This window comes from Adiantum capillus-veneris, chromosome 1, assembly GCF_014529385.1.
Source record: "Adiantum capillus-veneris isolate H3 chromosome 1, ASM1452938v2, whole genome shotgun sequence".
In the NCBI taxonomy this organism is placed as follows: domain Eukaryota; kingdom Viridiplantae; phylum Streptophyta; class Polypodiopsida; order Polypodiales; family Pteridaceae; genus Adiantum; species Adiantum capillus-veneris.
In genome coordinates, this window is record NC_140931.1 from 129,218,044 (window position 1) to 129,290,132 (window position 72,089).

General features: G+C 43.8%; 1 protein-coding gene across 3 annotated transcripts; it reads right to left on the reverse strand.

Moving 5' to 3' along the window:
* Positions 1-22,104: 22,104 nt before the first annotated feature.
* Positions 22,105-55,287, reverse strand: LOC147465548 (PX domain-containing protein EREL1-like). Of its 3 annotated transcripts, none has more exons than XM_086520551.1 (10): positions 55,057-55,286; positions 54,709-54,834; positions 53,732-53,836; positions 53,528-53,620; positions 53,327-53,435; positions 51,061-51,761; positions 50,802-50,966; positions 50,473-50,715; positions 23,429-23,647; positions 22,105-23,028 (listed from the first exon to the last, which is right to left on the reverse strand). In XM_086520551.1, exons 1-10 carry the CDS (start codon positions 55,144-55,146, stop codon positions 22,726-22,728), a joined length of 2,154 nt encoding a protein of 717 aa, XP_086376677.1. In that variant the 5' UTR covers positions 55,147-55,286; the 3' UTR covers positions 22,105-22,725. The 3 variants fall into 3 exon arrangements, with proteins under 3 accessions (XP_086376677.1, XP_086376680.1, XP_086376681.1); XM_086520554.1 differs by having other exon boundaries at positions 53,732-53,830; positions 55,057-55,285; XM_086520555.1 differs by lacking the exon at positions 23,429-23,647 and having other exon boundaries at positions 55,057-55,287.
* Positions 55,288-72,089: the final 16,802 nt, after the last annotated feature.

Below are 72,089 nucleotides of genomic sequence, written 5' to 3' on the forward strand. Positions count from 1 at the left end.
TGATACCAACCAACCTTCTGCCATGCTACCCTCCGGACGTGCCTTTTGACGCACATATCCCTTAAGCGTTTTCATGAAACGCTCTAAGAAGAACATCCATCTGGAATGAACTGTGCCAGCTATTTCCACCTCATCAACTATGTGAACAAGAAGATGCACCTGAATGGTTAGCATTGTAGTAGGAAAATGTTTCTCAAACATGCACACAAGCTCCGCAGCATTTAGTTTGGCGAATGGTATGGAGTCTACGTTGATCTCCTTTTGTGAGATCCATTGCACCAGCTTTGCAAGTTTGTAGATTGTGTTACGGATGTCGAGAGACAAACATCCCTCAATGGCAACCGGTAAAATAAACTGTAAAGTATGTGCAGCAATGATATTAAAGTCCACATTTTATGCAATGATATTAAAGTCCACTATGAACGTACCTGACACATTTTATGCCAATCGTGTGACTTCAAACCGGTAAGCTTTCCTTCTTTAGTAAAACACATTCGGACCGAGTGCATTACGCCAGTGGGGATCCGCAAAGATCGAATGGTCTCTTTTACTTTGCGTTCTTGGGCTCCTGTGAAAATCCATGGTGCTTTAGGGAGTTTTATCGATCCATCAGACGCTGTTTGCGGCCAATATTGCTCCATACGATCCACATTTCTAAGGTCAACTCTGGCTCCCAAAGTATCTTTCTTGCCGGTCAAATGGTCCCATAGTAGATTACCCACATTCTTGAATATGTGCATTGGATCGAGCAAGTGATTGATCATGAGTCGGGGCCAGTATGGTAACTCGTACCATAGAGATAGTCTCTTCATCCCTGGAGGCAATCCGTCATCGCACATCTCCTTCTGCTCTAACCATGCTTGTGCAGACATCCTTGGTGGCTCTCTTCCCAAAAAGCCGTCACGTAACACATGATTCTCTGGAAGATACGCTTGATGACCTTCGTAGATTTGCTTCTTCAGTGAGGGTGCCCTACGTGCATTCAGTCTAGGTCCACATGTGACACATGCTCTGTATCCGCTTGTTTGAAGCCCTGCATGTATACACATGATAATAGATCAACTATGGGAAAAAACAAGATTTACAGTGTCTGAGTGAGGAGTGTCAATAGATCACCTGAGCATTCTGTTAGCCCGGGATAGTCATGCATGGTCCACATTAGAATGCCTCTGATCAAAGCATTCCGTCGTTCTGTGTGTCGGCTCATATCCACCACCTCTATGCCAATCCACAATTTTTGTAGCTCTTCCAATAGTGGACGAAGATACACATCCATATTCCCCACTTTATATCGCCCTGGCACAATCAAGCTTAGCCATAGGTGCCCCTTCTTCGTAGTCAACCACGGAGGAATGTTGTAGTTGACGATGACAACGGGCCATACACTGTAAGATGTTGATCTTTGACCAAATGGATTTACGCCATCCATAGCCAGGCCTAAGCGCAAATTTCGAGCTTCCCTGGCAAAATCCGACCATGTTCCATCTATATGTTTCCACGCTACGCAATCTGCAGGAATTCGTAGCACACCATCCGAAGATTTATTCTCCTCATGCCATGATGCTAGGGCGGCCATGGACTTACATTCGAAGAAATGCTTGATGCGAGGAAGCAGAGGGAAATGTCGCAAAACCTTTTGTGGAATTTTTGTCCCGTGGAGATCTACTCGATATCTTTCGGAATCACATTTCGGACACTTCTCCATGTCTATGTATTCCCCTCTGAAAAGAATGCAGTCATTAGGACAAGCGTGGATAGAATTGTAATCCATCCCCAAGTTTCGCAAAATCTTTCTTGCTTCATCTCGGGAATCTGGCATCACATTGTCAGCTGGTAGTATGTGCTCTTTCAGCAATCTACACAACATAAAAATATGATACAGTCGTGTAAAAATCTATCAGATCATTATACATTTAGAGTTCTATTAAAGTAAACTAATTGTAATAGATCACCTGAAAAGCGTTGTGACGCTAGTGTCACTCCATCCAAACTTTTCCTGCATGTTGAGAAGAACCAGGAGTGCTTTCAATCTAAACATACGTGCTCCATTATACAATGGCGTATCGGCTTCACTTTTCATATCATCATAGATAAGCCTTTCTGAATCCATGATCGTCTCGATCATTTCATCAATCTCGGGCTCAAACATTGCCTCGTTGGGAATGTGCTCTGCATGATCATCCCCCGAGATGTCAGAGGCTACATCTTGTGGCCTCACATATGCTGCTTGACCAAAGCGCCTGCGAACACGTCTATTGGGTTGCAAGATTGCTGCTTGTTGGCCAGCGTCAGAGTCCGACGAGTTATAATTGGCAACAACTCGATCTATAATAGATGGATCGAACTCGCCAAATTCGCGAACGTGCTGCAAAGAAACACGTCTTGTCCATCGCACAGCATGCTTGCATTGATTACAAGGACATAAGACCCTCGTTGAGAGATAGGTGTTTCGGTTGGACGGTCCCACATCCTCGTCGCTACTCATAATGAGGATAAAAAACTTATAACCTGGACAACAAATTTAATATTCTATTGGCATTCTTCGTCTTATCTCTCTCTCTCTCTCTCTCTCTCTCTCTCTCTCTCTCTCTTTACCTCACATTCTCTAGTCATGTCCAATCCCCGCACACCTCGGTCTAGAGGTGCACGGAGATCAGAACCACCGGGTTATAATCTCGTCTTTATTGGTCAATACCTATATTTGTGGGTACAAGAAATCTACACACCCACGTCTACATGATACTGCATGTAGTGGACAAAACCCCTTTGCCTCTTCTCTAGCTGTAGCACTTCACTTCATCTTAACATCTTTTCACAGTAGATCTTTTCATTGTTCGTCTAACTCTAAACCCTAAACCGTAAGTAATTCTTGCGTGGACTCGATCTAACGTAAATAAGCGTAAATCTAAATAAACGTAAATCTAACTAAAAATAAAGCTAAATCTAATTTAACGTAAGTCTAATGACTAGAGGTTGTCTAGATGGTCATTGTGTCGGGGATGTAGTGACTCTTGCCGCCCTGAAGATCCACCTTCTTCCCTATCTTCTGAAGACATTTCACCAGTACTTTTGGATCGACGGAGCCCACCATGAGTGAAGGCAGCAATACCCTATATTCCATTGAGGGCTTTCTTCACCCGCTTCATGCAGGCATCGCAGTCTATGGAGACCTAAATCTAATCTAATATAACGTAAATCTAAATCTAGCTTAAATAAACGTAAATCTAGTTAAAAATAAACCTAAATCTAATTTAATGTAAGTCTACATATAACCTAATCTTTAACGTCTTTTAAGATAGTTTCCTACGACGTTATAACTCTCTTCTTCTTGTGTGTGTGCGCATGTGTGGATGTGTGTGCCAATAAAAAGAGATAAATGGTATAACCTTTCTATCACCCATGCCAAGTATGATAGATTGATTATGCCATTTCCCTCTTGAATAATAGGTCTTGAGTTCAACTCCTCGTCGGCTAGATCTTTAGGTCTTTTAATTTTAATTAGTTTCCTACGACGTTAAATTAGTTTCTCTCTCTTTCTCTCTCAATGTGTGTGCGTTTTTTTGGATCGTATGCATGTTTTCTCTCTCTTTTCCTCTCTCAATGTGTGCGTTTTTTGTTTATGCATGTTCTCTCTCTCTTTTCCTCTCTCAATGCGTGCGTTTTTTGTTTATGCATGCTCTCTCTCTCTTTTTCTCTCTCAATGTGTGTGTGTATTCTTTGTTTATGTATGTGTGTGTGCGTTTTTGTTTTTGTTTGTACTCTCTCTCTCTCTCTCTCTCTCTCTCTCTCTCTCTCAAAAACACTATGTGTGTGTGTGTATGTGTGTGTGTGAGAGAGAGAGAGAGGGAGAGAGAAAGAGGGGAAGGGAACATGAGAATGAGGAGAGGGAAGGAGCATACCTGGCTCTCCTTCCTCTCCTCGTGTGTGTGTGTGTGTGTGTGTGGAGAAGAAAAAGAGAGAGAGAGAGAGAGAGAGAGAGAGTGAGGGAGAGTGTTACCTGCTCCTTGCTTGAGGGCGCCGAAAACCTCAGATCTGAGATCTGAGTTTTTGGGCGCGCTCGGTTATTTTTTTACCCTAGCCGGCGTCGCTATGAGCGTCGCTATAAGCGTCGCTATGAGCGTCGCAAATTTACAAATAAATTTGCGACGCTCATAGCGACGCTTATAGCGACGCTCATAGCGACGTCGGGAATTTTTTTTTGGAGCGTCGCTGTGTGAGCGTTGCTAATATGAAGAGCCTCTTGTAGTGCCTGAGACCGTCGTTTTTATCCTCTTCGATGCACCTCCTTCCTCCTCACTTTGTACCTCTTGGATGTGCAAGCTCTGTAGACGAGCTCTTTCCTTTGTTGATGGCAGCATCCCTATGGGCATCATGCGTCTTCTTTCCCTCAGAAACAGCCGCTTATTGTATGGATCTAATCCTTTCGGGTCTTCAACCCCTGCAGCCAAAGCCTGAGCTATGTAGGACATGAAATATGCGGCTCTGAGTGCCTGGCACCCATACCCAATGCCAAATACACGTAGAGCAAACTGTTTTTCAATCAGAATTACTCTTTCTGCGTTTAGTGGGAGGGGGTGCCCACCACACAATCTTGTAATAGCTTTCATTGCAAACAGAGGGAACTTTGCATTGTCATCGGAATATTCCTTGTGGTATATTATGATCTACATAATAATTGCATACTATATGAATGCTCGACAAAAGTTACCATATTATGGCATACTATATTATGGCCATCTCTAATACTATATTCCTTGTGGTATATTATGATCTACATAATAATTGCATACTATATTATGGCCATCTCTAATACTATATGAATGCTCGACAAAAGTTACCATCTGATTCTCGTCCATTTCCAGCATCGACCTCCCCCATAAGTGAATAGACTGACTATTCATTACATGATCTTCTGGTGCCACGTGTCTACCCATGTTTTCCAAGCCGAGGTGTTTTGTTGTCAATTCAAACTGCTCATCTGTTGGCAAATCGGCCTCTCCGGACTTCGCCTCATTGAACGTATCTTTAATCAGTTGCGACCCTGAAGTGAACTGTGAGTCACTCACAGCTGTGTCAGTAATAAGATATTGGTCCACTGCATCATCGTCCACAAACCCCATGTCTGCCTCACAAAAATTTGCAATTGCCGCTAGGCAGTAGTCCTCCCGTATATTGAGCTCATGCATGATATCTGTGAGTAGAATATAGTGGGTGTCGCCCGCCATAGCAAAGTTGGGAGCACAATTGAGAGGCAAAGTCGCTTCCATACTTGGGCTTTCTTGCCTGCACCCTATTGCTGCATCCGCAAGAGAAACAAGAGTTAAGCCCGCATCAAAGGTTTCCTTTAGTATCGCTTCCCGCTCTTCTTCTAGATTGAATTGCACCTCCACATCCTCTACCTCTTCCTCCGGCGCCAATGGACAACTACTGAAATTTGTTGACTGTGAAGTCTCTGACTCGCCATCCGTCTGCAAGTATAAGTAACAGACAAACCCATGGTAGAATTCCAATAAGCGAAATTTTTTTAAGTGCTTCATACACCTGTCTTGTACAAGCAGTGCATTGGAGGGACACTTTTCAAGACAGCGATTCAGTCTCCTTGAAGCACTCTTGTCAGGGTCAAGGTCGACAGGGTGCACATATCTCATGCCATCAGCTGTCATGGAATTGTTACAAGTGACTGCCTCATACTGTTGCAAATGGTTTTGTAGGTACTCAAAGGAGCAATCTATAATTCTCTGTATAGAAAACTCTGCATTGAACATTCCTGATAGTTCTGGTGCACGGTGATGAGCTCGGGCGTTATATAAGAATGTGAATAGTTTTTCTTCACATGTATCCTTGCTCACGTCTGTCTCGAGGACTATGATCCCCATGACTGAAAGAAAAAGCAAGCCAAAACTATTTGGTGTCATAACAAAGCGAATTTTGGGCCTCGAGTACCCCTCAATGTCCTATTTTTCCTGGTTCGAACCCGTGCGCTCATGTCATAAGAGGTGACATTAGTTGAGTCAGAACCAAACGAGTAGGGTACCCAAGAATTTCTGAAGGACCCTCTTCGCTTGGTTCTATCCCGTGTGCTAAAGTCATAAGAGTTGACGTTAGTTGAGTCAGAACCAAGCGAGTAGGGCTCCCAAGAATTTCCGATAAACTCTATTCGCTTGGTTATGTCCCGTGCGCTAATGTCATATCGATGGGTTATGTCCCGTGCGTTAATGTCATAAGTGGTGATGTTAGTTGAGTCAGTACCAAGAGAGTAGGGCCCCCAAGAATCTCCAAAGGGTTCTATTCGCTTGGTTCTGTCTTGTGGCATTCGGAACAGGTGGATAAGAACAGAGCATATTATGTTCTTTTTTACCATAAGCGCGAGCTAATAAATTACAAGAGCAAAAAATAATTTACAAGAGGGGTAGCTACACACAACTGCTGCATGACAGCACTTCATCCTTCATTTCCTGAAGCCAATTAATGATTGCCTCCATAGAGCCATTCTTGGCGAGCAATCGCTGCATGTCTTCATGCCTTCTTGCTTCTAGAGAGTTTTTAAGGATTGAGACCCTCTGCCTGACGATCAGCATTTGCTACAGCTTCAGGCTAGCACCCTGCATAGAGCATTTAGCAAGTAAGCTCTTCACACTACGAGCTTGGAAATTGGGAGCGAAAAGCAAAGAATTACCAGCAACTTACCTCGAGAATAGACTCCCGTGTTGACAGCAGCCACTCTCGAGCTGTGTCGGACGAGAACACTAAAGGTAACATCGGGGGAGGGCCTAGGGGGGACCTCATGAGGAGGGCCCGAATGCGGTGTTGCTGGCGCTGCGGGAGTATACCTTGGAAAGGCATCGCCACTATCCTAAGCTTCTTTTAGTTGTTCTGCAAAACCCTGAGGGAGGTTCTGAAACAACTGCTTCTTAAATAGACTTTCAAACAAGCCTAAAAAGCAGAGCCTGGGCAGGAGGTTTTATGAGAGGGTGGTACTGCCATGAGGTTTCATGAGAGGTGGACGTGGGAGAGAGAATCAATGTTATCACCCCCCCGATATTAGGAGAGGTGATCGGAGGGAACGACATGACAGTTAGAACCGCATCGATTTAAGATATCCTTCACATTGCTTGTTAAACCTGTTCGCTTGCCTGTACACTTTTTGAGGTCACCACTCAACGAATAAGGTATTTTTTTGCAGGGGCTGCCAACCTGTTCGCCTGGTAGTGATCCCAAAAAATGTAAGTGATATCTGCTATTACTATTTCTGAAGTCACTACCGAGCGAATAAGGCAAGGCAAATTGTTTCCTATGCACCTATTTGCTCGGTAGTGACCTCAGAACATATAAGTCATGTCTAACATTACTATTTTCTGAGGTCACTACCGAGCGAATAAGGCAAGGCAATTCTTTCCTATCCATCTTTTCGCTTGGTACTGACCTTTCCTTAAATTTGAAGTCCCTTGTGCTGACAAATGAATTGTCTTTTGGTGTTAATTTGTAGAGATGCCTCGTGTTAAGGCCTGCGCTAGGAGGGAAACAGGTGAATCTTTGAATGCTCAAGCAAGAAGACGCCGATATGAGGCGCACAGTGGTGTACTGCAAGAGCTGCGCAGGATAGAATGACATGTTCAACCTGCTATTCCACGTCTCCCTTTCCAGCGAGTAGTGCGAGAGATTTGCGAGCAGTGGAGAGTCGGCATGCGATGGGCCAGCAATGTACTCCTCTGCCTTCAAGAAATTGCTGAGGACTACCTCGTGGAATTCTTCAGCGATGGATATATCCTGGCTGTCCATGCACACCGGGTCACTATCATGCCGCGGGATTTTGATACTCTTCGTAGGCTTCGTTTCCGCTACGATGGGCTGCTTCAGCCAGTACCAATCCGGGATAGTAGAACCATGGATATTCTCAACATCCCCCCTCTCCATCCTCGTGCACAACAGACAAAGCCGTCTAGGGCTGAAACAAATAGCAGAAGGACCCGATCATGGGTCGAGAGAAACGACATAGATGGGCAGGCTGAGATAGCCGCAGAGGGCCAAGAGCAAGCCAGAGTGGACCCCGAGGCAGTCATGGAAGAAACAGAGACAGTTATCGAGGATCCAGCTAGACACCAAAATGAGCAAGTCATGGAGGATCCGCAGCCCACCGTGGATGATGAGGGACAAGAGCACGTCAGGGTGGAGCCTGAGGCATCCATGGAGCAACCAATATTGAAGGAAAATGATCCGGAGCCTGAGGCAGCCAGGGAGCCAGCTCAAGAAAGGGAAGCGCAAGGCTCTGCGTCAGAAGGGCCATCCAACGTATCGGATGAGTCAATTATTTAAGAGCAAATCAACGAGGAGAATGAAGAGGAGTTGAGAATTTTGTTGAGCTCCGCACCTCTGCATGCGCACATACAGCTACCTGCAAGGTCAGAGGAGGCCTGTATTACCAACCTCAATAGAGTAGACTTCATGTGCATGCGCAATTTCATCGACTCGCTCGCAACAAATGAAGTCGTCAATGTTGCTTTGTGGTAATTCTCATTCTCTTTAATTCTTATGCTCATTAAATGGGTCTCTACCGAGACATGGGTCAATACCAAGCGAGACAGCGGGTAATGAAGTTGAATTTTGGAACTACTCGCTCGGTATTGACCCATGTCTCTGTGGCCGGTGCCAAGTTTTTCTTTATAATGGTTCACTACCTTAAAGACATGGGTCAATACCAACCGAATCAATGGCGTATGGAATTTGATAGCTGCCCCCTTCGCTCGGTATTGACTCACTTGGTGTTCAAGTCTAATTTTTGCCTTTTTGTTCATGTTAGCCACGCTGTCTCGCTTCTGCCCCCTGAGGTTCAAGAGAAATTATACGTAAAAGATCCGCTGATATTGCCTTATCTACAGAACAACTCATATTCCTTTTTTCTGATGAACTGGTTTAGCAGAGTCAACTTTGATCTAGCGCGCTTTCTGGTCACTACGTACAATCAATCGTGAGTATTTTCTTGCCTTGTAAAAAACATCTTGCATTGCGAATCTCTCCTCATCTTTGATGGTGTCTTTGTAATGATCATTGGAGTCTGATGTTATTTGACATGGAAGCTAAGATTGTTTACTACGCAAACTCCAGGCAAAGCAGGGCGTTTCACGGTCGTGTAAAAATGTAAGGTCCATTTGGGTACATTTGGAAAGCAGTGTAGTGACTCTTTGGAATGTGTTGCTGACTCAAGTGGTTATGTATGTAGTGCCACGAAAAAACTTGTATGTTGTATAGAGCATCTTTTGTTAGAACATGATCTAGGAAATGTAGTCAAGTACGAACGGGTAACCGTGCCCATGCAGACTGATGACTATAGCTGTGGCTGCCAAACCTGTTTAAATGCCGTGTTGCTCATCAGTCAAATTATGGATATACCGAACGTAAGTAATCTGCTGTTTTATTGTTTGTTGCAACGTATGTATGAAGCAACAGATGTCTGTATCACGCTTCTACAAGAACTTCGATTACATAACTACACCAACAACGATGTGCGACTTTTTTCTGTAATGGCCATCCAGCATATTATAATCTCGGTAAACAGACGCACAAGAGAGGAAGCGGCGAGAGCTGACGAGTTTGAAGAGGCTCGCATTAACGAAATGACCCAACGCCACAATCAGACTCAAGAAGAAGTTTGAAATATGCAAAAAGCAATAAACGAATATTATGCAGACGCCGCAGAAGTAGAGGAATGGGCTGCACGTCGACGGCAAGAGCAAGAACAGCGGGAAGCTTCACAGGTGCAAGAAGCATGGGAAGCCATGGAAGAGGCCCATGATTTCGAGTGACGCGAAAGGATGCCCGAGACCAGCCTCCCCAGAGGCAGAGGTAGCAGCAACCGGAGTAGAGGGCAAGGGACGAGTGGCACAAACCGGGGGAGAGGACAGGGGACGAGTGGCACAAACCGGGGGAGAGGACAGTAGCTGGGAAAGGGAGCAAATTACTCTTGAAACCACAATATGTAAAGTTTTGAAACATTGAAAATGTACATTTTTGAAACATTGTTTGAGCGCCAAAAAATATATCTCCATTAGTCATTTTGAAGAGTACATCATGGTTTGCATGGCATCAAAGCTCTTTGCGTACACAAGGTATGTGACCTAGCTTCCGGTGGAAGCAATTAAGTGAAGTGTATTTGTTATGGACTCCTTGCATAATGTTGTTTTCTCCTTGCGCCTTGGAATCTGAAAAGAAGAAAAAGTTAGATTCAGTCATAGTGTATTAAAAACAATCAAAATTTTTCGATTTAGTAAGCACCTTTCTATTGTTGAGACTGAATGCATACAATTCCGGCAAAAGTGAAAGTTCTTCACATGTAAGATTTATCCTGAGCTGTGCCAGAGTTGTGCTTGACATTGTCTCCATCATAGTAAGTAGGCTGTCTCGAAAGTAGATCTCCATTGATAAAGGTTTGTTCTCGAGGCTGTTCTCTGTATCTTGGTCGAGTGGAATAAGCTCCCCACTAAGAAGATGATATCTAATATAGTAAAACGATACTAAGAAATTTTGAGAACTTATAATGAAATTGCAAATTATGGACTTCTTTTGTAAAATACAGATTTTGTTATGTGATTGTTTCCTATCCCAGTTATCATCTAAAAAGTCCAAACAGCTCTCAGACTTGCAAATGAACATTGTTGTGGTAGTTCTTATTTGCTCATGGAAGAAAAAATCTGCAAACACTTCAAGAGGCATAAATAGTGCGAGCCGAACTATTTTTGTGGCAATTGAATACTTGAGGGACTTTTGTATATCCTAAAACAACTTATTCATGAAGCTTTCACTAGTTTGCGAAGTAGGGAGGGACCTATCCTTGCTGTCAAAGGATGGAAGTCACAAAGGAGCTACACGACCCCAACCAATGGAAGTTCTCGGTTCCACATATGACATATCATAAAAGAAAATTTCATTATCTACAAGTTCCTTGTGTTGTCTTCCTCGGTACATTTGCTCACCAATAAATGCATGGAAAGCATCAAAAATCCCAACTATACTCTCAACTGGTTGCCAATCTGTCCTATTCGATGGATAAATATCTGAAACATACCAAAGATGATATCCACCACTTAATATTCGAATATAATCATGCACTAAGCGAGATGCTGAAATAACTTACAGTTGGGTCGATGCCTTGGAAAACTTGGAGGAGATGTTTGCAACCTTAAGTCTGCATGCTGGAAAGCATGTTGTATGAGGACCTCTTTCACCCGCTTGCTTTGTGCACACACTTTAAACTCTTTAACTTGACCCTTGAAAGCCTCCACAAAATCATTGCGTTGCCTCCTCTTCCTCCTCCTAGTTTGCAGTAGAACCCAACTTCCGATAGTTATACGAGATGGAATCCATGCTTGATCGTCTGTAGTATAACTGTTAAAAATGCTAACAGAGTCAATGGTAGTGCTAGGCCTTCGAGAAGTAGACATGGTTTTCAGTAGAATGAATACACAGAAAGGTTAGTGCAAATATAAAAAAGGGAAGAAGTTTTGAGAGGGAAGTAGAGCTACTCAAAGTCATATTTGGGTGGGAACAAAGTACTAGATAGAGTCTTCAATGAAAGTTCTAAAATTCCTCGGTACATAGTTAGTACGACTTACGGCATTTATGCCTTGAAAGCGTGAAATTGTGCAATTTGATGAACCAAAATAAAATTTCCTCCCTTTTTTTAAAAAGAGCTTGACTCCAAAATGTCGATTTTCAACGTAACGTTAGCCTCTTCCTCATTGGTCGAGCGCCACTCTCTCTCTAGAACTGAAAGGCCCAAAAGTGAGTCCAACTTTCTCCTAATGAAAAGGTGATCTTCCAAGTCCTTCTTACCCATTTTCACACTCTGGCGGCTAGACCCCGCGAAGTAGGGCACTTGAAAAACAGATGGAGGGGGTCTTCCAAGGCTGACCTGCAGTCTGAGCAAGTGCTTGAGCCATGACCTCTAGCTTGCACCTTAACCCAAGTGGTCAAAGCTCCCCATAGTACCTTCCAAATGAATACCTTTATGTAGTCCGGCCCTTTAGTCTCCCAAATGGTAGAAAACCTCTTTTGCCAACGTTCTTCTGTCCATTTTTCTTTCAGATTCTATTGAGTGGGGCAAACCAATCAGCTTGGTACACTAGCACATTATAAGTACTCCGGGTCTTGGGAAGCGAGAACACTTTGTCTTTCAGTCAATACGTGGCTCTCCAATCTATTTTTGATCCGTATACAGCAAGACATGCGGATGTCAAGAGTCTACTAATGAGAAGCCTTTCGTAGATCACCAATTTATGTTCCATCACCATGTGCTCCCCATCCTTTTAGCAACAACTTTTGTCATCCCAGAGATGTGAAAGCTTATAAATTCCTTTATTTCTCACTTGTCGTGCAACTCCCCTCTAAAAAGGGTCCAAGCTTCCAAGTTTAGAGAGCCATGGGGACCAATTGCGGGAGGAATCCTTGAAGTAATTGAAATTCTCTCCCCATTCTAAATTCAAGGCTACTTTGTTACACTTTCGTGCTAGTTCCCCTGTGTAGCCACCAATCTTGAGGGAAGTCCAACAAGGTGCAAGAATCTTGTACGGAACCATGGTCATCTTCCATATGTCCCCTCTTGAGGAAAGCTTTGCGTTGTCCATCATATCGCAGGCCATGATAGCCCAGTCTTGTTTCGGTTTGTCAAAGAAACCACGAGTTTGGCACACAAAGCTTTTGCATGAATCATAGGGTCAGTAATCTCGATACCGCCCTGCTTCTTAGGTCTTGCTACCCATTCCCATCTCCCCCACTGGTAAGGGGTTTTGGCCTTCACGTTACTTTTCCATAAAAAAACGCTTGATAGGGTTCAAGAGTTCTTTCCAATTGGATTTGCTCATTTTAAGCAACGATGGTACAAATGAAATGTACAGCATTATGAAAGCATTGATCACCGTGAATCTACTATGGAAGGGGAGGAGCACAAACTTCCATCTTCTCATTTTTTCGATGACTTTAGTCAAGATCCAGTCAACTCTCTGCTTATCTATAATGCCCACTCCAAGTGGAGCACCGAGGTGCTAGCGGCGTCGAAGGTGTTTCTTTATGAGAGAGATATCAGTCTAGATTTCTAAATACTACACATAGATCCAAAAGTAGTGGCAAAAAGTTGGACAATTTGAAGGGCTCTTCGTAGCATCTCTAAATTAGCTTTGAGAAAAATCAAAGAGTCATCTGCAAATGACTTTTCCAATAGTTTCTTTCCTCTCGGCAGTGAAAGATCTTGAATTTCCCCTTTCACCGCATTGTCCTCAAGCGCAGTCATCAGTGGCCGTGAGAGCCAATAGCAAAAAGTAGCGGGGCAAGGGGGTAGCCTTGCTTGATTGAGTGCTTGACCTCAAAACCTCCCATTATCATGTTGTTGAAGAGGAGCTCCGAGTAACTTCCTTCCCCCAACGTTTGGACAATCGCACACATTTTAGGTCAAAAGCCCAGAGCCTTCGTGACTACCTCAATGTAAGTCCATGAGATTCTATCATAAGCCTTATGAGATCAAGTTAGAGGAGGATACATTCTTGCTTGGTGAAAGAAGCGTATTCAATACCAACCATGGCAGTCAAGATGTTGTCACACATTGAACTACCTTTTATAAATCCATGTTGGTGGGGTGTAATGATTCTATTCAAGGTTGGAGCCAGTCTTAGAGCAATCACTTTAGCAATGATCTTGTACCCAACTGTCATCATAGAGATAGGCCACCAGTGATTCAGCAAAAAGCAGCAAGCCAGCTTGGGGATAGGTTTGATCAACCCTCTTTACAGGTTGGAATCCAAATGTCCCTCAAGCATAGCCATGTTGACTAGTCGCGCTATCAGAATTTTGATATCCTCCCAGAATTCTAAGATAAAGTCGATAGTTAGCCCATCCCACCGAGGGGATTTTTCTTTTCCCATAGCCTGAAAGGCATTCCAGCATTCGTCGACATCGATAGACCTCTACAATGCTTTTGCTTCATTAGGTAGTAGGTCAAACTTGAACATACCAAGTAGCAAAGCTCTAGCCTCCACAGTCACTTGAGCGCAGTCTTCTGGTTGGCCAATAATTTGACCGAGATGGTCGAGCATGAGCTTGGCCATAGCATTCTGGTCTCTAAAAACATTCCCTCTCTCGCTAGTAATTTTAGTGATAGTGTCCCTTGACTTTGAGAGCTCTGAAGAAATGTGTCTAATTAGCGGGCTCGGGTTTGAGGGCAAGCTCTCTGGCTAGTAGTCGGGTCTTGTTAATCTCCTCAGCTTCTTGCAAATTAGCCAAACTTGCTTTGGCCTCCAGCCATCTTTTGTGCTCTTCTTGAAGAATTCTTCCTTCTTTCTTTCTTTTGGCTAGTTCTTCCACCTCTTCATTCAGCTCCCTGCTTGCATCCTCTCGAGCCTTTTTCACTTTGGGCCCTGCTCGTTTTATTGCAGATTGAATTCTACGCACCAGGGAGGACCAGTCTCTAGGGTCAGCGGCCCCCACATCTTGCCTTAATTTGTAGAGGGCCATCTTTGCTAATGACCTGAATAGGGGGTCCTTAAAGAGATGATTTCCTGATACTAAATTTTTCTTCCTCCCCTCCGGGGAACATGCGTCTTTACTCGCCCTGGCTATGTGTAGCTTAAGAGGAAAGTGATCCGACATGCATTGGAGGTATCAACACTTAGTATCGCAGATGAGGGAAGTCAATCAACCTGATGGGAGACGTAACATATGTCCAACCAGGATGCTATGTTGGCATATTGAAGGCTCGTGTATGTCATGCGAGGAGAGCTACTCCACGGACTTGCTTTCCACAAATCGAGCAGCGCCCATTTCTTGCATCGTGCCTGCCATTTGGATTTTTCAAAGCCAGCCAAGATATTAGCCAATCCCATCTTGTCCTTGTGAGCTTCAACCATGTTGAAGTCTCCCATGATGCATCCTTCACCTTCGATAGGTTGTTCCCTGAGGTCCACCCAAATCTTGGCTCTCCCCTTAGCATCACAAGGAGCATACACATTGATGATGGTGAGGGACTGGCCTGCCCACTTGATCCTTACCCCAAGGACTCTCCTGACGCATGATTGAGCACAACTTGCGGCTCCAACTCTCTGTCAAGAATGGAGAGCACCCCACTAAACCCAGAAGCGCCATCTCCATAGAACACCAACTTCTACCTACAGCCTGCTTCCTAGAGCAAGAAGCGTCAAGGTGGTGTTCCTCTATAAGCCAACAATTCGTGGCTTCTTTTCTGACTTCCTCCCATAAGAGACTTCTTTTCTTCACAGAATTTATGCCTTTCACATTCCAGGACTGAATATGTAAGTCTTCCATCAGGGGATAGTGGGACAAACTCCTCCATGTCTGAAGAACCATGCATTGTCGCCTCCCCTATGTTGTCTTTTTCTGCCCCGTTTAAGTGAGAGGCGGACATCTCCGAGGTAAGAAAACCCTTCAGGTTCCCATCTTGAAGCACCTCAAAACCATTGACTAGATTGATGTGGGCTTCTTGATGATCCGGGGGGTTCTCCTTGCAGTGGAAGTTGCTCCGCGCCAATGTTTTCACTCGCTTGCACTTGATGGCTGATACTTGCTGCCAGCCTTCGTCCATCGATTGGGGGGCCGTGGGCAAGTATTACATTGAAGTTTTAATAGGCTTAATAACTTTGAAAAAGCTTTGAAAGTTGTGGTGTAGTTGTAGTCACAGGCTATCTTAATTGCAAAAGCTTGGCATGCCTTAAAGTAAATTTCTCAACTTTGTTGCCTACATTGCATTTATTTTCTCACATAATGAATTTTATGAATTATATCATATTATATTGAGGTACGCACAGACGATAGGACCAAATTGAGTCCGCCTTCCTCTTGTCGGGCACCTCTTTATATAATGAATCCAACCATAATGTGTCCTCCCACACTAGGTGGTTGGACGCCTAAGGACACACACCACACCACACCACAATTATTTATTTATTTATTTATTTATTTATATTTATATTTATTCAAATAAAATAAAGTTTTATCGATTGCTAAGATATCGATATAAGGATTCCCTTGGGTTTGAAATTTTTAAAATCCAAAAAACTAGAAAATTTCTTCATTTCATTTTAACTTTGAATCAATCCTAATCGGGACAACAAAAACCCATAAAAATGAAAATCCAAAAAAATTAGAAGATTCTTTCAACTCACTTTATATAGCTAGTCTTCCTTCCTACTGCTCCACTTTAAAGAAATTCATTTCACAAGAATATTCCCTCCCCACTGCACCCCATGGGGACGTTCTTCCCCTCTTGCGCACTACCTCCCATCTCTGCACAACCGCCCTCCTCTCAAGCTTGTCCTAGTACGCTTTGACACCCTGCTCTGCACCCTCCCCACTATAGCCATGCCTCATGCTACCCATCTCATGTTGGAACACACAACAAGGCAACCCCTGCAGAGGTCGCGTGTGCAAGAGATTCAAACAAGCTTTGCGATAGCAAGCCGAGAGGGAGGGAGAGGGGCGAACAACATCTCTGGTAGCAAGCTGAAAGACAGAGACCGAGAGAGATCCCAGGCAGACAACCAATTGCGAGAGAGAGAGAGAGAGAGAGAGAGAGAGAGAGAGATTTCATGTAGACTGGCACTATAAACTAAAATCTTCGACGTTGTTCAAGAAGATCTCCCAAGATTCTCCTTCTCATTTCCTTTCCAACATGTGTATCACCTACCTACTACCTACCTACTGGCACAGCTCTTATTTTATTTGTTTCTTTATCAGATTCCTCTGAATCCCACCCTTTCCTCCTCAGAACAAGCTTACCATTTCTCTTCGCTTACCATTTAAAAATGTTGGGGACAGATTCGAGCTAGACCTCTTGGGGTACGCCGGCAGTAAGCCGTAACCACTTGAGCTCACACACAAGCTCCTACTCGCGCAGCTCCATGATAGGTAGTAAGCCTTTCCAGTCTGCACACCCCTTGCTTGTCTTTACCCCGCTTTAGGTGACACCTGTAGACTATCCTTACTCCTTGCATCTCGCAATAACATTTAGCTGGTACCCCCTTGTTATCCACAAAGTGTTCGCCTCTTTCATGCCCTCATGCCCTTGTCCTGCTATTGGTCCAAATTGGCACCCTTTGCCTTGTCTGCACCCCTGCGTGCACCCTTGCTACACTTAATGTGATTCAAAGAGGTTACTCTTTGCCAAGATTATTAATGTCAAAGGATAAGAAGTATATCCTTGTAAGAGGAAATACTATGCTCTACAAATTTCATAAGACATTTCAGATTTCTCCTCTCTTTTTTTAAGTGCTCAGTTGAGCTTGAATTGCATTAATCAGAGAAGGTGAGATATCGCCCACGCATATCCTTTGCACAAGGACCTCCATAAAAAAAATACATCAAAGGGAATACACCTCCATTACTACTCTTTCTTCTGAAGCTTGCTATTCTTATTCCTTCCACAGAGGACTTTCCATCAACATGTTTCCGAAACAACATTTGTGTCCAGAGGCTCACACTTCTTTTGAAAGAGTAACACATTTGAACTACCAAACAGCTCTCAAAACTATAGCTCTTCCTATGCATAGAAGATCTTCATTGTCAATGCGTCTAGAGCCCATAGCAAGGTCGCGTCTAAAGAAGGGAGTTTCCAGATGTTTGTACACTGTCTTGCAGACTGTGCTTGTAAGGATTGTGATTTGAGGACATCCCCAAAATAGGTGCATGAGGGTTTCATTCGGGTGTTTGCATCTGACATAGTTACCTTCGGCTAGACCTCTTGCTTTTGCCTTATCTCCGATTGGCACGAATCCAAAAGGAATTTCCAAAGAAAAAGCTTTGTCTCTCTCTCTCTTCACATTTGGCCTTCCAGATGTTTCCAACTACTTGACTCCATTTGCTTGCACCCCACAATCTGGACCAGATCATGCTGATGTGTTCAATCCAAACCTTTGTAGAGCACAGCTTTTCATAAATTGTTTTAGTCTTGGGCGAGAAAAATAGTCTATCTCCAGGCCACTTCCAAGCTTTCTAATCAAGCGGTGTGGAGCAAGGATAAGGCATCCCTCATTTTAAAAAAAGAGCACAAATATTCTCTTACTAACCTCAATTATCTCTTGCTAACCTTGATTTAGGTAAATTCAAAGCTAAACACCTTAGCCCTTTTCATACACCATAGCTATGTTAATTCTAAAACATTGAGAGTCCTCCTCTCTATATGTTTGAATTACACCCTAATTGGGATATACCAAATATAACAAATTCCATTTTTGCCTTGTTCCGATGGACTAGCAAATAAGTCCAAGATCATGTATTTTGCCCCATAGCACCAAAACCAACTTATTCTATAGTGATATGATATGTCATAACACATAGTTACTACAATTGTGTGCCCATAAGTGCACATACGGTTGAAAGTGGTGAAAGCTTAGCCAAGCATAACAAAAGGAGATAAGGATGATCAAAGTAAAGTACCAAGGCCCAATATAGCTATGTGGCGTCTAAAAGCATCACTTGGAGACCGATGGTACCTATTCTTAAATTGTTCTAAAATTTCTATGACGGGGTTAATAAAAGGCGTAATCATAGTGGTGAGTTTGCAAGAGTCAATTGTGAAGATGCCAAAGAGATTTTTGGATCAAGGACAAAGAGGTCAATCTTATCTAAGTGTGTGCCCTCATTGGAGCTATCAATTGTAGATACAGAGATAAAAGGTGTTACAGCAATTGACAAGTGTCAAGGCATTGCACACATTTATTGTAATATTCCCTTGGAGTTCAAACAGAAATTATGAATATAATGTGATGATAGCCAAGGCTCATATTAGTTCCAGTTAGTCACTCCTAAACTTTTATTTCTTGTCTAGACTAGCACTACAATAGTTACATTTACATAATTTCATGCTTTCTTACCTTCCTTTTCAAGTTTCTCACCATTTGATGCATCTGCATGTTTAGGCTGTTTGCAATCATTAGGAAACCTTAGCTTTGCTTGTATGATTTGTACCAAACTCGGGACCTGCTATACATATTAGACCTGTATATTAGTCCTCCCTAATAATCTCATAAAAAACAATCAGTTGGATAACATTGATCTTGGTCAAATGATCATCGATGAAATTGCACAAATTCACACACATATGTTAGTTTTCAAGATGTTTCACACAGATAGGTAGTGAAAAATTCATTATGACTTTTGTACAAATCATCTAGTATCCCAGGCTTCCTTTGAAGTCTTACATGAAGGGGGACTTTGAACCATAGTATGTTTAGCAAACAATACAAGACTTGGAACCATAGTATTTTTAGCAAACAATGCAAGTAGGATCATCAAGGCATGAGCATGCTCCCTTGATGAGGCTAATGTGTCACTAAACTAGGAATTACAATCAACCACACGAAAGAACAAAAATGTATGCACATATGTTTGAAAGAAACAACAAAGCCCAAACATCCTGAGATTAAGATTTTGAGTGCTCCATAGTCTTCGAGCTATTCCCAAGGATATGGCAACATGTGCGCACCTACGAAACCGCATCCTAAGTGAAGGTTGTTCACGAAGCTACTCTTTATGTCTTACTTTCATACCATTGTTAGATGTAAAGCTATAAGGGACACACACACAGCAAGAAGAGGATGCTCAAGAGTACACAAAAGTAATGTATTGTTTAGTGTGCAAGTAGACAAGTACGCTTGTCAAAAAGAATAGATTGTATATTCAATGCATGAGGGAAAAAACCTCCTAGTGAGAGAAAAAAGTGACTCAGGAGTCCTAAGTGTATCCACATACATCACTACCACAAAATGGTAAAAAATAGTAGTCATTACATAGAGGAAGGGTAGAAAATTATAGAAGCCGAAAGTGAATGTGGAGCAAAGCTTTGTGTCATTTCTTATCCATAAAGAAGTTACCGATCACAACCAAACTCATGGAAAACTTTGTATGTATCTTGCTACCTCCTCTTGGCTTTGAATGATGGGTATTAGTAGGTCCTTGTATGGGCTCTCTCAGTCTTTCCCAAGGTGCCATCCTTGTACCTTTTTCGTATTCTAATTCAACCTCTTATTGAAAAAAAGTAAAAGAAAATCTTGACATCAACCAACTTTTTTTATCATGAGAGCTCCTCACTTGAAAAGCCATGAAAGCAAGCGAGACAATAACCCTTCAACTTATCCATTTGCAAAATAAGAAGCATTACTCATTATGGTTTCTGCCTACAATTTTCTCACACAAGGGTAAACACCTGTGCTGTGTGGTAAAATTGTGACTCGTTTGTGCTATCTTTGGAGAAGCCCACTTAACTTTTTCACTTTCGGTTAGTGGCGTGTCTCTTTCTTTTGACAATGAATTTTACTTTTTAAGAGGGACAACAAACGATTATGTGAGGAGATATTCACACTTTTATGTGGAGCCTACCTAGATTGCCCATATTGATTTCTATTGTACACACAATGATTCCGTAGGTCCCTTCTTGGTGCTTAAACTAAAGAACATATACCTATTCAAGAAGCAAGTGGATCGGTCCCGTGGACATGTAGTCCCACAAGGTCTTTAAGACCTCAGGGAAGGATCGACAGCAAAGGCTTCAAAGTGGCAACCTCAAGGCTTCAAACCCACGACCTACCTAACTCAAGCTAACCATCACACCCATGCAAGCATCTTGAAATGCACAAGGGTTTTATACATTATAAATCGATTAAAACAAGTGGGCCTCCCTTGTCCAAGTTTACATTCTAGGGACCAAGTGTACTTATATCCTACGCCCATGATTACCTTGGCGCATGTGTCCTAGTTCTCCCTCCATCGATCTCGCCACCAGGTCTTCATTCAAGACACTGTAAGAGTCAATCATGAGGGATGGATCACTGCATCTAATTACTGACTTGAAATATGTGTGCCATTCGTAGTTTGTGCATGGCTATAGGACAAAAACCTTGATTGCTACCAAAAAAAGGCTCAAGGATGGGGATGTGCATGTTTATGTGCCTGTGTATGTATAAGTGTATGTGTATGTGTACATGTACGTGGAAGGGTACCTATGGTTGCATGGCCAATTATAAACTTGGACCATGATAGTGAACTCGGGCGTGGGTGCCATGCCCACGTTTACATTTATATATGGACGCTCCCATTCAATCTCTCCAATCTCAGAAAGAAAAATAGAAATTCTTTCAAAACATATCAAGTGAAAAATCGAAGGGTGAGTTTAGAAAATGAAAAGACACATGAACGTGGAAAGTCAAAAGACATATCAAGGTGGAAAGTCAAAAAACCTTTAGTGTCTATATAAAGGGGTGTTTCTCTTTTACTTTATTTTTTCTTTAGCGTTTTCTTCTCTTTAAAGTATCCTCCCTCTCAATATTGTAACTATCCTTTCCATCTAATATATACTATTGCAAATCTATGTGCTTCGTGATTGCCTGTTGCTACGTACTTCAAACTAACGTATCATTTTTGAATTAGGAATGTGTTTCATGCACATGCTCCCATAGCATGTGCATGAAACGCATGCTGGCATAGCGTCAAATGTGACGTGGCGAATAAGGAGTGGTCTCAATGCAACCATGGCCTCAAGAGGTCATATAGGCGAGTGCAATGATACTAAGATTCCAAATATTCACTTTCCCACTTCCCACATTTGAAAACAAAGCAGTGCATGACCCCTTCATTCATTAATTAATCAAGGAGTGGCAATTTTACTTTTCCGCGATTTACTCTACATGATGACCAAAAACATTTTGGATTTAGATTGGTTACTTGCTTTTCCATGATTAACTCCTTCATTTGAGGAGCATCAAGAATGGATTGAATTTAGATTCATTAACCTTCCAAGAGAAAGGCTAATACTCACAGAAAGGCGAATATCAAGAGCACTTCTTGGATTATAGGATCCTGTTCCCAAAACCTTGCAGCCTTGCTAAAATAAAACAGGCCAAGTGCGACCACAGCATAGCGATTTTTTCTTAATATCAATAATTTCACTAACACAATGTGGGACCCAGGTTCAGCAATTACAAATGAGTAATGTGCCTCAAAAGTAAATTTCAACTGGTACGATTCTAAATGTATACTCATCAACAGGAATGTCCACATTGAGTCACATATACCTCAAGATAGAATCCATAGATGCAATAATTGAAGACTCCAAGCCACTCATAAGGGTGCACCCTACCAACCAATTAGTTTAGCTTATAACTGAAATCCAGGCTTTACAAGGTCACAGTGTTTCACGCGTGTTTTTTTTACTAGGGGACAAGATACCTATGAGATACAAGTAACATGTCCAGAGCACCCTAGAACTGTGTGTATCCAAAAGGGGCGACTGGCACCATATATTTGTCTTGTACATGGGAATTAACAGGAGAGAAGTACAATAATGGCCTTTCTGGACTCCCAACCACCACCTTGATTATTATAGTGGGATTCCAACAGGCACGAGGGGGCTTTATAACAATGCCGCTTATATCACAATGGTAAAAGGAATTCTCTGTATATCACATTAAAGCCAAATGTTTATAGTCTCAATTACCTGCCGTAACTCCATTGCACGCTTTGCATGTCATAGATACAGCGGCAACATCAGCGATCATCCTCTAGACATTTGCGCGTGGATGCGTAGTGCCCTTGGCAATCTTTTGCTGACAAACACATCATTGGCAAGAAGCTTGACATGCTGCAATAATTGTATTTCCGCTTCTTCTTGCCTTTTACCACCAGGCTACTCAGACAAGCTATTTGAAGTCGCCATTATCCAGCATCCCACACAAATCTTCACAAGAATCTGGACAGCATGCTTATGTTCTTCTTGGTCGGCGTCACGTCTTGCCCACTGCTATCTGGCTTCGCATCCATCACCGCCGCATTTAATGTCATAGAATTAACAACTTTATATAGCTGCACATTGTCCATGAAGATCTCAGAAAGCAGCTTTCTGAAAGCTCGCTCACTCTGCAATTCATCATCCTGCACTTTTGAATTACTGTTGCTGGAGAGAACCCCATTCGGTAAGCCCTCTCTTCCAAATGATTGGTAGATTGCTTTGTCTTCATCTTTCTCCTCAGCTAGCAGCTGTACCTGCATTTTAATTCAGGGGATATTACTTTCACAAGGTGTGGGGGGGGCGAGAGAGGGAGAGAGAGTGAGAGAGAGAGAGAGAGAGAGAGAGAGTACATCGGTGGTGATGAGTATCTCTAAGGAAAATCCTTGGCAAAACGATTCGCGAGCTCAGAGGTAAATAGAAGCTACCAACATCCTTACATTCTTGCAGAGTCCATACTCTTCTTAAGGCACCTCAAATGGCACTAGGTCCTAAATTATGGGTCACTCTTATCATATTTCAGTTCTAAAGTGACTCTAAAGAAACTAGTGTGCATTAGCAATTGTGGATCCTCCATAGTACCCATGCTGACTGACAAGGGAACCTTTACTAATAAATCTCCATAATAGTTTGAAGAGTATTAGACAAGTTTTATACCTCTGCTGCCAAGAGTCCTATGCGATTGTCGGACGTCATTAGGAAATCCATCACATCTCTGACTACAGCATTCTTCACAGTAGTTTTATCATCCTGCTTTGCCAAAAATTCAATGCTGCACTCCTGCAGCCTTTTACGAAGGCTTGCTACCTCATGCAAAAACTTGGTTCGCTCTGCCCGCCGCTTCTCCTGCTTTTGAGTCTCATTCTGGATGAGAACCTAGAAAAAGGAGGAAAAAAAAAGGAATAGCACATAAATTCTCTTATACATTTGAGGCAAACCATGCCACAATATGCCCATTTACATGCCCCTACATCATAGTGACGAGGAAAAGGCCACCTCACGCTCAGAGAGAGAGAGAGAGAGAGAGAGAGAGAGAGAGAGAGAGAGAGAGAGAGATGAAATGAAATGAAATGAAATATTATATTAACGTCTTCTAGAGGCCAAAATGACCTATGAGACCAAAGAGTTACATCATGGTGAACAAAGTTTGGATAAAGGAAAGAAATTTAACTAAACAAGGACATCTAATAGAGCTGTAAAATGCGGGTAGCATGAGCCTGAGGTATACAAAAAGTGGGTAGGTATCTCAAAACACATATGGTGGATATGTATGTATAAATCCAGTGATAGCTCTCATCCGTCAGTGCATGATCGTGTCGATGTCCTCCATGGTGAGAGTCTGCCCAGGGCGTCTCTTATGTCTCGCCAATATGAATCTGATCCTATGTTTCAGCCTCCTCCGGCGCTGGGAGAATTCCCTGATCTTGGGCCTCCTAGATCTCCCCAGCTCGCATGCTCGATCACTTAGAATACCTCTAGTGATATGCCTTGTATCCCTCCTCTTTGATTGCTCTCATCTTTGCTCACTCTCTGGATGAAAAACACTGAGATCTGTCTCTGGGTGTGTCCCCTGATCTGTAGGCCTCTCTCTGTCAGTAACCTTACTCCATGCTGCTGAATCTCCAGTAGATAAGAGTCCCGGACATCTCTAATCCTGTTATCTCATAACTCCAGATAGAGGCCCAAAACCCTCTCTAAAGAAGCAGTGAAAGCGGTCACATATCTCATAGTATATTGCATAGTGGCATATATAATGGAGCTCTGTCTCTGGCTCTCTCTAATAAAGCTGTATAACTTGGCCTCGACTTAAATCTCTCGAAATCCGCCAGTCTCAGTCTCAATCTCCGACTGGTGTGAAGATGTGTGAATCTGTCCAATAGCACGTTGTAAGCCATGGGACAAGTGAGTGTCCTTGTAGGCAGGCCTAGATAAGAAACCATGCTCTATGAGCTAGAGAAAATGCTCTCTGTATGTAGTAGTATCCATGTCCTCTCGGTATCCAGCTAAAACAAGTCTCGTTGTAGAAAGAGGGTGCATCCATAGAATACTGAAAGGGGGGGAGCCTACCCATAGAAAAGCCATGAAGCTCAAACCATGTTGCCATCTGTGCATACCAATATGATGCATCTCCCTGTGTTGTCAAGTGACAAGAGGACTCCAGGGCCAACCGAGCATAACCATCTCATGGGAGCTCTCATAAGCTGTGTAGAAATGTCACTCATCTCATAAGGCCCTCCACCACCAGAGGGGTAGCCAACTCTGTTCTGATGATGGCATGAGGAACTGAGGCCTTAGCCTTGATCATCCTCGAGACATGGAGATAAGTGGCCTCTTCATGCCTCGCCACCCATCTGTACTTCCATGCTGACGACTATGATGGTCCCCATATCTTCACTCCATATAACATAGTTGAGGCAACTAGAGTATCTAAAAGGCATAACTTGGTGCGAGGCTCCTTGGTCTTCCCCCTTGGAAGCTGAACAGTTGTGACTATTGCCGGCGATTTCCCGATCACTTACCTGCTGATTTTCAGCCTGTTTTGGTGCATTTACAGCCCTCACCTACCAAACTCGGCATCCGGTGTTCATCACCTGGCGTTTTTGCTCAAACCCTGCGTTCTCGCGGTGTTTCGAGCTCCCTTTTGCTGCGATTTCAGGTTTGGACAGCACCTCGACTTTGCTTCATCGGCATCCCTTTGGGGTTCCCTTGCCTCTCCCATCACGTACCCCCTACTTCGCGGTCTTCTGGCGTTCTATCGGCGTGGTTTTCCGATCCTATTCTCACCTTCGCTTCTGATTTTACACACGAGACTTCTCTGCTGATTTTTTGTCTGTATCTATGGCAACACTCCCAGCCATGCCCATCTTTCCTCCAAGTGAAAAGCTTGATGGCTCCAACTTTGTCGTCTGGAAGATGAAGATCATGGTGCTGCTTATGCAGTTTGAACTTTGGGACTGTGTCACGTACACGTCTAACCCTATGTGCATGTGGACAAGCTACTTCAAGTCCAGGTTTCAGGTCATCTCAGGAAGTGTTTTGACACCGTTGTGAGCCTGTGCGCAGGCCGTGCATGTCTAGGCAGTTAGAGTAGTTGCATATCCTCTGGTTGCACACAGCATGATCATCAGCATGACAGTCAGAAGCCATCATGAGCATTTTACAATGCACAGAACCCATTTTCCCTATTGTAGCCATTTTTCACTTATTACTAATAAGTGACTTTGTTGGGAAACTAGGTAGGGCAAATTTGCTAAGTTAATATAAAAGAAACCTGGCAGTCACTCATTAGAGTAGAAGAAACCAAGAGAGTACAGGCAAAACCTGCAGCAGGCCCTCTATAGTTCCTCCTCGGCAAGACTTCAGTAAACCAGCGTTTTCGGATCAGTAAAGCCAGCGCTTCTGATCAACAAAACCAGCGTTTTACATCAGCATTCACAGCATTTCTCAGCCTGCTTCATCAGCGTTTTCAGACCTGCTTACCCAGCGTTTGCAGACCCACTGAACCAGCGTTTTTCAGCAGTTGTACCAGCGTTTTTCAGCAGTGATAGTCAGCCAGGACAGCAGAGCTTTTCAAGCCAGAATAGCAGCGCTTTCCAAGCCAAACATATCAGCGTTTTCAATCCCTGAAGTTAGCATTTTCAGCCATCGTCCTCGTCATCGCCGCCCTCGCCGTAGCCGTCATCTCCGACTTAGATCATCATTGCATCATAGCATCAAGAGCTTGCATCAGCACCTTTGTACCAGATTTGTGCAATCAATAGCATAGACTTCTCTAACCATCGAGAGAGGGGCCCTTGGAGGAGGATTTGACAACATTCTAATGTCGTATTCTCTTCTCTCTCTATCTCTCAGTCTCAGTACCTTCATTCACAGTGTCTTCCACTTTGTTTGTGATCATTTGCATTCTCTCAATAAAGGAACGGAAGGCTCTCCCTTCCGTAAGTAAAAGGAACCCTTCAGCACGGTTCGGAGCACTCATATTGAGCAAAGTTCAACATTCACTTCCGCTGCACCTTACGGACTGGCTTACCGATCCTGCCAATGCCGTGTGTCCCGGCCTTGCTCCTACATCTGGTGCTCCTACATCGACATCATCAGCTACCACTTCTTCTGTAGTTACACGTGCTGGCTCCTCATCTATTTCTTCTCATGGTACTGCTTCTGGCGGATAAGATATTGTGGTTACACAGGCTATGGTGGATCAGTGGAATCAGAACCATCGCCGAGTTTACTCTTTCTTACTCATCAACTGTGCAGACAACGTGTTGACATCTTTACGCTCTCACACCATTGCACATGAGGTATGGGGTTTCCTTTGCAACATGTATGAGACGAAGACATCCGGAAGGATCCTCGCTTTGGAAAAGACTTTGATGGACTTACAGGTCTCATCATTTTCGACTATCCAGGCTTCATATCCCGCATGCTTCTGCTCTGTGATAAGCTAGCAGCTTGTGGTCACCAAATTTCTTCCGAGGGCAACTCGGTTGTTGCTCAAGCTTCCAACCACTTATGATTCCTTCTTCCAATCACTTACTACCTCCACACGCCCTACTCCTATCACTTGGGAGGAGCTCTTGCCCGCTGTGCAACAGATAGCTTCGCACATTCAGGACAGAGCCACCTCAGACGCCTCTGCGGGTTCTACTGTATTGGTTTCTACATCCAGTAGGGGTGGTGTGTTCCTGGACAGTCTGGACATGGTTGTACACCTTCTCGCCCTAACATTACTTGTACTATTGTGGAAAGAAAGGTCATTTTGCAGCAAAATGTTCACGTACACATCTAACCCTATGTGTACGTGGACAAGCTACTTCATGACATGGGTTTAGTTCAGTTAGATTAGGAAGTGTTCTGGCACTTTTGTGAGTCTGTTCGCAGACCGTGCATGTCTAGACACTTAGATTAGATGCATATCCTCTGGTTGCACACAGCATGACCATCAGATTTCAATCAAAACCCATAAGTAGCATTTTTACAGTGCATAGACCTATTTTCTCTGTTTTTGACATTTTTCACTTATTATTTTTAAGTGACTTTTGTTGGGAAATGGATAGGGCAATTTGGCCAATGATATATATAAGGAAACCTAGCGCTAGCACTTATGGGCAGAAGAGGCAGCAGGAACATTGTGTTAAACAGGCACCTTCTCAGCAGAACCCCCACAGCAACCTAGCATCATCCACAACCTAGCGTTTTCTTCATTGCAGACAAGCCTAGCGTTTTTGCAATTGCAGCAACCTAGGAACAATAGATAGCAGATCAGCCCTAGTGTTAGTAGTTTGCATCAACAGATCCATAGCAGATTGCATCAGATAGCAAAATTCAGCCCTAGCGTTTTTGGTTGCAGATCAGCCCTTGGCGTTTTGCAGTTCCATCATGACAAGATCCACAGTAACACCAACGTTTTCAATTTTCCAAACCTCGCAGATCTCACCATCCCGCAGCAGATCCTCACAGCACGGTCAGATCCCGCATAGTTTGCAGATTCAGCCCGGAAAACGCAGATGCTGACGCAGATTTCAGGATCTGTATTTTCAGCGCGTCCTCATCGCATCGTCGCCATCGACATCGTCACGGACATAGAGTCAGAATTCAGCAGATAAAGATTTGCAAGATTTCAACCATTAGCGTTTTCAAATTTCTGTTCGTCTCGTCGTCGTCCTCATCGTCGTCGACATCATCGGCAAGTCCATTGCATTGTAGAGATTTGTGCAATCAATAGTAGACCGCTCTCACCATAGAGAGTGGGACCTTCGGAGGAGGATTTGACAACATTCTGATGTCGTATTCTTCTCTCTCTATCTCTCAGTCTCAGCACCTTCATTCACAATGTTTGCCACTTTGTTCGTGATCATTTGCACTCTCTCACTAAAGGACGGAAGGCTCTCCCTGCCGTAAGTAAAAGGAACCCTTGAGCACAGTTCGGAGCACTCATCTTGAGCAAAGTTCAACATTCACTTCCGCTCCACCTTACAAAATGTTATAAACGACGGCGATAGTGCACGAAGGATTCACATCCTGAGGATGGGACGGTTTCTTGACAGAAGTCTGCCACCGCCATCTCTAGCCCTTCACAGGCTATGGCTTCACCCTCTAGTTTCATCCACCTCCTTCCTCCCTCTTATGACCGAGATCACTTTTTGGCTTAGAGTGTGCCGGGTTTACCACCTTGGCCTTCTACCTTTTTTGTCAGAGTGCTCTGCTTCAGGGGGGGTTCTCTCTCTTCCGTCTCTCTCTTCTACTGACCTCCACCGATGAGCTCCCTGCTCGTCTTCCATCTTTCCCTCATATATATCCTCTTCAGCGACTTGTTTTGTTGTTAGCCTCTCCATCAGCTTCCTTGTGCGACTTGATCAGCCTGACCTAGCTTCGGTTATCATCACATTGGTGCTGGATGGTTCGTCATTTTTTGTTTGAATGGCGCTGCTTCTTTTCACACTCTAGATTTGCCAAGCGTGTTACATCTTCTTCCTCAACGACTCCGCATCTGTCGTTGAGGGGGGGTGTTAGATTCTTCATCTCCAGATGCTTTGCACCCTGCCTACAGGCTTCACACATCACGTGCACTTGCCCTTGGTTGTGGGTTGGCCACCCGTACACCTACTGGACAAGGATCTTCAGGCACATTTAGGGTTTTGCTTAGCACTTTGCCCGATCGCGGACCTATTCTGGTCCTTTTCCATTTTTTCCTCATTTATGGGTTTTTTGTGCATAGGTCGTTGGGGCTTCTAGTCTGCCCTACCTACTCCCTATTCTCCTATATATAGGAGGGGGGGTTTGCACTCTCCCACTCATCTTGCCATCTTGTCTTGTACATAGCAATTTTTGCCATCAGGAGTTTTTGGGGCTTGCCAGCCTTTTCCATCTCTTGTGTGTCGATCGCCACTCTCTCTCTCTCTCTCTCTCTCTCTCTCTCTCTCTCTCTCTCTCTCTCTCTCTCTCTCTCTCTCTCTCTCTCTCCACCTTCCGCTGCTCACTCTGACAGTGTCGTCTCTCTCAATTTTGTTCAATTTGTTATGTTGTTTTTAGTTTCTCACTTGTGATGCATCAGATTCTCGGCTTGGGGTGCCCAGGATTATTACAATGGTATCAAAGCTCAATAGATTTTTCCTTCTACGGAGAATCCGATCTCTTTTATCATGGCACACATGGATTCACTTGACGAATCCCAATAGGAGGAATCTATTGCACCTGACCACTCAGGTTCGGGGGAAAACACTGAAGATTCAAACGGAGGTCGAAATATCCTCAACATCCGAATTTTTTGATCAAGCATCCGATTGATGCATTCCCGATGGCGTACGACCATCCGTTCACCTCTGAAGTCAGCTTTGAAGAAAACACCTACATTGGCCACACCTACTCAAAGGGTGTATTTGGAGGATGAATTTGATGGAGCTGTAGAAAGGCGAGTCGGTCGACTCATGAAAACCAAGAAGCAGCCGAGGAGACAGAGTCGACCAGCAGACTATCCTGCCTACTTGGGTCAGAAATCTACTTTTGAGAATGCACGAAAGACAAAGAAGCCTGTGCGCTTTGAGGTGTTTCTACATAGTAACAGGGAATGGCCGTTTTCAGGTCTCCGTTCCCCGTTCCCATTCCAAGTTCCCGTTCCGAATCCCCGTTCCGTGTTTCAAACGTGAGTACCCGTAACAGGGAATGGCATTTTGTTCCGCGTTCCCGTTCCCCGTTCCCGTTCCGGTTTCCCGTTCCTGGTAACTACGGTTTCTAGTTCATCCTCGTCCTCTTCTGACAGCTCAGACAGTACTTCCTCCTCTCACTCTAGTAAAAAGGACAGAAAGAGTAGGAAGATCAGAAATACTCAAAGGCATAGCGAAAGCAAGAAGAAGGCAAAGAACAATAGATCCCACTAGAGATCTTGGAAGTACTTTGACAGATCGGAAGAGGACTCGTCTTCCTCTGAAAGTTTGGATTCTCATGAGCAAACAATTTCTACAAAGAAGAAGTATTTCTACAGAGCCAATCAATATGATTTTCTCGAGGATAAGGGCAAGAAGCCGAGCATTAAAATTTGATACTTTTTCGGGTTTTTAAGATACCCACAAGGCCCTCGCTTTCATTCAACAGTTCGACTAGCCTTCTCCGGAGGACGCTACTCAGAGCACTACAAGAGTTAGGAGGGCAACATCTTATCCCAAGGGAAATGCGCAAACATGGTGGTATAACCTACTGCTACGAAGGGAAGCACCAATGGAGTGGCTACGATTCCAGCAAATTTTTACCTCTTCCTGGCTCACTCAAGAGTACAAACTAGACGTAATCACCGCTTGGGATCATTTGCAGATGACCAAGGAAGATACTTTGGACATCTATTGCCAGAGATTTTGGGATACTTTTCTACAAGCCTCTTCTTTCGAAAGATCACTTTTAAATAGCAGATTGAGCGAATTTGTTGTGGTCTACCCAAAGAGATATGGGACTATTGTTTGCTGCAGAAGTCCAAGTCCATGCAACAACTAATGGGGCCTTCCAGAATGCGGGGAAAAGCGTCGTAGGCGTGTACCTACACGAATTTTGCGTCGTTATGCTGGCGAAATTAAGTCAAAAACCTGCGATTAGAGCCATGGACAGGTCCGAACAGCTTGGTGGGAGTTAGGTGAAAGTGATCAGATCGTTTCTTTGCATTAAGAATAAAGAAATACTGAAAGGGGCGTCAGTGTTTCGGGCCAACAGGTGTCGGTGTCTGCTTGGTAGCACTCTAGCTTCCAAGCCGTGTGTGTTTGAAGTGTCAATTCCCGTTACAGGTTTTTATTTGCAAAGTTTCTATGTGTCCTAAAGTCTAAAGTAAAGTTTTGAGTGAAAGCCAAAGTCTACCGCCCTACAGGCCCTTTCATGGTTCCGTTGCCGGGACAGAATCACTTTTTCCTCAAGAATTGAGCCTCGGTTGGTTTGAGGTGAAGATAGAGTACAGGAACGCGAGATTACACTATGGCCGACAAAGGGAAAGGCATCATGGAAGAGGGTTGCTCTCCTACAGTGTTTGAGGTTGGCAAGAGTTCACGGCCGCGCCTGTCTGTACCTCTTGTTGATGTGAATGCTCTACCAGTGCAAAGCTTTATGATTGGGCAACTTGAAGATGATGCGTTCACGACTCAGTTGGTTGCCGTTGTGAATGTGTTTTCTCAATTGATGCATAACCCAAGGTTTATGGAGTTTTTGCAAGCGTCACCACTGCCACAGCAGACAAGGCAACTCACACGGCCAATAGAGCCCGATGAGGCTCAAGCCCAGGTACTTCATGCGTCCTAGCACGATAGGGAGCACTCGCACATTGCGGAGTCAGGGGCTCCAAGGCAGGTTCCTTCCGTCCATGAACAAGTGGTTAGGACACCAATTCCACAGGTTTTGCCAGTTCAGCCCGTCACCTTTTAAAGTCTACATGTTGCATTAAATGGACAGGGAACCAGATTCCAGGCAATGCATCAAGTTTTTCCACCACCCACGGTACATCCTGGGTATTTCGGGGGTGGATCTGTGTTCCAAAGTATGGCTGGTTATGCACTTGGAAACCAACAATATATGCCAGGAACAATGTTTGGAGGTATGCAAGGCATGATGCCAAACCTCATGTACGGCATGCAACAAGGCTTTCAGAGCAATCAAGGAAGTTTGGGATGCCACAAGGCAATTTTGACATGGCTGGTTTTTTGGAGAGCAGCCAGATATGGCACTTAAGATGCAAAATGTCAATGGCCAAAGAATGCCGATGACCCCTACTACAATGCCCATGTTGCAGACAATTCCCTATGACATTTGGGGGCACTAGGAAAGCAAAAAGCTTACAAAGAAGGTGGTGAAGCAATAAAGTTTAGCACTTTCAGCGGCTTTGAGGATAAGGCGAAGGCTCTAACTTTCCTCCAACAGTTTGATACAGCTTATGCAAGAGGGAATTTTATAGAGGCCTCTAAGTTCAAGAAAGCTACCACTTTCTTGAAAGACAATACGCTTACATGGTGGACGACATCGTTGATGCAAGGACAGGCACCCGCCACGTGGGTATACTTCAAGCAAATGTTTGCATCTGCATGGCTGTCAAATGAATTTGAAGTCGATGTCATGATGGATTGGCACCAACTCACTGCGGCTACTTGCAAGAGCCTACAGGAGTACAATTGGAGATTTTGCAAAGCGTTGCTCTCAGTAACCTCCTACAGGTTTGTGCCACTGACAGAGCAGATTGAGAAGTATTGTTGTGGGTTGCCTAAAGGGCTTCGAGATTACTGTACAAAGAACAAAGTGGCTACCCTCACTTAGATTATGGAAGTTGCCAACACTGGTCTTGTCTTGTAGAGAACTTGAAGCCCTAAAACTACAACGCGCTCTTCAAGAGGAGAAAAGTATCTCTCTTCGCCAGGAGACATCCTCCACAGGACTGTCCCCTGAGAGCTTATTGCCACTTCTGCAAGAAGTCTGGGCATGAAGACAAGGATTGCTATTATATCAAGGGATTACGGTAGATACAACAAAGTCTAGGTCCTTCTCTCCAACAAGGGCTTACGCCTGCATCAAACCTGGTGTCACCATAGAGCCATCAGAACCCGATGCCACCTCTGTTGACAACACCTCCTATGCAGCAAGGTATGCACAATAACTTTGCATCTCCCAGCTTTTATCATGCTAGTACTCCTTCAATTCCCCGAAGCTTCTACACGTCAGCCTCCGGTCCCATGCAGCAAGGGCAGAGACCACCTCGCCCCTCAAATAGGCCAACTTTGTGCTACAGGTGCGGGGAGTATGGACACTATCAGAGCAAATGTTCCTTACCAAAAGGGTCCCCTCCTTGCCGACATTGCCCTGAAGCTAAGGATCACTATAGTAAGGATTGCCCAAAACAACGAGCGTCCACATCTGCAAGCACAAGCCAACAGGAGTTTACATTTCCAAAGCTTAACCTCATCACAATAAGCTCCATTCCACAGGCACCGCCTTCCACTCTTGTAGTTGCCTCTCAAGAAGGGTTGAAGCAAATGGAAGAGCCGGCTGGGGTGCTCACACGGGCACAGAGAGCTGCTCTTGGCCTCAGCTGTCACCAGGAGGTGTATTTTTCCTGTTGCCTTCCGTAAATAAGTATTAGATATATTTATTTTATTTTTACTTGTTTGTCCCAAAACCCTTGAAAAGGTGCAAGTGGACATTGCATGGCCAGTGTGAAACGACTGCAGCCAAATGGGTTTCTCACATCGGGGATTTAGGTCGGTCAGACAGGGACTGCCCGGGCCAGTTAGCCCTGAATTCTGATGAGTATGGAAGCTCGTGTGCGCCAAACTGGAATTTGGGCCACTCGTCAAGTCACAACAACTTTATAAGTTGAAAGGGGCCAGTAAATTAACCCACATTGTAGATGTTGGTCAAATGGTAGTCTTCAATGATGGTCAAGAGACCGATAGGTACGCCATGGAAGCATCTCCTAAAATTTAGGGAACTGCTATTTTTGACCGGAAAATGTGTTCGCGTCATTAGCTCTGGAATGACAAGGGGAACATTTTATTGCTCTGCTGCCAAGTCAACTGACGCACAAGTTGAGATATTTTTAGCAGGGAAAGCCCAAACTCGGAAACTGGGCGACGTGTCAGCCTGTGAGCGATTCTGCCACTCTAGGAGGCAAAAACGAGCTGCATATCAACAAGGGGGGCGCCATTTTCAGCCTCAGGTGGATTGTAGCAGGTACAGAAGCTATGGAATGCTTACCTTGCCCTCTATGCACAGTATGGTGACGGGAGTGATGCCCCGCACGCTACATACTGCTCTCTTTCTCCCCTACGTACAGTATGTTATGCCCCACTAGTGGGCTTCTCATTTGACCTATGTACAGTTCTGGGGGTTTATGCGCGTTTGCCAAGGCAAGAGCCTTTTGAACAGGAACCGGATTAGCTAATTGCTAATCCTCCACAGATACGCACAGTTCCATCACGAAAGATTGCGAGTTTGGAGAGTTTTCTCGCGTGAAAACTCGTCCAATTCACAGGGGAACTGTCCCATTGCGTGCGGGAGCCCTTGGGACACACGTAGGCGTGTTCGCTCCGCTAAAAACGATCCGAAACAGGGAATTACAGCCTGCTGTGTTTTTCTGCAGGTTTAGGGTTTCGCACCTAAACTGCAAGGGAACATCGGGGGAGCCTCGTGAGAGCCTTGGGATGTGTGTACAGGCTTTTGGGCTCCCGGCAGTGAAAAACAGAGAATTACAGCCCGCTGAATTTCTGTGACAGCTCACCAGAAAGCTTCCAGATATCGAGGGAATCCGTCCTAGACAGGTGTTTTTGACCCACAGGGGTTTTTGCGCCGTTATGCTGTCGAAATCCGATCGAAAACCTGCGTTTTCAGCCCTCGCCAGGTTTGGACAGCTTTGTGAAAGCTTGCGCTAAGTGGTCTGATCGTCTACCTTAATTTGAAAAAAGAAATACCGAAAGGGGCGCCAGTCTTTGGGGCCTACAGGGTGTCAGTCTCGTGTGCGCAGCGACATTCTAGTCGCTGGACGCAACTGTGTTCTCTTCCCTTCTCAGTGCTCTGTGTAAAGTTAACATGTAATTGAAATAGTACCGCCCTCTACGTTGTATAGGCCAGTTATATCAGCCTCCCTGGTAATCCAACCTTTCCATCTCCTGTCACACAAATGAGTCAAACTCCAGTAGTAGTTGACAAACCAGCAGGTAGTGTCAAGAGCCAACCTACCTCGCTTCTATCAGATATTGATGATGCTTTCATCGAAGCAGTAGAGGACTTGCAGAAGCTTAAGGTTCCAGAACAAGCTCTAATCAAAGGTAACAAGCCCACAGCAGAGTCTATCTTGAAAAACACTTTTCAACAAGTGTCCCTATACGACATGCTTCGACTTGATGCAAATTTTAGAAGTGACACCCTTTCCATCATCCAGTCTCTGTACCCTGGAGCAGGGCCTAGTGGCAGGCACCTACCTGTGCAGCCCTTGGAGTCCTACATGATTTCATATCCAGCTGCTCCCCTCACCGACTATAAAAGTCCTCGTCTCACTGTGTCTATTCTTGGGCATCAATTCTCAAGCGTCATAGTGGATGGTGGATCTGGGATCAATCTGATGCCAGAATTTACTATGTTGGCCTTAGGTCTGCAGCCTAACCGGCCTGCTCCCTTCACTGTTCCATTGGCAGACCAGAGGACAGTCTACCCTATGGGCATAGTAGAGAAGGTGCCTCTTATGATACAAGACTTCACATTTAGCTTGGATTTTGTGGTGGTCGGTCTTCCTCAAGTGGAGGGAGGATTTCCTTTGCTGATTGGTCGACCATGGTTGAGGCATACTAAGGCACTTCATGATTGGGGCAACGAAACCATGTGGATACATACTCCTAGCTCCTCCATGCAACCAATTCGGCTCGAAGGAGGTATCGATCCAGTGGTTCATCACAGCTCATTGTCAGTACAGTCCAACCCCGACCCTGAGCAGCCCATCCTTACTCACAGGTATGACGAAGACCTGCTGCTGCAATGGTTGGAAGCTACAGCCTCGATGCGATGTTATATGGTCTCTATTCAAAACTCACAAGTGCCGGTAACACTCTCTCTTCCAACTCCTCAGGCGGACACAGAGGTCACAAGTCCTACACTAGACAGTAGTCCTACAGCAGACAGTGGACCTGTCCAAGAAGTGAGTGGGTCAGCTCCAAATTCTCATGATTCTGATGATCCTCCTCTGGAAGCCCTCGGCCTCGGGAAACCTATCACACATCACCGAAGGGGGGAAAAATCTCCTCTGCATGAACTCGCCAATGATTCCCCCCTTCCTCTAACATCTCCCAGGTCGGATGCCCCGCCCACGCTAAAGCACCCGGTTATGTCTGTGTCTGAAGATTTACCCTACGAGGAGCTTCCGCTTGGATGGTTACAAGAAGAGTATGCAGAGTTTCCAATCCGTCAAACGCCAGCACATGATGTCTCGAAGCTCCAAGAGGCAGCTCATGTTTCAACTTCTGAAGTACCCTCCACAGTTACACCTCCTGACCCTGTCAAAAAAGTCAACCTGGGCGACCCTGACAACGCTCAGCAAGTCCTCTTAGCAGCATGGTTATGGGAGCATCCCGCATTACTTGACCAGGTAGTTTCTTTTATTCACTCTTTTAAGGATGTTTTTGCTTGGTCCTACAAGGATTTGGAAGGGATCCCACCAGAATTGGATCTCCACACAATCCCTCTAGTTGAAGGAGCTAAGCTTGTCAGAGGCCAAGCTTATAAGCTCAACCCAAAGTATGCAGAGGTTGTCAAGTCAGAGCTCGAAAAAATGCAAGAGTCAAGGATCATTGTACCTGTGGAGCACTCGGAGTGGTTATCACCCATGGTGATAGCGCCTAAGAAGCAGTCCAATAAAATTCGAGTGTGTGTAGACTACAGCACGCTGAATAAAGTAACTATTCCAGATGGTTTTCCCACACCTTTCACTCAGCGTGTGCTCGAAGATGTAGCAGGGCATGTTTTGTACACTTTCATGGATGGGTTTAGTGGATACAATCTGTTGCTAATTGGACTATTTCTTATTTTTAATGATTAATTTCTTTTTATGAAATTAGGATATTTTAATGTGTACACTAAGAACTGTTAAAAGATTGTAGCTACTGGAAATGCCATCAGGAACGGACAACTCTGATGTGTCATTTGATGGGTGACGATAAACATCGCGAAGGAGTTTCCGTAAGTTCGATGGAAAGGGCCGGGTTACGGGTGCCCCTGATGCGTCACATGATGGGTGACGGGTGCATCACAAAGGGGGCATTCCGTAGGCTAAGGAGGAAATCCGAACTGAATAAGAAAATACGCGTAAGAACGCAAGCACAAGAATAAAGATGGGTTCAATGAAGCTTTTTACGAAAAGCAGGAACAATCGCGGGAAGGCAGACGCTTTCCCGCGAGGAATCTATGTTTGCATTGCATTCGTGCATGTGGTTGCATCCAAGGACGCCTGGGAAGTATTGTGAAATGCATTGGTTTTAACTTATAAGGTTTTATTGAGTTTTTGGGCAGGTTCAGACCAATTTTAAAATATGCCGGCCGCCCACTTAGAAGATAAAGCAACAAAACCAGCCAGTGAATTCTCTCTCCCTATTTCGGGTAGAACAACGCAAAAAAAAAAAAAAAAACTGTCGCGATCTCTACGCGAGCAGCTATTCGTGCCGTGGCCAGGGAACTATAAAAGCACCACATGCCCTTACTCAAAGGAGGTACCAACATCAGCAAGAGAAGACTCTGCCGCAAAAGATCGCGAGACTACGAAGCACGGAAGTCGCTTTTCCCGCGCAAGAGCGACAGGTATCTATTGTGGATTCGCCATCTCATCTTTTGTCCTCTGCTTACGGATCATCTTCGCATCTTCATGGACGATTTTTCGACCTTCTCAGGTGCTCAATGTTCAACCCCAATGGAAAATTTAGAGAAACACCTCGCTCAGCTCTCTACTGTCTTCCTCAGGTGCAGTAAGGCACGGCTAAAACTCAATCCTAACAAATGTCACTTTTTGGTCACTGAAGGCACACTTCTAGGCCATGTGGTGTCTGCCAAAGGTTTAGCACCAGACCCAGAGAAGATCGTGGCAATCTTGAAGGTACCACCTCCTATCAATCCGAAAGGTGTTCAAAGCTTTGTAGGCCACACAGGATATCATCGTAGGTTCATACGAATGTATGCACAGGTGGCTCAACCATTGACCCGACTCACTAGTGCTACAGTACCCTTTACATGGTCAAAACCTGAGGCTGAAGCATTTGAATACCTCAAAAAGCGTCTCACTGAAGCACCTATTTTAGTGGCTCCAAATTGGTCTCTTCCTTTCCATGAGTATACGGATGCCAGTCAACTGGCTGTGGGAGCTGTGCTGACTCATCCTAGTAAAGAGTACAACCTGGATCGCCCTGTTCACTATGCAAGTCGCCTGCTCACCAAAGCAGAGCGCAACTACAGCACCACAGAAAGGGAAGGTTTGGCTATGGTGTATTCTTTACAAAAGTTTCGTCATTACTTGTTAGGGGTTCACTTCACTATCATCACAGATCATCATGCACTACGCTATCTTCTAAATAAACCCCAAGTTGCAGGAAGAGTGTGGAGATGGCTACTCATATTCCAGGAGTTCGACTTCGAAGTAGTTCTTAGTCCAGGCAAGCGGCACGTCATGGCCGACCATCTCTCTCGCATACACACAGGTGAGGAGCCCAATGCTGGGGTTGATGATGATTTTCCTGACAGTCATCTTTTTAAGGTGGACACAACCCCAGAATGGTATGGAGATGTGTTACATCTGCTCTCTATTGGCCTATATCCTGAGAATGCTCCTCCCTTGCAAAAAAGAAGACTCTTGCTGAAGTCTAGACCGTTGTCTTTGATTGGTGGACAGCTCTACAAATCTGGGCCAGATGGTGTGCTGTGCAGGTGTGTCTCCCCTCATGAAGTAGACCACATTCTGGAGGATGCACATAGTGGTCCTACAGGTGGACACTACCCTGGTCACATCACGGCACAAAAAATCTTACAGACGGGCTTGTGGTGGCCCTATATATTTCGAGATGCTATTACTCATGTCAAGATTTTTGATGTCTGCCAGCGATGTGCGCCTAAGCCTAGCAAGCAATCAAATCGCCCTCTCCAGGTATCTATGGCGTGGTTGCCCTTTGAGAGATGGGGTTTGGACTTTGTTGGTCCAGTTGCTCCATCTGCTCAACCACGCAATCGTAAGTATCTCTTGGTAGCAACAGATTATGCAACGAAATGGGCCGAAGTGGTGGCTACCATCGACTGCACAGCAACCACTGTCGCAAAATTTTTGTATGAAAATATTTTTTGCAGGTTTGGGTGTCCTCTGGAAGTCACCAGTGATCGAGGTAGTCATTTTGTCAACGACTTCATCTCCACTCACCTCACGAATTACAAGATTTTTCATCGCAAATCTTGCTCTTACTATCCTAGAGCAAATGGGCAGGCTGAAAGCACTAACAAAGTGCTAATCACGCTTCTTAAGAAAGCTTGTCATCTGCATCCAACCTCTTGGGCTCAGGCTATCCTCGGCACAGTTTGGGCTTATCGCACCTCCTTCAAGGCAACCACTAACTACACCCCATTCCAACTAGCTTTTGGCTTAGAGGCAATTGCACCATATGAGTTCAACTCACGTTCAGCAAGAGTGGGAAGCGTTCCTGTCACACCTGGGAGTGCTTCAGCAAACCTCTCTCGTCTCTCAATGTTAGAAGAAAGCCGGAGATTAGCTTCACATGCTCTCCAAGCCGAGCAGATTCGTCGCAAAGTGTGGCATGATCGCCATCTCCGAAGGCCGAGAATAATGCAAGGCTCGCTGGTGCTACTCTATCAGGCTAAGTATCTGAAGAAAGCTAAGAAGTTGATCCCAGCCTGGCAAGGGTCATTCAAGGTACAGGAGATTTTGCCACAGGGGGCTGTGCAGTTAGTCACTTTGGAAGGCGTTCCTTTGCCACTGGTAAATGGATCAAGAATAAAGTGCTATCACTCACTTGCCTGACTCTATAGAATCTGGTTGTGTTATAACTCCCACATACAACTGTATGACTGTCCCGTCTCAATTTTCGGCTCTCTCCATCGATCCATTTTCCCTCTTCTCAGATTTACCTTATCTCAAGTTCTCATCTCAGTTGTAATCTGTGTTATCGTAAAAATTCTCTTGTTTTATGCATGCATCAAACTCCTTCTCACCTCACATAGACATAATTCGAATTGGATTTCAGCTACTCTCGAATTTTTTCTTTTTAATTATTGGAATTCACAAATAGATTGGATAATCAGCTTCTTGTTTCTCTCTGTCTCCATGTCTATTTGTATCTTGGGTATCTCTATCTCTGGTCCTTACAGCTTACAGCTCTCTCTCTACTGACCCCTCTCCCTCTCCTTGTGGATTTCTTCAAAATGGCGACGTACAACTCTAATCAGATAGAATATGGATTTTCTCGATATTCTGGCGCATCTCTCTCACACTGCTCACACACACTAATGTCATTAGTAGCTTCTCCCACACTCTATTTCTATCAGGTGGAAGTCCTGATAGGCCATTGGCTATTAATTCTGCAGCATCTACACTCTCTCTCTCTCTCTCTCTCTCTCTCTCTCTCTCTCTCTCTCTCTCTCTCTCTCTCTCTCTCTCTACCTTGGACTCCAAGCCGCTGCTGCAACTAGTTACTCCTTACTATATTGCTTTGTGCTTTCGCTTACTGCTAGCTTTGCTTTTTCTCTCATCCCTACCCAATATTGCTTTTTGCCCTGCTTACTGAGTGGTGCGTTCCTTGTATGTGGTGCTTTCCTGACATAAAGACTTTAACTGACGCCCCTACCCTCCCCTTACTCGCCTCGCCCCTACCCACCCTCTCCCCTACACAATTTTCCCTCACCCCTACTTACCCTCCCACACCCCCTAGCACCTACCCTCACCTTACCCCTCGCCCCTACCCTACCCCAACCCCCTCGCCCCTACCTACCCTCCCCTTACTCCCTCGCCCCTACCTACCCTCTCCACACCCCCTCGCCCCTACCCATCCTCCCACACCCCTCGCCCCTACCCTACCCCAACCCCCTCGCCCCTACCCTCCCTTACTCCCTCGCCCCTACCTGCTCCTGTGGCCCTCGCCTCTACCCTACCCCAACCCCTCGCCCTACCCTCCTCTTACTCCCCTCACCCATACCCTACCCAAACCCCTCGTCCTCACAAATCCCCTCGCCCACCCTCCTCTTCCTGCATCCATCCGCCTGCTCATCGCTTTCATCGCTTTTTTTGAAAGTGCCGCCTACTCGCTTATTGCTTAATCCTCGCTTTTTTAAAGTGCAGCCTCCTGTGAAATCAAGTTATTCCAAGTACAGCGCTACATCTCTGAATCTGGGAGTTCCAAAGTTCACCCTGAACACTGCCAAGCCAGGTAGCTAGCTTTACAATGGCTGGTACAAGCAAACAAGTTAAGAAGAAGAAAGCTCTCTCCAGAGAGGCCAACTGAGACATCCAAAAGTTCTGCAGAGAAAGAGGATGTGGATACCTCCAGCCATGGCCTCACCCATGTGTCCTCCACTGATCACAGTGATTAAAATTACAAGGCGTCCGACTCGGGCTCTGCTTCCGACTCAGAGTCTTCTAGCAAAGAGGAAGAGGAAGAGGATGAAGAAGAAGAAGCTCTAAAAAATCAAAAGAAGAGGAAAGCCAACATGCAGGTACTGAGTCATCAAATTCCTCAGCCTCCTTCTTCCAAGACCCAAACCAAAGTTCACTTTGAACTTCCATCTGCAGCAACCTCATCCATCTCTTCGAGAAGTCTTATCAAAAGACCAGCTACATACGCTAGGTCTGTCAGCATTAGCAGACACCGATCTGCCTTCTGATATTCCCATGGATATGGTGCATGCAGTTCTCAAGTTTTTTCCCAAAGTCAGAGGACACCCATTGACTGCTACACGCATTGGTAACGCTTTGGGGATGACAACCTTTCCTGCAGTCAAACCGGCTACGAGAACCTATTCACAACTTTCAAAAGATGCGACAATCGAGGCATGCAAAGAGCTACTTAGCACGAGTCATGCTGACTATGCAAGGAGTAAAAAGCTCTGGGCCATTTTCAAGTATTACTTTTTGGTCAGAGATCCTAAAGTCAGTAAGGGCAAGGGCAAATGTGACGTGCCTACTATATTCTCGCACTGTGAAGGCCTATACTGCCTCATCGACACCATCCCGTGTGGCTTTCATCAAATTCTATTTACCTCTTTACAGTCGCGGGCATAAAGATTCAGAGCTCAGGTGCAATCTGTGCAATCTAGCTTTCAATGCTTTGCAGCTCCCATGTTGGCCTGGGTCATTAATATACCTATTAGTCCTATGGAGGTAGATGCGGAGATGCGGCGTAAAAGCTCTAAAGGAAAAGGGAAAGATATTGAACAGACAATGGATCTCCCTAAAAAGCCAAAGAAAAAGAGGGCAAAGGTAGTGAAGGACACAATAGAATCTTTAGTATCCCTGCCAGTTTCGGAAAGCCGACAGCTTCGAGTGAAGCAACCTGTTCGACGTTCCTCGCATACGGTCGCTACTGATTCAATGGTAAGTTCAGGTGGTGCAGATCACACTATGCATGTCACAATTGTGGCTTCTACAGTGTCTGTTCCTCTCTCTACTGCTGCTATTTTTACCCCTACCATAGTGACTAGCTCCCACGTCCCAGTGGGAGTTGCTTCTTCTCCTATGCCTAGTCCTGCTGCAACCACTCCCACCACCTCTACTCCGATAGAGAGGCATGCGCCCAGTCCACCACGAGCAGTCCCACCAGCTGTACCACTTGCCAGCTCTCTTCACCCTGACACTGTTACAGGACCTTCCACAGGGTCGGACTCTACATCATTTTTTCGGCTATCTGAGGATATATTACAGGAGTCTAGGCAAGCCATTGCCACCATTGAGCTTGGAGCAGAGTGTTTAGCAACCACACACCAGCGTCACGCAGCTATGGAGGGAGCTCTGAAGGTTGCTGAGAGCGCCATCGCCAATAGGGATGCCACTATTTTCGCACTCCAACAGGCCCTGAAGTTAAAGTCTCAAGTGATTAGTGACCTTCAAAATCAAGTACAAGGAATTAGAGAATTGCTCTTACATGAAAATAGGACGACACAACCTACGATGATGGGTATGGGATATGGGTGGAGTGGAGCAGGTACACCAGTGCAGCATCCAGCAACGGGTCCTTCTCAGCAGTTTATGGGACTTTACTCACAGACTCCAGTTCTCGTTCAGTACTACAATCAACAACAACAGTACCCTCCTCAGGGGTTTCAGTCGTCACCATTGCCTCAGATGCAAAATATGACTTGTTGTGACGGAGTTGCTGGAGCACATCGCCATGGCTGTGTTACTCGACGTCCTCAGTACACTACAGGACAGGTGCTACCATCTGCCCAGCAGCAGGTGGCTGGTCATTTCCCAAGAAGCACACTTACTGACAAGAGAGCTCACATACAGCAGGGCCCCACAATCGATTTGATGGCTCCACCTCCAAAGGCTGATACTTCGGATGCAACAGTGACCACCACTCTATCTCTTGGATGATAGATTGAAGAGCTCACCATTGTACATACTAGTAGTTTTCTTTCACAGTTTCAGTCTTCCTCTCACCGAGACGGTGAGTGGTCTTGTGGCGGGCAGCCTGTAGCAGGGGTACAGTGTCACTTCACAGGACAGACAGTCAGTTGGACAGTTAGTTACAGTTGGTATGGTTCACACTGGACGGACCCTTTGGGCTTGGGGTTGACACGTGGCAAGGTACCGACGGTGGTCTAGTGGACATCGTGGCCAGGTCACCACCACCACTCACTTTGGAGATAGACTTAGCTGACTGGACATTTATGAGCCATTGGTGGCTCTTTATGGTTGTACATATGAGTAGTCGTTTTGGGCCAGTGGCATGATCTTGTACGTAGTCGTCTAGAGTAAGTCTATGCACAGAGCACATCTTCACCATCCCTGCACATCTAAGCCTCGACACCCCATTGTACCTGTGAGTCCTAGGCTGGAGCTGAGTGTGCTACCACGCCAGAGTCTATATCAGTCTTTGAGATAGTCGAGTCATATGTTCTGGTCTGCTGTTGTGTCTTTGTGAGCTCTGTTGATGTCTATTGTTTCCATTCTGTTCAGTTTGTTTGAGTGAGATTGTCACGCACATTGCTCTGAGGACCACCCACTGTAGAGAGCACGACACATTATCCACGCTACACAAATCAGCCAGCGTTTTGCAATTGCAGATCTCCTGGCGACAACAGACCAAGCAGAAGCCATAGCATTTTTGTAGCAGATTTCCACAGCAACCACAGATCAGCCCTAGCGTTAGCAAATTTTCCACAACAAGATTGGTTTTCAGCCCTAGCGTTTTTGGTTTGCAGATCAGCCCGGGGCGTTTTGCAGATTCACCGCCACGGAACATCAAGGAACACCAGCGTTTTGATTTTCAGCAATCAGATTCCGCAGTAGAAGTCCCGAACCTCACAGATCTCACCTTCCCGCAACAGATCCTCGCCACACGGTCAGATCCAACGCAGTTTGCAGTTTTTCAGCCCGGAAAACGCAGATTTCAGCATCTGCATTTTCAGCGCGTCATCGTCGCCATCGACATCGTCACCGACATAGAATCAGAATTCAGCAGATAAAGATTTGCACATTTCAGCCATTAGTGTCTTCAGATTTTAGTTTGTCTCGTCGTCGTCAACATCGTCGGCAAGTCCAAAGCATTGTAGAGATTTGTGCAATCAACAGTAGACCGCTCTCGCCATAGAGAGTGGGGCCTTCGGAGGAGGGTTTGACAACATTCTGGTGTCGTATTCTTCTCTCTCTATCTCTCAGTCTCAACACCTTCATTCACACTGTTCACCACTTGTTTGTGTCCATTGCACTCTCTCACTAAGGAACAAAAGGCTCCCCCTTCTGTAAGTAAAAGGAACCTTGAGCACAGTTCGGAGCACTCATCTTGAGCCAAGTTCAACATTCACTTCCGCTGCACCTTACAGTCTATCTACACCGGTTCACTCCACTATTGGGGTGAAGCAGGGCTGCCCGCTCTCTCCTACTTTATTTGATATGTATGTGGATGAGGTTTCTGACTCCATTGAGAGAGACGGTGATAGAGGTGCACCGCTGGCAGGGACATGGATTCTGTTATTGTTATATGCTGATGATATTGTGTTGATCTCCGACTCTCCGGAGGGGATGCAACAACACTTGGATGCTTTGCATAGGTTTGCCCATGAAAGTAGTTTGTCTGTCAACCTTGGTAAAACCGTAGTTACCAGGAACGGGAACGGGGAACGGGAACGCGGAACAAAATGCCATTCCTTGTTACGGGTACTCACGTTTGAAACACGGAACGGGGATTCGGAACGGGAACTTGGAATGGGAACGGGGAACGGAGACCTGAAAACGGCCATTCCCTGTTACTATGGGTAAAACCAAGGTCATGGTATTTAATGCCACCCCACAGTGGATCAGGAGGTCAGCGCCCGCATTCACATACGGCCAGGAGACAGTGGAGTATATATACACATGCCTACACTTACCTTGGAGTGGTTTTTAGTGGACCAGCATTTTCATTGAGGAGAGCAGCAAAGACTAGATTGACCAGAGCCCATGCGGCATTGGGTAGATTGGAGAGAATGTGTTCACATGTTCAGTTTCAAGAGCCTCGGACGAAGGTCTGGCTCTTTGACACTCTGGTGGCTTCTGCATTGCTCTATGGAGCTGAGATATCGGGGGCCTTCATTGGATCATCACGGGAGGACAAGTTGCATTGATGGATAGGGGGACATGGAGAAGCCTATGGTCTCTAAGGTCTCGCGGCTCATTAGAGCCAAGGCTTCAGTACCACGTGCCATTATCCAAGCAGAGCTAGCTGCCCCCCCACTAGTGGTTGAGGCACTCACCAAATCTGTCTCCTTCATACACCGCATGTGGGAACTTTCTAGAGACAAATACGCCCGCCTTGCACTTGAGTCCTCTCGACAGTTAGCCACACAAGGAGATATAGTATGGGGAGATGACATCATGGTTTCAAGGGCATGGGTTCAACATAGACAGATTGCCCCCTTCTAGCACTCACTCGATGCCCTCTCTGACTCTTGCTCACCCGCCAAGACCCGACTCAACTAGACACCAAGAGGACATGGATACAGCCAGCACAGGAGTTGGACACGAAAATGGCTTTCTACAGAGAGCATCTTCTCCAACTTACGGAGGACAGTTTTGTGACGGGGCCCAAATACATGGACACCCACTTGTCTCATGGGATAAGATGTGCTATTGGCCAGATACGCACATCTTCACACCAGCTGCAGATCGAGACTGGGAGATAGAGCTGAGTACCAGTAGAGGCCAGGACATGTCCCCCTGTGTCACATGGAGCCTGAGATAGAGCTACATTACACATGCCACTACCCCGTCTACTACGAGATACGATGTAACAAACTGTTGACGTGTCAGCCTAAAGAATGAGGCCAACTTACAGATGTGGCCGAGGGGCCTAAACCCTAAGAAGAACAAGTAACAAAAGAAGTCCTACTAGCTTATGGGGACCCCGTTCGATAGGGCCCCAAGTGACATAAAGGAAGAAAATAAAGCAGGATCCGGACACACGCCAAAAATTGATGACGTGGCAGATTTCCAAAAATTGCGCTGGCTGATGACGTGCCAGGCTGTACGGATTTCCGTAAATTACGCTGGCAGCTTTTGGCATTGCTTTTTGGACCAAAAGCTTTTGAGTTTTAAAAGCTTTTTACTATAACTGCTTTTCACGCCAAGGGCCTTTAAATATGAGGCTAGGGCTCATTCTCTGACATGCTTCCTGACGAAGGTGCAGAGTCTGGAGTACCGGCTTGTACTGTGTTGATGCAATATAAAGAAATACCGAAAGGGGCGCCAAGGTTTGGGGCCAATACTCTCTGGGGTGAAATTCCGCCACTCCGTGTCGCGTGTCGTCTCTCTCTTTCAATTCAATTGTTATTGAAGTGCTAAAAGTCTGTTCAGTCTGCTCTTTTCTGTTGGCACGTGGTGCCTGTCTTGTGACATACGAGGCTGCTTCCACTACTTGTTCAGAGATGGCTTTGGACCACTCTCCAAAGTCATGAGGTACGAGGATCAGAGATGCCTTGGTTTGTTTCTGCTCGAGCTGCGCAGACATAGAGAGCTTGATGGGAGGAGAGGCTAGCCAATCTCAAAGACACATCACATACTTCTTTAGATCAGACATTGGACACCCGGAGGAGCTACTACCACAGCAGAGCTTGTCGCCTCACACCAGAGGCACATTGATCGACTGAGCGCCTGAGCTGGGGAGGTCAGGACGCCCACGACTGCGGAGGACTACACAGCATCGACGGAGGCTACATCAGAGGATTCGGATCACTTTGGCCCGACATGCACTGCTGACCATGGAGGAGATTGATGAGATCCGCCAGCAATCGATGTTGGATCTCTTGTGATTTCGTTATCCCAGCTAGCTGCTTAGTTCACATCTACCAGTTTTAGGATTCCATAGTATTTTTATTTTGTCATTTTGTTACTCTGACTTTGTATCAGATCCACCACATTGTAACGTTTTGGTCTCATAGGTCATTTGGCCTTTTGAAGACGTTAATATAACATTTCATTTCATCTCTCTCTCTCTCTCTCTCTCTCTCTCTCTCTCTCTCTCTCTCTCTCTCTCTCTCTCTCTCTCTCTCTCTCTCTCTCTCTCTCTCGCGCGCCAACCCTTCCTCGCGTTCGCTCCCTTGCACGCCTGCTGTCCTCCAGCGTTTTTTTTTCTTCCAACGTTTTTCTGTTTCGGCAGCCTTTAGGGCTTTAGGGTGAGGCAATAGCCCCCGAGAGGGTTGAGGGTGGGGACCCCCTTTGGTGGACAATTCCCTAACACCCTGCCACCCCCCCCTTACATACACACCCCGCACTATGACAGGGAAGCAAAAGAATTGCTTTGCCGACATCCCGACACAACCAGACTGCATCACTCCACCGGTCACAAAACCAACAGCATGGGAAACTTACCTGCTCTACAGGAAATGAAGAAATTATAGGCTGAACTCAATCTTGTCAAACACGAGCTGCAAAAGAAGGGTACAAGAATTGACAACAAAGCAAACAGCAATGGAAGAGCACGCGCCAAAGATTGATGAAGACAAATCTATTGTTAAGGTAAACCTGGAAAGCTTTATGAAGAAGTTTGTCTGTTATTAAAGAAAAGGAGAGAGTACAAGACATCCGAACCGAGGTCTTCCTGATGGATGGGACATAGAAAGACATGAAGATAAATTTGAATACGCTGCAAAAACAAATATACTGACTAAACGATTGTCCCGAGTGGTCCCTTTCATCGAGCTAGGCGAACCAATGCATGTGGAAGTCAAGGAAAAACAGGCAAAGGTCTTATACTATGAGATGAAAGAAAAGATAGAAGTCATGAAGCAGACAAGGTCCTTAAAAGGCACATCAGTTTGGATATTGGACAAGCTAACATCTACCCAACTAAAGCACAGATCAGCAGAATTAGAGAAAGTAGGAGAAGCAAGAAAGAAGGGAAATGTAAGGTGCAGCGGATACGAAGGTTGAACTTTGCTCAAGATGAGTGCTCCAAAATGTGCTCAAGGGTTCCTTTTACTTACGGAAGTGAGAGTCTTCCGTTCCTTTAGTGAAAGAGTGCAAATGATCACAAACAAAGTGGTGAACACTGTGAATGAAGGTGTTGAGACTGAGATAGAGAGAGAAGAATACGACATCAAAATGTTGTCAAACCCTCCTCCGAAGGCCCCACTCTCTATGACGAGAGCGGTCTACTATTGATTGCACAAATCTCTACAATGCAATGGACTTGCCGACGATGTCAATGACGAAGAGGACGGCGACGAGACGGGCTGAAATCTGAAAACGCTAAGGGTTGAAATCTGCAAATCTTGTATCTGCTGAATTCTGACTCTATGTCAGTGACAACGGCAATGGTGACGATGAAACCACGACGCGCTGAAAACGCAGATGCTGAAATCTGCGTTTTCCGGGCTGAATCTGCAAACGCTCGTTGATCTGACCGTGCGGCGAGCATTTGCTACGGGAAGGTGAGACCTGCGAGGTTCGGGACTTCTACTACGGTGTCTTGATGCTGAAAACTAAAAACGCTAGTGCAACTTGTGGTCTTGCCGCAGAGAATCTACAAAACACTAGGCTGTCATGCTGATGCAAAAACGCTAGGGCTGATCTGGGTCCTTGATGCAAAAACGCTAGGCTTCTGTTGTTCTGCTACTGCCGGGGCTGATCTGCCACGGCTTGGTGATGGCTGAAAACGCTGGGCTTTTGCTGATGAAAAACGTCAGGCTTGCTGCCAGGAAGGTCTTGCTGAGAAGGTGCTGTTGAACAAGGTGTTCCTGCTGCCTCTTCTGCCAGAAACTGCTAGCGCTAGGTTTCTTATATATCCACTTGCAAAGTTTGCCCTACCTAGTTCCCAACAAAAGTCACTTAAAAATTATAAGTGAAAATTGGCTAAAACAGGGAAAATAGGTCTATGCACTGTAAAAATGCTCCTAATGGGTTCTAATGGTAATCTGATGGTCATGCTGTGTGCAACCACACGATATGCATCTACTAGTGTCTGGGCATGCACGGTCTGCGAACAGACTCACAAAAGTGTCAGAACACTTCCTAAGATGACTGAATTGAACTGAACCATTGCCATGAAGTAGCTTGTCCACGTACACATAGGGTTAGATGTGCGCGTGATAGGAAAGTGGGCAGTCTACATGAGGGAAAGCCATCATTAGAGACTTTATCGACAAATCACCTCCAAAACATGATACATGATGAAAGAAACATGGTTGTACATCTTTTTTCTTTTATTTTTTATGGAAAACATGGGTGATACGTGTTTGTAACAGTAAGCTCATGTCTGAGCTACTGAGGTTGTTTTATCCTATTTTCTTTTTTGCTAAGCTGGAAGACAATGTAAAAGGTCTACTTTGACCCATTGGTCAGTTTCGGCCTCCAATGGACGTTAATCTCTCTCTCTCTCTCTCTCTCTCTCTCTCTCTCTCTCTCTCTCTCTCTCTCTCTCTCTCTCTCTCTCTCTGTGTGTGTGTGTGTCTCCATATACCCACACACAGCTTCCATTTAAAGTTCCTGGTGTATATGTAGTCTGCAAGAAATGGTTGTGTACCTCTAGTTTTGCCTTATCTTTAAGAGCCACTTCTAAGTCCTCTTTAAGCTCAGGTTGAGACTTCCTCAATGTCTTGATCTCCCGAGCAAGTATCTTCATTTCATTTCTTGTCTTTATTTCAGCACCCTCCTTTTCTTTATGAAGATTTTGCAGCTTGCTCTTCAATTCCAGGATCTCCAGATTTGCCTTGTCTCTCTCCATTTCAACTACTTTCAGCTTCTCTTCAGCTAAGGCTCTGGCCTCCTAACAAGTTTACAAACCAGAAAACTATCAACAAAAGCACGTCAGTCTCATGAAATAATTAAATTGTGACTCCGGCAATTGAACACCTGTTGCTGACGGGTCTGCTCATCAGCATTAACCAGAGATGCTCGAGCTTCCGCTAGCTCCCATTGGAGGTTATTAATATTATCCTGCTCCATGGATAATGCTTGGTGGAGCGTTTCCTTGCTTTTTCTTCTGGTGCTATCCAGTTCCCCTTCAAGATCCCGCACCTACACAAACAAAAAGAAGCCATCAAACATATGAACAACTAGTGAATATCTTTCACTGGAAAAGTTTGTGTAATGGTATCATTAAGGAAAGGACCTTTGCTGATAGGAACTCCTTGACAATCGACTCCTGTGTCAGTCGCGTGGTCAAATCCTCCATGTCAGCTCTTGCATTGATCATCCTTCTGTTTAAATTTGCCAACAGTCTTCTTACATTTCCCCGCTGATCCATTGGTAGTGCTGCCTGGACACCCTTCAGCATTTCAGCATCAAAACTATTCAAGTTCTGACTTCTGCTATTTTCTAAAATATCCCATTGAGAGTTCTCTGAATGCCCATCACCAGTTGCCGCAAAAGAGATATCACTTCCTCGAGCAGAACTCATTTCACTAGCAATACTCTCAATTGAGAGCTTCCGCTCATGGCCACTTCTACCTTCCTCCACTACAGAACTAACAGGCCGTAACTTCTGCCCAAATGTTAACTTCGCATCCTTAAAAGAAAAATTTTCCTGCAAATCAGATGCATTTACTTTTATATCACTTTCAATAGCATCAAGCTCACGGTTGAGAAGCTCCTGTTGGCCAGTTCCTGTAGACTCCTCAAGATCATCTATCTCAAAATCTACACCAGCTTTGGAGGTCCCACTCAAAATCTCTGGAACATATAAATCACAGCTCGCATCACTTCCTTGCTCTGTTTCTGAAGTGACTGACGTGCCTGAGGAGGCACCTGTCATAAATCGTGGGTCACTAAATAGAGGAGTAGAAAGCTGTGCCTCCTTGATCATAGCCATAGCTGCAAACAAGCCAATATCACAGATAACTACACATTGCAATAGTGGCATCTAAAAGCTACACAAAAGTAAGTGTAGCAAATTGCTTATTGTTGCACTTTACAAAATGCCATTTGCAAAAGTTAGCAACAATCTAAAAGGAGCAGACACCCACATACTTGATGAGAATCAGCATTGTTGAAGAAAGAAGACAATACATAAGGCGAAGATATGCTTACCCACATTATGCAAAAACCGAAACACTTGAATTGAAACTTCAATACGCAACGGATGATCATTCCACAGTATGTGATTTAATTCTCCAAATCTCTCCAGTAAAATGACATTACAGTTATAGGGCCTCACTTGAGCCTAATGAGCACGTTTCCACTACTTGTATTACGCGGCTCAGTTAAAGTGCAGACCAGGAAGAAAGCTTATTGCAAATTCTTGAATACTTGTGTTGCATCACCTCCAATTGACAATGACTCAGCAGCCTATACTCACCCTATAATGTGTTCAGTAGAGACAAGGCCAATTGTAGTGCACTTCACAAAAAGAGATCTATCTGATAACCTATCCTTGAATTATTGATGCAGAACCTTTTGACAACTCTAAGTTCTCCTATTCATCATCAAAGAACCTAGAGGGGTTGCTCCGAGCTAAATTCCTGTAATACACTGTACACTGACATATATAATGAGTTCAATTTGCTGTTTTCCATTAGTTCAGTATTGTTCCACTGATTTTACTGCAATGTCAGGTGACTCGCCAGTCTCAACTTCTGCAACTCAGTGATACCAGAGACACCACTGGACAGGAGGTGAACCGTGAAAACTCTTATTTTTCACCTTCAATGCATTCCCAATGTTGCCTCGCTTCCAACGTAAAATTTAAGAAAGCAAGACATTCCAGACTTTCAGTACACTTTCCCCAACCATATCCAAATTCCGTGACCGTGATTTACTCTTACAAAAAGATTATACGCAACCTTTATCATTGGCATTCCATGACCATAATTTACACAAAAACCCACGAATGCCACCCATGGTTAAGGTCATGGGTTCAAAATGTAGACATCCTAAAAATTTCAACGTTCAAGCAGTATGTGGCACATACTTAGTCAGAAACAAAGGTTTTGTTAAGTGTACACCTGCACACCTGAAGTACTTAATTGACGTCCAATTCAAGAACCTATAACATTCACTCAGAAACCTGGTGCCAGCATATAGCATATGATTGTGCATTTTCTAAGTTCTGATCGTCCTTACTAAAGCCTTGCCAACCTAATTGATACTTGCTCATTGACCCAGTTATCTGGAAGCTTTTTACCATCTTTATGTTGCATTGGATATTGTAACTATTATACTTCTTCCTTTAACTCTTATTCCAAAAACAATTGCAATATCATGAACCAATTGGAAGGCAAAGAAAGCAGAATAAAGTATCTCGAAAACATGAAAATACAGAAGTGGGAACAGCTAAATCCTGAGGCACCCTTCTGACAATTACATATGTACACAATAAGCAGCCAAAGCCTTCCTCACTAAGAAAGCTGTATCCAAATTAGAGCCTTTTAAAGTGTTACCTGCCCTGGCCGATGCTTCCAACTCAAAAAATGCAGCAACAGGAGCACTACGAGAGATTTCAATATCGGCAAATAGTTTAGACAGCCAATCTACCAATGAAAGCCTTCTCTGCAAAAGAAAGAAAGAGAACAAGAAAATAAACCATCAGATCAGTAAAAAATGAAAACATAGACAGAGTCATCTAGCAGCTGCTATTATACCTCTTCAAGATAAGTGTCATTAGCCTTCATCCACAGCATAGAATTCTTTGGGGGAGCCAGAGGTAGACTTTTTTTGGGAAAAGCTTTTTTCAGCTGTCACCAAAGTACAGTAATATCACATCCCATGATCAGTACCAGGCATCCTATGCTCAGGATGTTACTTTATACCAAAATCCCAAACAATATGAAAAGTCGAACAGCTACCGAGGCATGAAGCTTCAAAAAATCGCTGAACCGTCTCAAAACTTTGCGTAAGGTGCTCACCCCTTGTGGAGACTGTATCCCAACTTGTACCCTATAAAACTGAAGCTGAGATGGTGTCAAAGTGAAATAGAAGATGCTAAAGTAAACAGAAATCAAAACAGAAAAGCTACTTGATTCAACAGGTAGTAATAAAGAGAGAAGCAAAGGAACGTTAATCTCCCTCCAACTTTCAGAAAATTCGTTTTGTACTGTTCTCCAAGGATAAGGTGAATACCTGATTAAATTATAGGACAAAGAAAAGAGATCGAAAAAACTGGTTCTTTATCGTTCGTAATTTTGTAGGAACTATTCACCAAAAATAAAGGGAAATTCCTGCTTAAACTATACAGAGAAGAGATCAAAAGAATTGGTCCTTAATGGTTTGTTGACTAGTTGAAAAGATATCCTGGCAAATATATATGCAATCTCATCCTGATAATTTTTCAATACCAGTGGGTGGATTCAGTCAGCTAATTGTCACACTCAAACACCTACTGTTTGTAAAACAACAGTCACTCTAGCATGATCATAAGCAAACCCACTGTGACCAGAGACTCGTCCTTGACTGGCAATATTCAGCACCTTTCTTATGTGTGAGCACAAACCAAAAACACCAAATTGCTCCATGGCGCATCAAATTTTAGTACCCTAAGAGAGAAAATAGCTTGACCAAAACTCAAGACTAAATATTTTGTATGTGGACAAGGCACACATTGTCACGATAGAGCACTCTTCTTGAGTTCCTTCAACACGACAAATAAGCATAGTGAACATGCACCAGAAACAATCAACAATGAACAGCAAAGATTGATGAGGACACTCACTATAGGTGCCAAAAAGAACAGGATTATGAGTCATGGTCATGGATGATCAACCATGATATCTGCAAATTACATTTCCTTTTCAAAACAAAGGCGATGAAATATCAAAGAGCTAACCACTATGGGGCTTGCAAGGTGGGTATCACCAGTCTTTGCATCTGAAAGCATGGTCCAAGAAGGGATCATCACACAGTAGCTCCATCCGGTTCGAGGATCATGAGGCCACGAAGTGTTTGGTCCGGTCTACAAGTAAAGCAGAACATTCAAACAGAACCCAAATTATCATTGCTTGCTCAGTAACCAGCTCATGCATCAGTGTGATTGGGTTCCATTTGATCCCATGAATCGCAAACAAGATTCAGCCATTCTTATAAAGGGGAAAAAAAAATTAAAATTCCTGCATCAAATGGCTCATTTGGATAGTATATCGGTGACATCTGCAGATGGTAAGGGTTTTTGATTTACCCATCGAGAAGGAGCGGGGCTGTAATCCATCCCGAGAGGAAGAGGGGAGGTCCCATCGTGGCGATGGCGAGTGAAACTCTTCCCCGCCATAGCCAGAACCTCTGCTAAAATCGATCTGCGTACAGCTTAAGGGAGCTAGCTATGGTGAAGGTCATATGATATCTCGTCATGCTTGGTTTTATTCGTTTGCTTTCAAACAAGCAGCGGTTTTTCATCCTTTTTGTCGAGGGATCGAGATGAAAGTTCAGATCTAGAGATACATTTATAAAGGGGAGAGAGGGGGGGGCGGGGGAGAGAGAGAGAGTGGGTCAAACTCGCATATGGTGGATAAATGTACAAAGATTTGGTGTGGGCTAGCTACATGAAAGTACATAAAAAAGTACCCACGAAGTGAGCTCTAAATCTATGGGTATGAAGCTATACGCTTGGGGAGTACCATTTGATACCAAAATGGCGGTGTAGTATATCAAATAAGGGTGTGCTATGGGAAGAAGAGTCCACAAAGTCTAGCACCAAGGTCTGAAATAGCCTATTTTTGTCTGATGTTCAATTTATCCAATCCCCCTCTAATGTATTCTCGTGGCCAGGAACTCAGGCATTCAAAGACACTGATGAGACAAACAATCTATGGCTATTGTAGTGTGACTCGTCGAGGACTTGTCTCAAAGTGGGGGGAGGAGTGCAGGAGTGGCTCTCTAGAGGAAGTTGGTGAGCTGATTCTATTGGCCGCTAATGCAAGGTGGGTGATTTGAGAGGTGACTCTATATCTCAGGTAAAAAGCAGCCTAGCTATCTGTGATCCCTTGACTCTATTGGCTCTCTTAGTGTGGGCTATGTTGTGAACAACGCAATGTGTCAGCTTTGTATGCTCTCAAAAGATGTACATTTGTATACATAATGCTCCTCAATTTCTACCTCACTACACATGCTTTGCAATTTCTCTCAACTCTAGGGAGATGTACAACTTGGTCACTCAAAATCTCTAATCCACATGATGCTACTATGCACTATTCAATTGTCACACATGGGCATTATGTAGCATGTATGTGCCCCTATAAACAGGCCTCCCTATGAATCCATCCTCCAAAATGGTGGACTCTTTAATATAACATCTTTAATGGAAGAGGTTGTGTGGATGTAATCCATATTGCTAATGTAGAGCTAGGGACTCGAATCCCCTCCCTCTCGTGAGAGGTGAATAAGGAGGGTAAGTCAAGGTCATACTCGAAGTGTGGTAGTTGATCCATATCTAGGCCATGTCTCGAGAACCACGAAGTCATCTGTGCATACCATGATCTCCTCTATTGTCTCGACGTCTCAAAAGGTCAGTATGAGAGTCTATCTTGTGGTATCTTTCTAATCGCCTAGATGAAGCAAGCTATCTAGAAATGGGACATCACCATGGGTGGCATAGCCAGCTTCATTTTGATGATATAATGCGAAGTTGAGGGACTGTTGATATGGATGATATGTTAAAGTATCATAACTTGAGGCATGTGCCATGAGTCTGGGTGTCCAATTGGTTGTTACATACATCATAACAGTTGTGGTTGGGTGTGTCAAAAAGCCATTGATCAAGGTTGCATAAACCCAAAGATGCTATTGTAGGCCCTCCAATGACTCATACAAAAACAACATCATCATCGTATAACTAAAGTGACAAGAGTACTTGCTAGATTTATGTCCTCAACCCCTTGGGTGGAAGACATACTTTGTTATACTTTCAACATAGAGGTCAAAAGAGTCAAAAGAGATTGGGCACCCTTGGTTCACACTAATATTGATAGTAGTGGGCTCAAATATGCCACCTAGAATCGTACTCAATTGGTCACCCCCTTGTAGAGGATGTACACATCCCACGTATCTTTGATGGCACACCAAGGGTCTAAGGCTATTAGAAGATTCATATAAGAAACTAGGGACAGTCATCACCACCCAACCATACTATATATAGGCCCTTAGCCTTCTAGCTCGTTAGCTATATATAGACCCCCGTACTGCATGTGTGTCCTGGCCCTACTCTTGGCTTCACATTACTCCCTTTTTGGAGAAGCATTTTCATCCTCAAAAACAAAAGTGGTGATATTATCTTAAGAACACAAATGTTTTCCACAGTCGCACCTCTCACAAGTCCAATTGTCCATTGAAACGATACACGGTTCAGTAGGAGGTCCAATGAAACCAAGAAGAACATCTTGATTGTCTACATTGTTGTCCCTTTGCAAACATTTGTGTAAAGGGCTTGTATCCAAAATAGTATGACTCTATTTATAACTCACTTGAGTATTTTAAACAAGTTACCACAACTAAGAGGTGACTAAACGAATGACCAGTTTTTAGACTTTCTAAAGGTGTTAGAACATGTAAGAATACCTCTTCTCCACTTTCTGTGAAAGTGACTTGCTGACATATTTCATTAGCACCAATTAAGTCCTTCCTCATCACTAGGCAAGCCCACCATAACTAGTGATCAAGGTTGAAAACCTAACATAAATATGAAGGGACTAAACCTAGTCGTAACATGCTTTGCATCATGATAAGCAAACTCCAATATAGAGAGGCAATCTTTCTAATTGGATTGCTTCTCACTAATGTACGCTCTTGGCATATCCTTTGGCACTATATTAACACTTGAAAGCTACCCATCCATCTCTAGATGATGATTGACAGTATCGTGTTGTGTTTCCCAACCGTTTACAGACAATCTTCCAGTGATGACTGGTAAATATGGGTTCACTATCACTCATAAAATTGTGGTGTGATCCATATAATCGATTGAGATTGTGAACGAACAACTTGGTTAAAGATTGGACTTGATTGGAATAAACTTACAAAATTTATGCAATCTCTCTACAAGCATCCATATCGATCCATAACCTAGTATGTTGGTTGGTAGAACCACAATAAACCCCATAGAGATATTGTACTTGTGGTACGAAAAGCTTCAAAAGCTATCAAGTTCACGAATTTACATGTCGTTCCAAATATGTATTTGCTAAACACTAGGGCCCATAACACCTAGTGTGCATGCATTTAGCAAAAACTTATCCGGACCTACATTTTCATGACTATACTTGCCAATGCTTATGATGCATGTTATGCTCATAGCATACATGGAAGAGAAGTAATAAAATGTGTAAATAGCTCTACAAAAAGAAACTACGTACTTCCCATTGCAAGTACTTGAAAGCCTTGCTAAAACATTTGGACCATGATAGAGTGTGAAAATGTTGGAATTAGGGTTGCAGAGAAACACACACAGATTGGAGAAGACGAAGGAAGCTCAAGGCACACAATAGAGAGTGTGTTACTTAGTGTGCAATGGAAAGATAGATAGCCCTAGAGTGATGGGCGTATATACAATGCTCGGAGGAAAAAACCTCCTAAAGAGGGAAAAAATGCCCCGGCGGTCCTAGTGTGTTTACACACATCACTACCACATGTATATGGTAACAAATCCCCCCTGGAGTGATGCGGTGAACGAGAGCTGGCACATGAGTAAAGGGAAGTGCCATGCCCTGAGGACAGGATCAGTCCACAAAGGGGAGTAAGCCCAAAGCTTTGCAGAAAACTTCAAGCTTCTCACGAGACAATGCCTTTGTGAAAAGATCTGCAAGGTTATCCTGTGTTGGCACATAAGCCAAGCTAATCTCTCCTGCTGAGAGCCTCTCCCTGACATAGTGGTAATGCACCTCAATGTGCTTTGTGCGAGCATGAAAAACTGGGTTCCTCGCAACTACCAATGCGCTCTGACTGTCGGTGTAGATAGTGTTGGCAGTGTCCTGTCCAACACCCAGATCAGCCATAAGGCGTCTGAGCCATACACACTCAACCGTAGCTGTGAAGACTGCCCTGTACACAGCCTCACAACTCGAAGTGGCCACAGTAGGTTGCTTCTTGCTCAACCATGATATACATGAACTTCCAAGCATGAAACAAAAACCTGATGTGGACACTCGCATGTCAAAACAACCAGCCCAATCTGAGTCCGAAAAAGCATGTAAGTCTGGCGGCAATGATCCCCCCTTGGGATAAAACAAGACAAGATGTAAAGTGCCTCTAAGGTAGCGGAAAATCCTCTTGACAGCCTGCCAATGCTTAGACCTTGGGCTATGCATAAATCTGCTGACCTGTGAGACTGCAAACTGAATATCTGGCCTCGTGTTGCATACATAAATGAGGCATCCAACAGCAGTTTGGTAAAGAGTGACATCATCAGGATCGCCAGCATCATGTAGACTCAATTTCAAACCTGTTTCCATGGGAGTGGCAATAGGTTTGCAATCCTCAAGTCCAAACTTACATAGCAATGTCTCTATGTAACTTTTTTGACACAAGGCAATACCACCATCACACTGCTTAAACTGTATACCCAAGTAATGATGCAACAACCCCAAATCTTTCATCTTGAAAGTAGCATTCAAATCAGCCTTAAATTCAGCAATATGTCTCTCATTTGGTCCAGTGATCAGCAAATCATCAACATAAAGAACCACAATGAGAAGTACATCACCCTCACGCTTTACATTTAATGTGGTTTCTGTTGGACTGTTACGAAAGCCTTGTTTGACCAAATGAGTGTCAGCTTTCTCATACCAAGCACGAGGAGATTGCTTCAACCCATACAAAGCCTTGTTACATTTGCACAGTTTGTCCTCTTGTCCTTTTATGACAAAACCGCGAGGCTGTGTTACATAAACTTCCTCAAATATGTCACCATTCAAGAAAGCAGTAACAATGTCTGATTGATGTACATCCCAACCAAAGTGAGCTGCCAATGCACATAGAAAACACACAGTAGTCATACAACAAGTGGGAGCAAAAGTCTCTTCATAATCTATGCCTTTTTGCTGTGCATAACCCTTTGCAACAAGTCGAGCCTTATGGCGATCGATCTCACCATCCAGCTTGCGTTTCAACTTGTAAACCCACTTCGTACCAATGGCCTTTTTGCTAGGAGGCAAATCACATAAAGTCCATGTGTCATTCTCTATAAGTGCATCATATTCTGATTGCATGGCAGCCATCCAATTTTTTGAATTCTGTGCTTCATCAAAAGACAGAGGCTCCTCAACATCATGCAAGCTAGACACAGCCAAAGCATAACAATCTGATGCATAAGATGCATGGCGAGAGCCTGAACGAGTACGACTAGACAAAGGTGCATCCAATTTACTGTCACGCAAAGTGTGCACCAGCCATTTTGGCATACCTCTAGCCTGCTCATTTTCAGCCCTTTCCTTATCAAGTACATCATGTACATCTGCATCAATAATAGGCTGATCTAAAACATTTTCAGAAACCCCCATAGGCTGTACATTTGCCTCATTGGAACTTACATTCGTATTTCCACCACTGAAAAGAGGCAACAAAGTGTCATAAATGTCCTGTGAGCTTACATTACTGTCTCTAGTACATGACAGCAAGGGCTGAACAGAATCTTCCACAAACACTACATCCCGAGAAACCAGAATACGTTTTGTTTGCTTTCAGCACTATAGCCAACAAAAATACATTTGACAGCCTTATCATCCAATTTTCTGCGCTGCACTTGTGGCACCAAAGCATATGCCAAACAGCCAAAAACACGCATGTGCTCAATAGAAGGCTTTCTATCATGCCATGCTTCATATGGAGTAATAGACTGCAAAGCTTTCGTAAGACACCTGTTAAGTACATAAGTGGCACACATGATGGCCTCAAGCCAAAAAGAATGCGGTAAAGCTTGACTTTTGACCATACAACGTGCCATTTCCGTCAGTGACCTGTTTTTCCTCTCAGCAACACCATTTTGCTGAGCCGTATAAGGCACTGTACATTGGTGTTTTATCCCACGACTAGCCAGAAATGCATTAAATTCATGAGACATATACTCCCCCCCTCGATCGGAACGGAGGGTGCCCATAGTACATTTCGAGACATTTTCAGCCATAGCCAAAAATTGTTTGAAGCACATGAAAACTTCGAACTTCGCTTTAAGCGGAAATACCCATGAATGCCTGGAGTAATCATCAATGAAAGTCACGAGGAACAGGTAATTGCCCAAGGACGGAGTTTGCATGGGCCCACAAACATCACTATGCACAAGCTGCAACCTGCATGTGGCCCAAACTGAACCATCCTTTGGAAATTTAGAACACTGCATCTTACCCAAAATACAGCCTTCACAAAATGTTTGACAGGTGCTTCAAGGGGCGGCAAAGAAGCAACCATATCAGATTTCTGCAAACGCAGCAAACTAGCAAAATTCAAATGACCAAAACGTGCATGCCAAAGTTTTGCATCTGAAATAGCCCTTGAATCTGCAACAGCATTTGCAAAATTTTGTCCACACTTGTCATACAAAGTGAGCTTATACAACCCACGGCACAAAAGCCCAGATGCAACAATTTCATCACCAAAACTGAGATCATGAACTGTACATCTATCATCCACAAATTTGACTACAAGTCCAAGTCTTGCAAGTGCGGATACAGACAAGAGATTCTTCTTGATCCCAGGTACATAAAGTGCATCAACAAGTGTGAAGGAACTGCCATTAGCAACAGTGAGCACAATCTTTCCAACTCCCTGAACTAGATAAGAGGCGTTGCTGGCACAAGTGACTGAATTCCCATGAGGGACAGACTTGAGAGAGGTAAACAATTCACGATGTGAGGTAATGTGCTTTGTAGCACCACTGTCGAAATACCACACATGTGAATCTGCAGCAACAACTGACAAGCATGCATCATGGATAGCAGGATTGTAAGTGCACTCTGCGCTAAAAGCCCATTCTGCATCAACATCAGCATCACAGTCTCCTTTCACAGAAGACTCAACAATGGCTGCATTTGTAGTGCAACCAGCATTTGCAGTGGAACCACCCTCTTTCTTCTTAGCCTCTTTGGCCCTCAACTTAGGACATGACTTGATCAAGTGATCATTAGCCTTGCAATAATGGCAACACATCTTCTTTTTGCCCTTATCACCAGAATTGCCATACGAAGTGCTGTCAGCAGAAGCATTAGGAACAGAAGTTTTGCCACTCACAGCAGAACCATAAGAAGTGGCTGCATTGTTGTTACCACCCTTTCTTTGAGAAGCAATAAAAGCCTGTTCAACTGCACGCTGTCTAGTCCTGTTTTTTCTGGAAAGTGACTCTTGCAACAACAATGTGCATAATGCATCAAACTTGACAACTTCTGGATTTCCTTGGGTCATAAGTCTCCAAGTACTAGCAAAAGTCTAGTAAGAATCTGGTAAGGTATCAAGAACAGTCTGCACAAGGGAACTGTCTGAAATGACTTCACCTACAGAAATAAGTTGCTCATTGATATCCTTGACACTAGCAAGGAAAGTGTCCATATCATCTTCCTCATGCATAATCTTCGACTCCAGCTCTTTACGCAACAAAGCAATTTTAGCCTCATTGCGGCTTGCATAAAGACCTGCTAGAATATCCCAAGCATGTTTTGCAGATTTTGCTGAACGGATGTGAGGAACAATGGTGCGCTTCACAAACAACGCAATCAATGCATGAGCCTGTGCATCCTTAACATCCCAACGAGCTTGTTCTGCCATAGGCAAAACAACTCTAACAGCTGCAATCCTTGCAGCAAGACCTGCAACATCCTCAACATCGCCTACATCCTCAGAACCAGGACGTACATCAATGCCCTGCACAATGTTCCAGACGCCCTTTGACACAAGAACATGTTGCATCATATAAGCCCACATAGGGTAGTTGTCCCCATCCAACCTGTCCTCAGCAGCAAACATCTTGAACACATCTGTGTTGTTGTCAGCCATGGTAAATGCTGCACCTGATGTGAAAACTGCCCGAAAATAAGAGAAATGGAGCGGGAACAACCTGTGCTATATAGCACAAACCGTAGAAGACTATAAGGCACCTATTATGCAGAAAACGGCACTGACAGAAATTCTACACAAAATGCGAAATAGCCTGTGCACAAACACACTGGCTAAACCAAACTCCATGATTTCCTACACCATGTTGCACACCTTGTGACCAACAACATATACCAGACAAAACCCTACAATGTAGGCCTATAGTTGTTTTTATAGGGAATGCACCTTCGATTTAAGAGAGAAAGTAAGAGGTTGCAGAAATGGTACACAGTACACTACTTTCCCAAGATCCTTTGCTCCTGCATGACCTTGTTATGTGGATGAAAGCATTCCATTATATGCATCCCACTTGGAGAGCTCAACCAAAGCATACTTAGAAAAGGAATCAAACCAAAGTGTATACTTACTATGAGGTAAAAAGTATCGTATACTTACCCGGAGGTCAAGGGTAATTTGCAAATCTCAAAATTATAGCCTCAAAAGGCCCAGTATTCCTTTGACATGTTAAACACTAGAAGTAGAGATTAGCAAACATAAACACAAATTTATTTGGTAACCCTGGGTATTACCTTGGCAAGCCTCGGTTAGACTTTGCAAAGAAACTTCTTACACTATCAGTTAACTAAGACTAGCATAGGCTAACATGCTACCAATAGTGATTGTAAGCAACTTGGTAAAGTGAACTTAGCTACTATACCTTGCCAGTTGAGAACTTCTTTCCTTGAAAATAAAAGTGTGACGAGGCCAATCGGTTACCTTCAACACTTATGGAGTGATTTGTCATTAGGTGGGTCATACCCCTGAAAATATCACTCTTATAGACACAATTAGTGCTATAAACTAAAGCTAAGATCCTCTTAGGTTGGAATCTTATTCACAACTGGATTTGAAACCATTATATTTTTTCATTGAAAGAAGAGAAAAATTTCGTAAATCAAAAGGAAGGTAGTCATATCAGATATTCTTTATTTGCCTTGAGGCTCTCTTTGTAGATTCACAATATCCCATGAATTGGTTGCTCGATAGTGAGGCCATTCCTACCTGCTATAGACAAAAATCATAATCTTTAGTGCATGCACCGTGTGCATATAACCAATGATATAGAGTGCCTGCTACTCGTCGTAAAGAAGTGTGCGAGTCCAATGCATGTGGACATCACATCCGATGGAATCCCCTGTGAGAGTAGGCGGATAATGATATCCTTGATAGAGTAGTTGGTGTTATAGCGGAAGTGTGAACAATGATTGAGTGGAATTAATTCCACCTTATTGGCACGCCATGCATGCAAGTGTGAGAAATAGATTGATAAGCCCTTAGCTACTATCACGGCCAAGCTGATATCGTATATGCCTTGCACAATCTATACTGGTATGGATACATCACAATTCGATGTTGTCATACGTAAAATGTAAGCATATATCCTCATATTGCCAATGCCCCAAACCTGTTTGCCATTGCCCTTAATCCTAAGTCATTGAGTAGTACCTTGGCACGAGGTAGAAGCCTTATTGCTCGTCCTGGCCTTCAAAGCACTTTACTTTGCACAACAAAAGATCTTTTTACATGAAAGGTTAAAAACACAGAAAAACAAGAAGAACTTGAAATTGTATAGCCTTGTTGCCCAACTGTGGCCAATTGTCTCAAAATCCAAAAACAAATGCTCGTTTGAGAGTGATTTTTCGTGTAATTTTGCAATCTTGTTTGAATTCGGCTCATAGCCATGGTTTCTGATACTTAACGGGTCACATGTACCGTGTAAGCCCCTTGGCTTTGTTCATGCCGACACTCAATAAAATATCATTTAGAGACGTTGCAAAACCCCATCAAATTTGTATGCTCATAGCATATTCCAAACTTCGGAAGCTTTTATGTAATAATTGAAGCCTTGCTTCCATAAATACATCGTAAGAACAAAACACGATGGAACTTCTATGCTCATAGCCAACAGTTTTGCCGACATGCATATCTCATGGTGGCAAAATAAAATGTACCTTGTTGATCCTTTACAGATAATCAATTGTACGTAGTATTGAGAATCATAAAAGTACTTGCAATTAATGTATACCTTAATTGCAGTCACAAAGTGTACCTTAAATTGTCCAATGGTGCCTCGTAGCAAGTATCCTCCAATCAAGGCTATAGACAATGGGAACATATCCTAGTCAGGAATCAGATCAATAGTAGGAACTGGTAATTACCAAGCCCAATCACCACATAACTCAGCAGTAACTATACAGTGAACATTAATCAAAGGCCGATGCCTAAAAAAGGGCACATTAATTAGTTTGCAGACTATTACTATTATCATTGTTACTGTAGTCGTGACTTTGGAGTCTACTCTTGTACTTTCTTTGGCAATTGCTATGAGCATTACTTGGCTCTCATGGTTATACTTGATACCATCATTATCTGAATATACATTCTAGTTCTAGTCTCAATCTCTCCTTTCCATTTCCAGTTTAGTCATTGTCTGATCTTGCCTAATCTGATCTAACTAACATTAACACTAACACTCCAACCTAGAATAGCTGTCAAAAGTGAACAACTCATTCCATTTTGGTGATCACGATGGTGAGTTGAATAGCTCTTCACAGAGAATTTATCTCCCAATTGGATTTTGGAGCTAGCTAAAGTTCAATCATGCCACCTAGAAGAGTCGGATGTGGACAAAGGCTGTCAACAAGATTCGTGGATGAACCAGACCATGTTAGTACCATTCTAGTGGAGCCAAAGCGAGGCTTTGGCACTGACATTGAACTTGAAAATGAAAGGATGCAAACTTGGACAAGTGAAACACTGAGGAGCTGGAGGATTCCCAACATTCTATCCAATCTAGGCATAGGCATTCGGAAAGAGCAGAGAGGTACTCTGGCTCCAGTGGATCTTGGAAAAAGGACAAGGGCAAGATTTAGAGGCATAGTGATAATCGTGATGGCAATAGGAAAGGGCGTAGATCAGCACAAAGGAAGTAAAAAAGGAAGACAAATATTATGAACGAGACATACGACGATGACAAATGGGACACTGACCCAAATCATTATAGTAAAGGACAAACAAGAGACAGAAAACGAGTTTCAAAAGATAGATCCAGACATCACAAATGCGCTAGTCACTTGAAAATTGCATTTCTAGTGTTCAAGGGGGGTAAAAAGGATGACACAGATGTGCCTATTTAGGCATTTGAGCAATATGATGAGTTAAAGGATATTGATGAAGATGAATGGGGAAATACTTCCCACATACAATGAAAGATGCAGTTAGGAAATGGTATTATCATTACCCAGTATGCATGCTCAGAACTTACAACAAATTGATCAATGCTTTTCGCCTCAAATATTCTAATAATAGGGTGACGATGACATCCTCTATGAATGACAGAATCAAGCAAGGGGAATTTTTAGCTGGAAGCTATGTTGAAAAGATCACGGAATTGACTCAATAATTGCATGAACCCTGTCAGAGAAGAGAATGATGGCTTGGTTCCTCAGTGGATTCAGAAGCAAGAAACTTAGGGAATAGGAGATTCCAGCCCCAACCAAAAAGCTTAATGCTCTTGCTCAAGTTTAATGATCTTGTTCAGAGAGCATTAAAACTTGAGCAGCAAGCTAAGAAGGAAAAGGGACATAAGGGTAGAAGAGATTCCAGTGACAATGACACAACAACTAAGGAGTCGTAATCAAGATCGAGTTCTAGCTCATCTGATAGTGGTTCAAGTGATAGGGGTAAAGGCAAAAATAAAGGATCATGGACAAGGAAGCTGGAGGAGATGTCAAAGGAGATAGGTAAAATGGCTAAAATGAGAACCTTAGTTGGGAAGTTGGAGACCTGGTGCTCAAAATGAAGCATTATTTCAAGAAGGATAAAGATTTATTGATGATTGTGCTAACCAACCCAAAAGTGGTGGACATACGGAGCAGCTGGATCCAAGGAGAATGAAACCAATACAAGTGCTAGACCTAGTTGAGGCAGGTATCACGGGGATATTGGCCGAGGGAGAGGTAGAGTTGATTTTGGCAAGAGGAATTTTACTTGCTATACCTGTGGAAGATATGATCATTTTGCAACCTAGTGCCCTAATAATGTGAAACCAGCAAAACCAATCCCTGTTTGTGTGATCACCACAAGAAGAAGAGTGGTGATCGAGGATCTTCTAGATGAATCTGAAAAGGAAGTGAAGCAGGCTGAAGAAACAAAGACATGAGAACAATAGAGAGCTACTTGGAAGGCGAAGTGCAAGGCTAAGGTGGTTGATGAATGGTAGGAGCAAAGGACTCTGGCATCAAATATTACATAAGATTTGGCAAAGAAGAGTCCAGAGTAGTCAGAGTGCTCGGAGGCTCGAAGCATCTGGAGGTTGCCACCTCAAACTTCGGTGGTTCAGGTGGAGAAGCCTATCACAGACTTTGGTGAGGAAAAGGTAGGAAATGGAGTGGAGGAGTCTATAATAGCAATAGTCAAAAGTTTGGCTGAGAAAGTAAGGCAAGTCAAAACAAACTTGGCCAGAGCTGGGAATACTAACCTAGGGATGGAAAAGGCTTGACAATAATCTGAATCTCCACTAAAGGGTTGACCAGCCACCAATCGTAAGAGGCTAGTTGAGTGGCACTGCGAGGATAGTCAGTTGGAAAAGAGGTCTTGCAGCTCAGACAATAGTTCTGATAACGAGCAAGATGAAATATATGTTAAGGTGTGTGAGAGGATCCGGAAGCTCACAGTTGAACTCGATGATATCAAAATAACCTTAGAAGCTACAAAGTTCATAAGGAAGAAGAGAAAATCAGCAATAGAGGCTATGGCAATAGACTTATCAGCCATAAGCGATGATGAGGTTCCGATGATTCAAGTAGATTACAAGATCAAAAAGTAATGGGAACCATTGTCAGGAGTTATATTAGATGGTACGGCACTAGTGAATATCTAGGGAGAACATTTAAGACAAAAACTTGGCATCCAGGATCTCTTAAGCTAGCACCTTTCACAATCAGAATGACTAATCAAAGAGTGGTTCAAGCTACTAGCTTGATTGAGAACATGCAAATCACAGTGGGAAAAGAGAAATTCAATACAGACTTCTTAGTAATGGATGTAGAAGGAGCATATGGAATGTTGTTGGGTAGACCTTGGCTCAGGACTATTGGAGCCATATATGCAAGTCAGATGCTAACTATTCATTAGGGGCCCAATAGAAGAATTCAAATAAAAACTAATAATACAAGAAGCTGGAAAAAGGCATTGAGGTTAGAAGAACTCTACAAGAATTATGGCACAAAGAAGATCAAGCGTATGCTCGCATCCATGAATATTTTTCCAAATGTAGAGATTGATTTGAATATTGTATTGATGGACAAAGAGCAAGCTAGACGACAACCTCAGCAATACCCTGACTAATTTATTGAATCGAATCCTAGTGAGAGGACAGTTCAGCTTGATGGGCAAACACCAGACTAGTCGGACCAAGATAAGCACGAGTTCATGTCAGAAGCAAGGTATGGCCAAACTAATACAGAGAATCTAGATCTCGGGAGGTCACTTAATAATTATGTGACTATCACGTGAGTTGTAGCAGAAGGGCTTATTTATTTTTAATTTTTCTCACTTTTACATACAGAAGGGTATCATAAAATGAATTTTAGAAAAAAAAAATAGATTGAATAGGAAAAGGGTGTATTTTACTTGGAAAAAATTTACAAATAAGGAGTTTTAAAAATAGTCCTTGAACACACGCATTATACTAAATTTATAGATAGTGATCCCCCCAGATCTAGACCAGGCTACTAAAAGGGTAGAAATGGACCATGGACTCGTTGAGCTAGGAGGTCCATTGAAAGAATATGCAGCTGGTATTCAAACTGAAAAGGAAGCTGAGTGGCTAGCCAAAAGAAAAAGAGGTGGTCTAAATTGGCTACTTCCAGACGATCAAGAGATTGAGGAATGGTTAAGATCAACAAGCATCTGAAGCCAGAGATTTAAGAGAAAGCCAAGGCATTGTTTCAAAAGTATAAAGATGTATTTGCATGGGAGTACATTGATTTGAAGGGTGTCAATCCAGAAGTGTGCCAACATCGGATACCACTGAACCTAGATGCCAAGACTAGTGTGGTTGCAATGGTATAGAATGAATCCCAATTATGCTAAGAAGGTAAAAGAGGAGACTAAAGTAATAAGCAACAATTGGTTATTTCCAATTGTCGTGGTACCAAAGCAGAATGGGAAGTTGAGGGTGTGTGTGGATTACATAAATCTTGACACTCAGGCAATCAAAGACCCATTCCCACTTCCATTCCTAAACATGCTATTAGATGACGTTGATGGCCACAAAATGTTTAGTTTCATGGATGGCTGTAGTAGCTACAATCAACTGAAAATTGCACCAGAAGATTAGGCAAAGACAACTTTCATCAATGATTGGGGAGCATTCCTATATTTGGTATGCCATTTGGGTTATGTAATGCTCCAATTACTTTTCAGAGATGTATGATGGAGATCTTTAGTGAGTTCTTGCATACGTTCCTGACTATTTTTATGGATGATGTCACAATCTTCTCAACTGAAGAAATGCAGGTGCCATTTCTTGAAGTGGTCTTTGAAAGGTGTAAGGAGAAGAGAATCTGTCTGAACCCATTCAAGTTAGTGTTCATGGTATGGAAATGCCAAATTCTAGGATATATCATCTCTAGAAATGGTATTGAGTTGGCTGAAGATAAGATTAAATGTGTTCAACAAGCAAGAGCACGACCAAATGTATTTAAACTAAGCTCATTCTTGGGGCATGTTAATTTTTATTGGTGGTTCATTTACATGTTTGCAACAAAGGTACTTCCTTTGTATGAGTTGACTCAGAAGGGGAAGAAGTTCCATTTGACCGTATAATGTAAAGCAAGTGTCCAGTGCCTGAAGGAAGCGATAAGGAGGAAGCCAATCCTTCATCAACCACACTGGGATGTTATTTTCCATGTACATGTGGATGTTTTTGGAATGGCAATGGGATCCATATTGACCCATCCTAATGGGAAGACAGACTATCCAATCTACTTTGCTAGTCACTGGTTTAATATAGCTAAACAAGGATATTCCACAACCAAGAGGAAAGCACTGGAATGGTTTTTAGTGCAACTAAGTTTAGACATTATTTATTGGGCAAGCTATTTCACTTTCATGTCGATCATTAGGGTCTTTTGTTTATGATCAACAAAGTGATTATCCAAGGGAGACTAACAGATGGATGATGCTCTTGATGGAATTTGAGTTTTGAATTTTCCATAAGCCAGGCAAGACTCACCATGGGGTTCTTTGCAGGTGTTTGCCTATGCAAGGGAGGATGCAAGTAATCATAGAGGCTCACTGTGGGAGTTCAGGAGGTCAGTTTTTTATTGACATCACTTGCAAGAAGATCCTGCAAGTAGGGCTATGGTGGCAGACTACGATGGTTGATGTTAGGGATTTTTATTGGATTTAAACTCCACTAGCAGATTTGGTACTTTCAGTTTCTTGGATACTGGCTTTGAAGTTCCTTCTTCTGATTGTTCTACTATTCTTTTTGAACCCAAAGAAATAGTGACTAGAGTCGGTTCTTGTCTTTGACCCTCTTGTGTCTCCTAGTCACTAGTTTGAGTAACTTCAATGCCTTCTACCACTGCTTTCTTCCAAGCAGTGGTAGCATTAATGTGTGGGGAAATACAAGTTGCCGAGTATAGGAACTACCATGCATACCATGCTTTGAAGAGATTCCGAGTTTTCACTTTGGGATACATATGTCGAGTTATGCGTCAGGCTAATAGATATTATGCTATAAACATGTACATCGGTTTGAATTCGAGAGTTCAAAGTGGAATCCCTTGGCCTCTACTGTTTCTCTTCTTCTTTTCCTAACTGTCCTCTTTCAAAAAACTGCTTGACTTCCTCAGCTGTCTTGGTTGAAAATTGTTTCATTGATCAAATGAGTTCCTTGGTTTGAAACAATCTCAATTGGACAGCCAAATCTGCAAATCACATGCTCATACAAGAACCATGCTATTGACTTGGCAGTGTTGTTAGGCAATGCTTTAGCCTCCACCCACTTACTGACATATCACAATGTACTTGTTCTTCTTAGAGGTCACCTTCTTGAATGGACCCATTAATTCCAATCCCCATTTCCCCTAATGGTTGGATGGTTGTCAAAGTAACGACATCGTCTGTGCTGAAATTGACACAATCTGGTGAGGAATTGGCCATTGAACTACCTAGTACTCTGCCAGAGACTACTGTAGACAAAGAGACTACTACATACAAGGGGAAGATTCAAATACCAGCAAGTGCTTCAGAGAAAGCTCTAGTAGTCCATACTCCTATTCAACGTCCATACCTAGTACTCTGCCAGAGACTACTGTAGACAAAGAGACTACTACATACAAGGGGAAGATTCAAATATCAGCAAGTGCTTCAGAGAAGGCTCTAGTAGTCCATACTCCTATTCAACGTCCAATGTTCAATTGGCCATAGAGACTTTAGACTAAGCCTATGGTAGGCAACTGGATGATCAAGACCCCTAAGAAGCTCTTGGTTGCCTATCAAACTTCTCTCATGGTGTATGGAACTGATGAGAGTGACTGCGACACGCTCATTGACGGGTGTGTAACCATGATCCAAGTCGGATGGAACACTATTGTAAATGCTATCGGCTAGATAATGGAGGCCCAAGGTTCTACTTCCAATTCTAAATTGGCTGTTGTGCAAGAAGAACTAATACGGGCAAGAACTCATGCAGAGGAGTATAAAAAAGAAATGTTTTGTCTGAAGGATCTCATTTTGTGTTATTGGATTGATCAAAATAAGGTTGAACGCATCATGTCCAATCAGCATAAGACAATAGACCAGTTAACTGCCCAACAATCACTGTTGGAAGAAGAGAAAAATGACACACTCAACACAAGGCATTGAGAATGCTACTTAATCAGAAGAAAGTTGCCTTAAGTTTTTCGAGAAGTTCACAAAACTTTGAAGGAGTCCATTATGGACAAATACATTTATCACTCTTTGGGGATATCTCTAACCAAGATGGCAATTTCACTCTTAATCTGGAAGATTTGGAGAATCTCATTGTTCCATCAAGTTTGATCTAGATGCTAAGTTTGAAGAGTACAAAACCACACTAATAAATCAACCATTGATGGATTATTTGAAGACTCAAGATGATGATGATGA

Coding starts and splice junctions, on each gene's coding strand:
- LOC147465548 (XM_086520551.1), bottom strand. CDS start 55,146: ATGGCGGGGAAGAGTTTCACTCGCCATCGCCACGATGGGACCTCCCCT. Junction 53,621..53,731: donor TTTTGAAGCTTCATGCCTCG/GTAGCTGTTCGA, acceptor CTTTGGTGACAG/CTGAAAAAAGCTTTTCCCAA. Junction 50,716..50,801: donor AGCAGACCCGTCAGCAACAG/GTGTTCAATTGC, acceptor TAAACTTGTTAG/GAGGCCAGAGCCTTAGCTGA.